Below are 59,964 nucleotides of genomic sequence, written 5' to 3'. Positions count from 1 at the left end.
CCCAGCAACCTTGAACCACCTTGTTTAAGAAAAATAGAATTTACCAGTCTTATCTGTAGACTCATAGGAAAGAAAAGTTATTATTACATATTAGCATTTTAGGGACTTCAGGCCCCATTTAGGAATTTGTCCATAAGGTTCCCTGTTACATAACTCCATCTACTTTTCTGATAGAAAAGCCAAGTTCTCAAAATTTCTCCAGAAACAATCCTGTCAATTTTCACCTGTAAGTAAGAAGACGTGTATCCCCCCGACCCCAATCCCAATGGCTGACACTGAGAATATAGAATGGGCAATTTTAATAACTGTTCTAATGCAGGTTCTGTTACCTTGTCCTAGAGCTCCCTGATTCTTGATCTTATCTTCCTCTTGACGAGCTCTTAGCGTCCACTTCCTTAGCATTCTGTTTCTCCTCCCACCTTCTCTTAATGTCCTTCACATCTCTTCATAATTATATCTTGGATCTCAGACTAAATCTGGAGACAGTTTCCTAATCCTGCATTCCCTATGCCCTAAATTCATCATTGTTGCTGCCACAGAGAATTCCTAGGTTGAATATTACACAGAATATTTCAACTATCTAAACAAGAAATGAAGACCTGGACTGAAGCATGGCAGTGGAAATGAAACTTTCACATTTGCGAGGCATTTCAGCGTCACAATCAAAATAATCTGGTGCCTAATTGGGGGTGATATAAAGGGAAGAAGCTATTAAGCAGAAATTGAACTCAGATAGCTCTTCTAGTTATTAGTTACTGCTTGAAAGGAAAGGGTATCAGGGGTGTGTGTGTGTGTGTTATCATGGGGAATCCATCAAAACAGCTAAGGAGAACCAAGGGAAATTTCTTATGTTAAGATCATTCTTGACCTATAAAAATGGCAATTTTACTTGATTCAACCTAAAAAAATTAAACCCAGAAAAAGTCATTTTCATTGCTGACCATCTTATTGGCACATTCACAAATTTCTATTTCCAGTGTCCTTCTAGGTTTCGTGTATACAGAAAAATACTCAGTGGTAAGTAGTACAAGCCTCCTTGGGCCTCTAAACTACCAGCAAATCTACAGATGTTTTCTTTTTAATAATAATACTAGATAAGTGCACTTCCATGAAGATTATATCATATTATCCTCACACTAATATCCCCAGGGAAGATATTATCCTCATCGTACATATGGAAACAGGCTCAGAGAGGTTAAACAGCTTGTCTGATGACAAATGGAAAGTAATGACCTCTAAGGATTCTAGCTGCTAGTCTGCTGTTCTTTCTCCACTTTGTATGGATTTCCTATCTATGAAACAGAAAGGAGGAGATTAGGTGTGCCTCGCATCAGCTATGTCTAAATCAGCAGAAATAAGCCAACAAAACAAAACAAGGTCAGCTTTTATTCTCTAAACTGTGATCATTTTACATGGGCTTGAATGCATGTAGCAGCTTAAAAGTTATTAAAATTGTCACTATCGCCCTTTTTCAAAATAATTATATCTACAGACCTCCTCTCACATTACATCCTATAGAACTTCGCTGTTGAGAAGCCCATGAAACAGCCTCACAGTAAAGAAAACTTTTCCTGTTCTTCTGCCCAAATTTGCCTTTCCTGGTGTTAGCTGCTTTCCCCTAATGACTGTCTAGAGAACATGCCCAGTGCATTTTCTTTGTTTCACAGAAGAGGCCTGCAGAAGACTTTGGATTTTAATTTGAAAAATAAATAAACGCCCTTGAAAAAGGATGGATGTATTCCCCTAGGCCTCTTTCATTAATATGAGCTTCATGAAACGCAGAGTTCAATCATGGGATTCAAGGTTAGAGGCAGAAGACCACACAAACTTGGAGACGCCTTAAAAAATCAGAGAGGAAAATGTGGTTTATTAGTTATACTAGTTACAGAATGAACAGCATATTGTATGTGCTGTGTTAGAGGTATGTTATGAATAACAAAAGCCCTGGAGCATTTACATATTTGTTTTCAGCAATCCTGGCAGTTGGATTTCACCATTCTATGCCTCTTTGCCAGAATCACTAAACACTGGTACATATGGCATCTGAAGGACCATATGCCATAGAAAATGTTAGCTGATGCCTATACTTCTATATTATATTTCTATTTCAGATTTTTGCAGTTTGAACAAAGAATAGTAGAAAAAACAAAATATTGGACAAGCAGTAAACAGTAAAGTGAAAAAAATGCCTTCAGAGAAAGCAAATAAAGGAAATGAATCTACTATGAGTTAACATGGCTATATGGTAATGAATCAGATATGGGAAGTAATTGTTTTGCATGAATAAATTTAGATAGCCTTTCCTTCTATTATTTTGGAGCTAAAGGCTGCAACATGAATAGTGAGAGTTGACATATTTTTCTTATCTTATCCTTTCTGACATTTCTTGCTAAAATCATAGTCTCCATTTGATTGAAGTGAATTAACATGAAGGCTATAGTCAGTGACATCTAAAATCTAGGTTAAAACAGAAAATTCAATATCAGGAATTATTTTACAATATTTATTTAGATTTTTGGCTGAGATTTTCAGCTACCATCTAGGTTTTTTTGTTTTTCTTCTTAGACACAGAAAGACTCTACAGTTAAAGTCAACATAATTGAATACTTAGCTCTCTCAAAACAGAGAAACAGGGGCGCCTGGGTGGCTCAGTCGTTAAGCGTCTGCCTTCGGCTCAGGTCATGATCCCAGGGTCCTGGGATCGAGCCCTGCATCAGGCTCTCTGCTCAGCAGGAAGCCTGCTTCTCCCTCACCCACTCCCCCTGCTTGTGTTCCCTCTCTCGCTGTGTCTCTCTCTGTCAAATAAATAAATACTTTAAAAAAAAAACAGAGAAACAAACAAAATCTCATGGCCAAATGTGATATTGTGATTTATAAAATATATATATATATTTGATCATTCAGATGACTGAAATATATTTCTCATATATATTTGGTCTTCATCCACAGTTCTGGCTCACAGTTCCCAAAACCCCTGGTATTTCCTGAGCTTGTAAGAGCAATGGGAACATCTTCTATTATATTTGGTCTCTTAGTCTCAGTTCCTGAAATTGCTTCAGAGCCACAAAGCTGAAACAGGTGTCTTGTTATTCATACAAACCCCTTTCCACCACAATTTATGTTAATGAAGGTCACTTCCAGAAAGCATCTAAGGATGGGGAATGTTGACAGGAAAACCAATAATGACTAGAGGGTTGGAACTCTCAGTTCCATCCCCTGATTTCTGGGGAGGTAGAACAGCTAGAGGCTGAATCAATCACCAACAGCCAACGAGTTAATCAATCATGCCCATGTAACAAAGCCTTCAGAAAAACCCAAGAAGGGAATTCAGAGAGTTTCCAGGTTGGGGAACCAGAATTCTCAGACCCTGCTGGTGTCTGAGAATTGCTTGTTGGGTGTGGGAAGCCTACCCAAACACACACACACACACACACACACACACAGAGGAATTGGGTCCAGGAACCCTAAAACCAACATTTTACCAATAAGAAAAACATCAAAATAACTGGATAGCTCTAGTATGTAATAGATAAGTGACAGACTATTGGGAATGACTTGGTGAAGATATTAATCCCAGGAGAAAACTGCTTATTCACAGTTTTCCAAAGGCAGTTTATTCTTTTTAATAGTCTCAAAAAAAAAAAAAAAAAACCCACAAAATTCTTAGTCTGAATTTGGCCTGGAATAGGCAAGTCATCCAAAATTGTGGAAACCTGATAAGAGTATTAGGCCATTTGACTCAGTGACTGAATGAGTGAGCCTACTAGAGTGAGGTATGAGGGGGGGAAAGAAACTTGACAATGTAAAGCGTGAAAGTTGTAATATTGTCTTAAAAATCATCTAATAATATTTAGTTTAAAAGCAGAATTGTGTAGTGTATTAGAGTTCTCCAGAGAAACAGAATGAATATAGAACTAAAACCAAAATAAATAGATGGATAGAGATAGACAGATAGGTAGATAGATAGATTTGTTAGAAGATATTGGCTCATGTGATTATAGAAGCTGAGAAGTCTCACAATCTGCCATATGCAAGCTGGAGACCCAGGAGAGCTAGTAGTGTGATTCCAGGCTTAGTCTGAAGGCCAAAGAACCAGAGAAGCCAATGATGTAAATTCTAGTCCAGGAGCAGGGGAAGACTGATGTCCCTGCCGAGGCAGAAAGGAAGAAAAGAAATCCTTCCTTCCTCTGCTTTTTGTTCTGTTCAAGACCTCAACTGATTGGATGTTGCCCACCCACATGGGGGAAGGCCATCTACTTTACGGAGTCCACCTCATCTCATCCAGAAACGTCCTCACAGACACACCTAGAAATAGTGTTTAATCTGGGCACCCCATGGCCCAGTCAAATTAACACATAAAATTAACCACCACAAGTAGTACTTTACAGGTTTAAAAAGCATATTTTATTCTTTCTCCTAAGAAATAAACAATCCTAAAAAAATATAACAAAACAACAATTCTGCAAATTGGGTATCACTGCTTTTTCATATTACAGATGAGAAAGCCAGCTCAGAAAGACTGTCTTCTTGCTCTTATGTCTTAACTATACACTGGAATTACACTTTATTCTAGAAGTAATCCCACCCCAAATTGGAAGATTGGTAATGGATATTACCAATAATAAGGTAACACCTTAATATTCATCAATATAGGCTTCCCACACCCAACAAGCAATTCTCAGACACCAGCAGTATTCAATTAATATTCATCCAACATATATTTTGGAGAGTGGCACCATTCAACCTACTACAGTCCACTTTCTGCCCCCTAAAATTCACATCTGTCTCACATGTAAAATATATTCGCTCTATCCTAACATCCTCGTCCAAAGTCTCAATTCCTTACAGCATCAACTCTGAGTGCCAAACCTCATCTAATTATCATCAGCTCAAAAGTCCCAAATCTCATCATCTACATCAAGTATGGATTAGACTCTGAGTATGATCTGCCCTGGGACAAAAGTTTTCTTTCTGTGGACATATAAAACAAGAAAACAATTTATTTGAATTTTAAAATATAATGATGAGGTAAGTATAAACATTAGACATAGACAGGACAGACATTCCCCTTCCCAAAGGGAGCAAGGCGGGGGGTCACTGAAAAGAATAAATGGGTCACAAGTCCCAGGTAACTTTGAAATACATAATGAAAAATTCTGTTAAGTTTTAAGACCTGGGAATAATACACTGTGTCTTAATGCTCTGCCCACTGAGACTCCAGAGGCTTCTGTCCAACCTGCTGTGGCTCTACCCTTGGAATCATTATTACTTTTTCCTGAAGGGTAGCATATGTTTGCAGTTGTAATTTCCTGCTTGAGTAATTTTGGAAGCCCAACAGCTTTCTCTCATTATGTCCTGTTTCTGTCCCTTTCAGTCCAAGTTCGCAGTGTTCCTGCTGATATAACATGCTCCAAACCGTGTGGGTCTCTCATGTATGTCACAAGGGTCTACAGCATTAGGTATTTCCTGGATAACCCAGAGATATTTCCTGGATAACCCCATCACTCCTGCCTTCTACTGAGATGACTGAGTGGATCTGTGGGTTACATCCTAATTGTTCAAGCAAAAGTTTATCCAGCCATACACTTGGCCTTCTCTCCAGAACACACTTCCTTAATAGTGAATTTCCTAATGTTAGCATCCCTTGAAGTCTGGATAGGCCAAGAACTTCCGAAATCATCAAGTGCTGGCTCCTTTTTGCTGAACAGTTTCTTCATTAATTTACCTCTTTCCTCTTACATTTTACTAAGCAGAGAGAAAATACCAGGCTGCATCCTCAGTAATTTGCTTGGAAATCTCTTCAGCAACATACTCAATTTCATCATTTCCAATTTCTGTTTTCTCCACAACTGCAGAATACAATGCAGCCAAGTTTTATGTCACTATATAACAATTCCTCCAGTTATATATAAAATTCCTTCAGTTTCCAATAATCTGTTCCTCTTTTCCTTCTGAGTCCTTACCAGAATTGCCTTTAATATCCATATTTCTACCAACAGTCTCCTCAAGGCAATCTAGACTTTTTCTAATATGTGCTCAAATTTCTTCCAGCCACAACCCATTACCCAATTGTTATATACATGAGCCAGAGATGGCCTCCATATACTGTCTTCTATGTTGTTTACTTCTTAACAGCAGGCTGAGACTCATTAGCTCAAAACCCCACCTGTGTCAAACTCAAATTTTTACACAACCATTGTTTTGGTTTTTTTTTAAAGATTTTATTTATTTGAGAGAGAGGGAGAAGCAGACTCTCCACTGAGCAGGGAGCCCGACATGGGGCTCGATCCCAGGACTGTGGGATCATGACCTGAGCTGAAGGCAGATGCTTAACCCACTGAGCCACCCAGGTGCCCATACAACCAATTGTTTTAAACTTACCCTAATAAGCAGATTTTTTAGCCATGTAAAGCCTGCCTGTTTTGCTACCCCATAAAATTGCTCATGTATTAGCCATAGATAAGATAAAGACCCTAAACTGTTGCTGCTTTTCAGAACTCTCTGACCTAGAGAATCCTGATGGGCTGCTGAGTGACATCAGCTCTCGCACCTTCTGACCCTTAGAAGTTCCCTTGCCCTCCTCCCTTATGAGTGGTGGCCCCGACACTGTGGCCTCTGGACAGTCTCATGCTCAAACCCACCACAGTGTTGCCTAAAATAAAGACTGTTTGTTAATTAAGTCCAAGTTATTTTTTTCTTTTATCAATCATGCTTTCGACATTATGATTAAGAACTCTTTGCTTAATGCCAAGTCATGATGATATGCTCCTATGTTTTCTTCTAAAAGTTTTAGAGTTTTTGGTTTTACATTTAGAGCTGATGTATTTTGCATTAATATTGGTATATAAAATGTGAAATTTAGTTGTTTTCTTTTGGAGGTCCTTTTTGGATATGGATATCCAATTTTTCCAACACTATTTGTTGAAAAAACTATTCTTTCTCTATGTGATAATTTTTGCACTATTGCCAAAAATCAAATGGTTGTATTTGTATGGCTCTATTTCTGTATTCTCTATCCTGTTCCATTGATCTACTTGCCTATTCTTTTGCCAATACCACACTGTCTTGATTACCGTAGTTTCATAGTAAATCTAAAATTCAGGTACTATAAATTCTCTAAATTTATTCTTCTTTTTCAAAATTGTTTTAGCTACTTTATTTCCTTTGTCTTTCCATAAATATTTTACAAAATATCCCTCTGTAACTTTGATAATTGTCTTAGATCTATACATTAATTTAGGAAAAATTGACAATTTTCCTATATTGAGTATTCCAATTCATAAATAAGGCATATCTATTATTTAAATTGTCTTTGATTTCTTTTGTCAGCATTTTTGTTTTCAACATATAGATACTGCGCAGTTCAGTTAGATTTATTCATAGGTATTTTCCTTTTTTGTCAGAAACTTCTTTAATTTTTAAAAAATTTTGGTATCTAATTGTTCATTGCTAGTATGCAAAACAATTGTTTTGTGTACTGGCCTTTCGAAGTTGCGTCTAGTGACCTTGCTTAACTCATATATTTGTCCTAAGATTTTATTCATTTTTTTAAAGATTTTATTTATTTATTTGAGAGAGAGAGAGAGCACACAAGTGGGTGGGGAGGCAGAAGGAGAGGCAGAAGCAGGCTCTCCACTGAGCAGGGAGCCAGAGGCGGGGCTCAATCTCAGGACCCTGAGATCATGACTGAGCTGAAGGCAGACGCTTAATCAACTGAGCCACCCAGACACCCCTTTCCTAAAATTTTAAAAACAAATTCCTGGAAATTACTTATGTTGAAAATAATGTCATCTACAAACAGGGACAGTTTATTTCTTCCTTTCCACCCCATACATCTTTAATTTCTTTTTCTTGCCTTATGAAATGCCTAGGACTGCCAGAATGATGTTCAATAGTAACGATGAAAGCAGACATTTCTTCCTTTTTCCAATCATAGGAAACATTTGAGTGCAGCTCTTTCTGCCCACGGGTCCTGCCCCCATGCTTTAATAAAACTACCTTTTTTGCACCAAAAACATCTCAATAATTCTTTCTTGACTGTTCACTCCCAGACGCCATCCCATATCAAATCACATCATTTTGGTGCCCAACCTGCAGACTGTCTTCTCATCTGGACTCTGAGACTCTGCAAATTTGGAAGCCAGGGTGCCAGCTAACATGCCTTCTTAGTCCTGCGAACCTGTGGAAGACCTCAAACTTCTCTTCAAATGACAATGAAGGACTGGAGGATGTCACTTGGCACATGGAAGCTCTTAATAATATGCAATCAAAGCCCTAAATGACACTCAAAATAGCATTTCCCTATTAAATACTGAAGTAACACAAATAGGTAAAGCAGTTTTACAAAATAAAATGGCATTAGATGTTTTAATTGCTGCACAAGGTGGAACATGTGCTATGATTTAAAAAAAGAAGGTTTTGTATATATTCCAGATTATCACAAAAATATAACAGGATTGCTAAAAGATATAAATACTCAAACTGGTGCTTTACATGATCTTTCTCTCTCTCTCTCTCTCCTTTAGTGATTGGTTAAACTGGACTGGAAGAAAATTTTGGTCAACTATCAAGGGCTTTTTTTATTGGGCTTCTTTTTCTTGTAATAATATTAACCTTCCTTGGTTGTCTTTTCCAGTGTCTGGCACCCCCTTGGAGCCAGGACTCCTTTACTGCCCTTTGGTAACTCCTATATATACATATCTATATATGAAACTCCTATATAGGAATATATATATACAAGTTCTGCAACTGACCAATGTTGACCCATAGGTAGGGACATCTCTATGCCCCTATTCAGCAGGAAGAAGTTACAGAAAATAAGACCCTCCACCCTCAACAACCTTAAAGATTTAAGGGTCAAAATCGTTCAGGGGGGAATTATATGGAGAACAAAGGAAAAAGGAAATGTAGATAAAATTAAATTTCCTTACAACTTGCAGCCCATTGACAAAAACTTGAGACAGGCAGAAGATGACCTTCCTCCAGGAAATCGCAACTGTCTTAAGGTTAATGCTTTGCTAAAGGTGAAAAACAACCTTAACTTGACAATAATCAGGCCTCCAAGATCCTATAAGTCTCCACTAACATATGAAAATCCTTTTGGAAACTTCCTTTATTTCATCCTTCCCAACTTAAAAATATATAAGCAATCACCCTTCACAATCCCAGTGCAGCTCTTTCTGCTCACAGGTCCTGTCCCTTTGCTTTAATAAAACCATCTTTTTTGTTTTATTTGCACGGGAAAAAAAATCATAGGAAACATTCATTTTATCAACCAGCAAATGCGATGTCACTATAGATTATTTGTAGTTGTTCTTTATGAAAAGTTCTTTGCAGAGAGTTTTTAACAAGAATGTATGTTGAATTTTGTCAGATAGTATTTCAGGATCGATTGATACAATCATGTGGGTTTTCCTTTGTGAGATTGTTAATATGGTAGATTAAATTGATTAGTTTTCAAATACTAAACCAGCCTTGCATTCCTTGGATATACTCCATTTTTCTTTAGTGTCACTTTCATTTTTTATATTGCTGGATTCAATTTATTAATATTTTACTGAGGACTTAAGGTCTATGTTCATAAGGGATATTGATCTGTGAAATTTTTTTCTGTGTTGTCTTTGTCTTGGTTTCATACCTTGGTCTCATGAACTGTGATATATTTCCCTCTCTTCTATTTTCTGGAAGAAATTGTGTAGAATTAATGTTATGTCTTCTTTAAACATTTGGTATATTCGCCAGTTAAGCCATATAAGCATGGAGATTTTTCAGAAAGACTTTTTTGTTCTTATTGTTTGTTACTATGAATTCAGCTTCTTTATGAGTTACAGGACCATTCTGGGTATCCATTCCATCTTGGGTGAGCTTTGCTAGTTTATGGTTGTCATTGAATTGGCATTTCATCTAATCTCATGGATTTGTCATGTTTTTTATAGTATTAGCTTAGTATCCTTTCACTGTCTAGAGCCTGTAGTTATATAATCCTCTTTCATTCCTGATATTAGCAATTTGTGTCTTCTCTTTTCTTTGTCAGTCTTGCTATAGGCTTCTCAATTTTATCAATCTTTTCAAAGAACCAGCTTGTGTTTTCATTGGTTATATTCTGTTTTTTTGTATTTCTTTTATTTCTATTCTTATCTTCATTATTTTCTTCTGCTTCTTTTGGGTTTATTTTCCCTTTTCTAGTTTAAGATGGAAGTTTAGATTATTGATTTGAGATCTTTCTTTTTTCATATAAGCATCTAATGTTATAAATTTCTATCTAAGTACTACCTTAGCTACATTCCACAAATTCTGTTATGTATTTTTATTTTCCTTCATTTCAAACATTTTCTAATTTCTCTTAAAATTTCCTATTTGATGCATAGACTGTTTAGACATGTATTTAAATTCTAAGTGTCTGGGAATTTTCCTATTAACTTTCTAATCTCTGTTTCTTGCTTACTATCTTTCTGATATCTGGTTTTTGCTTGGTATGGTCAGAAAACATACCTAAGATTATTCTGATTATTCTAAATTTATTAACTTTGTTTTATGTTCCAGGATATGATGTATTTTGGTGAGTGTGCATGTGCATGTGGAAAGAAATATTTCTACTGTTGTTTGGTCAAGTGTTCCATAAGTTAAAATTAAATCCAGCTGTTTGATGGTGATGTTCTGTTATTCTACAATTTTGTTGATTTTCTTTCTACTCATTCTACTATTAGTATGAGAGGAGTTTTTAGGTCTCTAATATAATTGTGTAGTAATTGTATATTTGTCTTTTCAATTCTGTCAGTTTTGTTTTATGTAATGTAAAGCACCGTTATTAGGTGCATACAGATTTAAGGTTATTATGAATTATTGGTAATGTGTCCTTTTTATCGTTATGATAAATGATCATTTTTTATCCCTGGTTCTTTTTTAGCTACGAAGTCTATGTGAGCTATTCATGTAGCCATTAAGCTTTCTATTGATTAATGTTTTCAGGCATTATTTTTTATCTTTTTCCTTTTAATCTATATATATATCATTATATTTGCAATGATTGTTTTGTAGACAGCATAAATTTGGTTCATGGTTTGTTTTTTCTTAATCCATTCTGACCATCTCTGTATTTTCTACTGATATGTTTAGACCATTTGCATTTAATGTAATGAGTGATATGTTTGCATTAGGTCTACTATTTCAGTATTTCTTTTTTGTTCATTTATCTGGTTTGTGGTCCTCTTTTTTCCCTTTCCTGACTTATTTTGGGTTATGTTAAGATTTTGGGGCATTCATTTCATCCATTATGTTTTTCACTACATCTCTTTGCATAGCTTTTTTAACAACTGCTCTAAGGATTATAACATAATCAGTTATCTTTTCACAGTCTACTTTTCCACAATGAAAACCCCATCAGAAAATGTCTCCTCACTTCCAGTGTGTTGAGTTGTGGTAAAATATACATAACATAAAATTCACCATTTCAACACTTTTTAAGTGTACCGTTCTGTGGAATTAAGTTTTCACATTGTTGTGCAATCTTTATCAACAGAACTTTTTCACCATCCTTAAATGAAACTCTGTACCCATTAAACTGTAACTTCCCTACCTCCCCCACCCCCCACTATTCTACTTTCTTCATGAATTTGACTGCTCTAATTACCTCATATAAATAGAGTCATAGACTATTTGTTCTTTTATGTCTGGCTTGTCCCTTGGCATAAGTTTTCAAGATTCATCCATGTTGCAGCTTGTATCAGTACATCATTACTTTTTATGGCTAAATATTATTCCATTCTATGAATCATTTGGCCAATCTTTCATTGGGTTATTTAACCTCTTACTACTAGGTAGTAAGAGTTCTTTCTATATTCTAGATACAAGACCCTTCCTTACCAGGTATATGGTTTGCAAATTCCCAATTAATTTTTTTTCTTTAGTTGCTTGTGATTTTGGTGTCATGTCATAGAATCCTTTGCCAAATTGAAGGTCATAAAGATTTTACCCCTATATTTTCTTCTGAAAGTTTTCCAGTTTTTGCTCTTACATTTAGGTCTTTGATCCATTTTGAATTAAATTTTGTATATGGTGTTATATTGTAAGGAATAATTATGTTACTTAAAATGTTTTTGGTTTTTGGAGTGTTTTTTGTTTTTGTTTTTGTTTTTTTAATAGATGGAATGAGAGAGAGAGAGGCAGAGTGTAGAGAGAGAGAATCTCAAGCAGGCTCCATGCACAATACAGAGCTCAACATGGGGCTCAATCCCACAACCCCAAAATCATGACCTGAGCCGAAATCAAGAGTTGGACACTAAACTGACTGAGCCACCTAGGTGCCCCAAAATGTGTATTTCTGATGATCAATCAGGTGCAGACACAAAATAACACCATGGAGAAGTGTATAAACTTGGAAAAGATTTCTTATACTCACAAAACCTAGAAGAAGACATGGCACACCACTCAGGGGGCTATATGGAAGTAGCTCCCAGGGAACTGGCTTAACCAAGCAGGGGTTTTTTTGTTGTTTTTTTTTAAGATTTTATTTATTTATTTGACAGAGAGAGAGACAGCGAGAGAGGGAACACAAGCAGGGGGAGTGGGAGAGGGAGAAGTAGGCTTCCCGCTGAACAGGGAGCCCAATGTGGGACTCGATCCCAAGACCCTGGAATCATGACCTGAGCCGAAGGCAGATGCTTAACGACTGAGCCACACAGGCACCCCCAGGTTTTTATTTTTCTTTGAACACATGGAATATGGTATCCCATAGCCTTCTGGTCTCCACTGTTTGTGCTGAGAAATCTTACTATTCTTAATGGAGTTCTCTGGTAAGTGAGTGACATGTCATTTTTCTCTTTCTGCCTTCAAGATTTCTTCTTTCCTTTGACTTTTAACATATTTACTATGATGTACCTATTTATTGGTCTCTTTTCATTTATTCTACTCTTCTCATTTATTCATCGAGCTTCCTGGATGTGTAGGTTATTGATTTTCAATAAATTTAGGGATTTATCAGCTATTATTTCTATTTTTTTCTCCCCCTTTTTTCTTCCTTCTGGTACTACTACTACACACACTTTGGTACACTTCATGGTGTCCAACACTTCTCTGAGGCTCTGTTCATTTTTCTTCTTTCTTTTTTCTCACTGTTTTTCAGCTTGTATAGACTATAAATTTATATTTAAGTCTAATAATCATTTCTTCTGCCAGTTCAAATCTATAGTTAGGCCTTTCCAAAGAATTTTTTACCCTAGTTATTTCATTTTTGAACTCCAAAATTTCCATTTTTTTTCTATCTCTAATAAATCTCTCTCTTTCTCTTTATATTACCTATTTCATGTAACATTGTCATTATATCTTCCTTTACTTTAGTCATAGTTTCCTTCAGTTCTGTGAACATAGTGGCTATTTTAAATATTTTTCTGTTAAATCTGACATCTGGTCATTTTCACAGATATTTTCAGGTGCCTGCCTTTTATCCAGTATGTTGGTCATACTTTCCTCTTCCTTTTCATGCCCTATAGTTTTGGGGTTTTTTTTGGAAACTAAACAGTTTACATACTACATTGTGGCAACTCTGGGAATTAGTCCCCTGCCCCAGGTTTGTTATTGTTATCCCCCCCACATACATATACACAATATTAAGCCTCTGATGCTCTGTGATCAGGGAGGCACAACCTATAGTCATTCTGGGATGACAATGGTACTAGTAAAATTCTCTTCCACCCTTTCCTGACCACAGCTGTTGAACTCTAATAATTCCCAGTATAGTGTCCTAATGTTTTCAATAGTGTCCTCATATTTTCCATAAAAATTGAAAAAACAATCCTAAAATTTATATGGAACCACAAAAGACCCTGAATAGCTAAAGCAATCTTGAGAAAGAACAACAAAGCTGGAGGCATCACACTTCCTCATTTCAAACTATATTACAAAGATATAATAATCAAAACAGTATGGCAATGGCATAAAAACAGACATATAAACCAAGAGAACCGAATAAAGAGCCCAGATATAAACCAATTAATCTTTGACAAAGGTGCCAAGAACACACAATGAAGGACAGTCTCTTCAATAAATAATGTTGGCAAAACTATATAAAAGACTATATATAAAAAGAATATATAAAAAAGATATATAGAAGAATGAAATGGACCACTAACTTACACCACTCACACAAATTAACTCAAAATGTATTAAAGATTTAAATGTAAGACCCAAAACCGTAAAACGCCTAGAAAAAAACATAAGGGAAAAGCTTCCTGACGTCAGTCTTGGCAATGATTTTTTGGATATGACACCAAAAGCGGAGGCAAGAAAAGCAAAAATAAATTAGGGGGACTATATCAAGCTAAAAATCTTCTGCACAGCAGAGAAAATAAACAAAAAAAATAAAAAGGCATCTTATGGAATGGGAGAAAGTATTTGCAAACCATCTATCTGATATGTGATCAATATCCAAAAAGATAAGGAATTCCTACAATTGAATAGCAAAAGAATAAATAATCTGATTTAAAAATGAAGAAAAGACCTGAATAGACAGGTACACAAAAAGATGCTGAAAGACAAACACATGAAAAGATGCTCAACATCACTAATCATCAGAGAAATGCAAATCAAAACCACAATGAGATAGCACCTCACACCTGTTAGGATAGCCATTATCCAAAGAGAAGAGATAACAAGTATTGGCAAGGATGTGAAGAAAAGGCAATCCTTGTATGTTGTTGGTGGGAATGTAAATTGGTGTAGCCATTATGGGAAACAGTATGGAGGATCCGAAAAAATTAAAAATAGAACTACAATAACATCCAGCAATCCCACTTCTAGGTATATATCCAAAGGAAACAAAATCAGTATCTTGAAAGATAATGTGCACTCCCATGTTCACTGCAGTATTACTCACAATAGCCAAGATATGGAAACAACTAGAGTCTCTGTCAGTGGATGAACTGATCAAGAAAATGTGGTACAGGGGCGCCTGGGTGGGTCAGTTGTTAAGCGTCTGCCTTTGGCTCAGATCATGATCCCAGGGTCCTGGGATCGAGCCCCACATCAGGCTCCCTGCTCCCCGGAAGCCTGCTTCTCCCTCTCCCACTCCCCCTGCTTGCGTTCCCTCTCTCGCTGTCTCTCTCTCTGTCAAATAAATAAATAAAATCTTTAAAAAAAAAAACAAAAGAAAATGTGGTACACACACACACACACAGACACACACACACACCTGGAATATTATGCAGCCATAAAAAGAAGGAAATCCTGCCATTTTTGTAATGATGAATCTAGAGGATATTATGCTAAGTGAAATAAACCAGAAGAGAAAGACAAGTACTACATAATTCTACTTAGACCATTTAAAAATACACCAGGGCACCTGGCTGACTCAGTCAGTGGAATGTGCAACTCTTGATCTCTGGGTTTTGAGCTGAAGCCCCATACTGGGTGTAGAAATTACTTAAAAATGAAATCTTTAAAAAAATAAAAAATAAGGGGTTCCCGGTAGCTCAGTTGGTTACGTGTCTGAACTTTGGCTCAGGTCATGATCTCAGGGTCCTGGGATTGGCCCCCACATTGGGCTTCCTGCTTTGTGGGGAGTTTGCTTGTCCCTCACCCTCTGCCCCTCCCCACCCACATTCATGCTCATTCTCTCTCTAATAAATAAAATCTTTTTTAAAAAATAAAATAAATAAAAATTAAAGAAATAAAAAAGGTCAAACTCATAGAGACACAACAGAATGGTGGTTGCCAGGGGCTGGGGTGAAGTGGGGAGGTGGGAATAGGGAGATGTTGGTCAAAGGATACAAACTTACAGTTATAAGATGAATACGTTTTGAGGATCTAATGTACAGCATGGTGACTACAGTTAATAATACTGTATGGTATACTTGAAATTTGCAAAGAGAGTAGATCTTAAGTATTTTCACCAGTATAAGAGGTAATAGATATATTAATTACCTTGATTATGGTAATCATTTCACAATGTATATGTATATCAAATCATCATCCAATATGCTATAAATATATACAATTTCATTCGTCAATTATAACTCAGTAAAGCTGGAAAAAAAGAAAAACCAAACAGTTCTCAGGAGAATTCCTCCACAAACTAATCCAATCATATTGTGGCTCCTTGGAAAGAACTGTTTCTGAGATCAGTGTTTGATATTTGTACTAACCCCAGGAGAACTCCTCCCAACTCTTATTCTGCAGTTCATTCATACAAACTAGCTGGCCTACAGTCCAGGCTATACTAAATCCCCTCCCAGTTGCCTTTCATCACAACTTATACTGTTGGTTTATTTAAGTAATCTCTATACCTAACATGTGGCTGGAACTCACAGCCCTAAAATCAAGAGTCCCATGCTCTACCAACTGAGCCAGCCAGGCGCCCCACAACCTATACTGTTCTTAAAAGTAACCCTTAGGTTTAAACTTCAACCACTCTGTTGCAAATGGTATCGATTCTTTCAGGAAGAGATTAGTAGCTATCTGCTTCATGACCTGGTTCTCCCCACTCCACCCACAGGCAAAATTTCTGAGCCAGGGCTCTTGGGGTAGGAACAATGACGAGCTTCTGAGCGACACTCCTACTCCAGGAAGCAAGTGCTTGGTGGGCGTTGGAGGGCAGCACCCTGAAGTCCTCTCAGCTTCTTCTCCTGCTATGGAATCTCTGCCTCAGAGACTGAGGGAAGGGCCCTCGGGGCCCCTGGATTCCCAGTGTACCACACCCAAAGCAGAACCTCTCTTCCACAAGTAAGTGTTAGCGGTAAGAGGGAAGCTCTGACCTCCTGACCACACTCACCTGAGACCTAGCCTCAGCAACAGGCAGCTAGGGGCGGGATTAGAAAAGAAGCAGTCTTGCTCCTATTGCAAAGAAAATCCTCCACTTGGGACCTGGAGGATTTAGCAAAGCCCTGTGTTCTTGGTTGCAGCAGTCTGAGTTGAGTCTATGGCCCAGTGAGTTGGGAACAGGCACGAAGGAAGTGGTCTTGGTTCAAATACCACAGTTTCATCCATCTTATCAAATTTTCATAAATTTTCTTGCATAGACCTTTCTTTTTTTTTTTTTTTTAAAGGTTTTATTTATCTGAGAGAGAGAATGGGAGACAGAGAGCATGAGAGGGGGAGGGTCAGAGGGAGAAGCAGACTCCCCGCTGAGCGGGGAGCCCGATGCGGGACTCGATCCCGGGACTCCAGGATCATGACCCGAGCCGAAGGCAGTCGCTTAACCAACTGAGCCACCCAGGTGCCCCTTGCATAGACCTTTCTTAACTGCTGTTTGCCTTTAGGACCATTTCCAAAGGCTTTAAATGACCTTTAAAAAAAAAAAGATTCTATTTATTTATTTGTCAGAGAGAGGACAAGCAAGGGGAGCGGCAGGGAGAGGGAGAAGTAGACTCCCCGCTGAGCAGGGAGCCCGATGCGGGGCTCGATCCCAGGACCCTGAGATCACGACCTGAGCCGAAGGCAGACGCTTAACCCACTGAGCCACCCAGGTGCCCCTAAATGACCATTTTTGTATATATACAATTCTCACTAGTTTCATGGGGGATGGTTCAGCAGAACTGCCCATGCTATCATGCCAGAAGTTGATCTGTTTCAGCTAGCTATACTGTTTAGTTGTATACAGGACTTCTGAAAGTATTCATCCTTGCTTCTCACTAATTTTCCTAGAATTAATTTGCTTCTCTCCATTAAAATAGTGACTGCTAATTTTATATCCGTACTCTCAACTTCTCAAACTCTTCGTTTCTAGAAATTCAGAAATGAAGCTTTTATGTTACTATCTAGAGTGAACACGCAAGACTCTGATACTAGTTATATTTATCTAAAATGAGGGAAGAAGCATGTTTCTTCACCACTGTCCTCGTTCATCATTTTATCTATGGGGTAGTTCAGGTTTGGGAGGAAAGGATTGGGACAGCAAAGTTAGAAAGAGGAAAAGTTACTTCAATTTGAAGTTCACACAGACTCTGAACTCAAGAGTAGACATTAGTAGGACTTCCTGTTGCTGTAGGGTTGATTGGTTATGAGGTAGTCACCTTTTGCTGAAGCCTGGCTGGCTTCCTTGAAAATAACAGTCAGCAAGTGACTAACCAGGCCTAGCAAGACTGATCCTGACACAGGAAGCCACAAAATGATGAAAGACCTGGGGATGCCCAAAGGAAGTTAATAGGGCGTACTCTCAAATTCTTCCAGGTCTTGGCTTACAAAGCCTGCCAAGACCTCTGGAAATCTCTCATGAGTGTTAGTCAGGACCTTTCAGCCAAAGAGCTCTGAGAGATGATTCTTCAAAACTTGGAGGCTTAGGTTTACAAAGCCTGCTAAGTTTTTTGTTTTTTGGGGTTTTTTTTAAGATTTTATTTATTTGAGAGAGAGACAGAGCATAAGCAGGCGGGAGGAGGCAGAGGGAGAAAGAGACTCCATCTGTGAGCAGGGAGCCCAACACAGGGCTTCTGGGATCATGACCTGAGCCAAAGGCAGGCGCTTAACCGACTAAGCTACCCAGGCACCCCTAAAGCCTGCTAAGATTTTACTTTCAGTTGGAATTGTGAATTGAAAAGATGTTTGCAGAGAGGGTTCCTGGAGAATCTTATTTATGAATAGTAATAGTGGTATGCTAGTTATTCTCCATTTGTCTCCTTGAGATCCATCCTCCATCCTTCTATGCCTAGCTCTATGTCCTCAGAAGCTAACCCATGCAGATTCATCATCATGTTCCAACACCTTACCATCTAGTTTCCAGTTGGGTTTGGCCGATGTTAGATATCAACATGAAACTGGAAAGTTTGAGAAGAAAGAGATTGGCATTCTTCCTTGCCTCCTCCTTGCTATACCACTGCCTCTCTGGCATTAGCTGTATCTCTATGATTCTCACTGGGCCCCTCCTTCAAGGTTCCAGTTCTTACTTAGCTCCAGAAACACTAATTGCTCTCCTAAGAGCTTCTTGCTAACTGTTTCTGTGTGCTTCATCATCTCATTTATTCCCATTACCATGCCTACATCTTTGTAAACAGTCTCTTCATTTGGACTGAATTCTGTTTCCTTCTGGGTCCCTAATGATTACTACATTTTAAAATCTATGTGTGGCATTATTTCTAAGCCTCACCATAACCCTGCAAGACTACTAACATTATTACACATTTACAGGTAAGGACACATGATTCAGACAAGTAAAATGCCCAAAGTCACACATCTAGTAAACCAGTTGGGATTAAAACTCTAGTCCTAACAAAAGCCATTTTCCTTATTTATTTAAATTGGTAAACAGGGGCACCTGGGTGGTGCAGTCGGTTAAAGCCTCTGACTCTTGGTTTCTACTAGGGTCTGACCTCAGTGTCATGAGATGGAGCACCTCATTGGGCTCCGTGCTCAGTGCAGAGTCGGCTTGATTTTCTCCCTCCCTCTTCCTCAGCCCCTGCCTGCCCCCCCACCACCACGCCACTCTCTCTCTCTCTCAAATAAGTAAATAAATCTTATTTTTAAAAATATTCTATTTATTTATTTGTCCGAGAGAGAGCACGCACAAGCAGGGGGAGCGGCAGGCAGAGGGAGAGGCAGGCTCCCCACTGAGCAAGGAGCCCAATAAGGGCTTGGGATCCCAAAGTCTTGGGATCATGACCTGAGCCAAAGGCAGATGCTTAACTGACTGAGCCACCCAGGCAGCGTCCCAGTAAATAAATATTTTTTTAATTTTTTAAAAGATTTTATTTATTTATTTGAGAGAGAGAGAGAAAACGAGAGAGAGGGGGTCAGCGGGAGAAGCAGACTCCTCGCTAAGCCGGGAGCCCCATGCAGGACTTGATCCAGGGACTCCGGGATTATGACCTGAGCTGAAGGCAGATGCTTAACCGACTGAGCCACCCAGGTGCCCTAAATAAATCTTTAAATAAATAAATAAATAAAAAGTTGTAAACAAATTCTATTTATATTTTTTCCCAAGACTTTATTTAAATATAAGTCAGATTTTATGTCACCTATTTTATGACTATGTTAAGCTTGAGCCCTTATTCTGAAATAGAATTTGATGAAATTCACAAAGAAATTGCTAAACTCAAGTACAGTATCCCTAACTGATAAGTTCTAATGACTATAGTGAGAACAAAAGACTCTTATTTAAAACAATGATAAAATTTGAGAATCTGCTTTTGCCTGGTGCTAAACTTAAGTCTTCTTTGTCTTCAATTTTTTGGCAGACACCCAGGGCTACAACTCAATAACCATTCCTAGTTCCCTTATCCCTATCTTTTTCCACTTTAAAGGCTAGTTCCCCCAGACTCCTTTGTAGGTATCTGTGGTCAGGTGACCCATGTCTGGCTAATGAAAAATGAAAGTTTTCCCTTTACTGATAAAAGGAAAGAACTATTTTTCTTTGCCCCTGCCCCCTGTTTCGTGCTTAGAATAATGGTGTGATGTCTGGAATTATAGCAGTCATCTTGTGACCATGAACGAGTATAAGAATGCCCCAAATATTTCATAGTATATTCTTATACTAAAAAGAGTATTATCATTTTATACATTATATACAAGTACATATTCAATAAAGAGCTGTTAGACTTAACTTAAAAACTTCATTCTGCAAACTCTCAAGCCTCTGAGTTTTGTTGTTGCTTTATTAAATATTGGGATGGATAAATAGAATATTTATAAAATATATGCATGGCATAAAGAAAAACAATACACTGACCAGCTAGGTAATCGCCACCCAGCCTAAGAAAAAGGACAACCTCAGAGGCAAGCTTTATCCTAGATTTTATGTTTATCCATCTTTTGCCATTTTAATAATCCCCTTTGCTTTCTTTTGTTCATCTTTATCCCTTTTGAAAGGCTAGGAATTAAGACCTTTAGCTTTTTTTCTCCATTCATGTTGCTAATGTATGAAACACTTTGGTCCCAACACACTTTATCTTTTAAAATTCAGGAGACAGCCTGACAGCTTCCCTCCCTTCTCAAATTACAAGGCAAAGAGAAAGGTGCAACATTAAAATCAGCAGGTTTTTTAAAGTTCTCTTTATATTGGTAATCAAAAGACTTCAGGAGGACCACAGTTCATCTTTTCAGAGCTAGTTAGATAAACAGAGGTACACACGGGATGTGGAGGAGATTGTATTTAGAGAAGAAGGGAGAAACAGAAGCCTGCCCCTGTCAAGCCCCCTGAATTTCGGGGCTGTTCTGATTGGCAGGTCTAGTGAAAGAGCAGGGGACCTACTAGGCAAAACCCACTGTGAGGGTTGGTCTTTGTATTTAGAGAACAAACTTTGAGGTTTCCGAAGGGGTTCCCCTGCCCCTCCCTCAACTCAGTCCTAGGCAGGCAGACCCCTGCCCAAGCCTCCCTCCTGAGATCCTGCATATGCTTTCTTGCTAAATGACTCTGCACCGTTATCTCCTCACGGGATACATCTGTTGGGTGCCTTGCATCCTCAGCTCTGCTTTCATCTCTTCATATCACAACACATTGTTTCCTCCAGCCCTGGTGCCAGGGTGGAAGGGAGCCATCCCGCCCGGACGCACTCAGAGATTGGCAGCAAATGAATGATTGGCAGCGGGTATCTCTGTCAGGGCTTTGGCATGCTGCAGAGTAGAAGCCCTGTGCTAATGAATGCCATCTACACCTACCAGATGTGCCACTGGGTGAAATGCCAGATCTTTTACATAATGCCATTCTGCCGGACACGAGACAGCTGGGGGAGGGGAGTATATTTTAATGCCTTGGGGTGCGAGTGGGTCTGTCATTAGTTTTTACTTCAGATCTCCCGCCACCACCCATACACCCAATCAGCTCCCCTTACAGTAGGCTAAAACCTACAGCTGAGGGCATCTCTGGAGAGTTTGAGCTCCCTGAACAGATCCCTTGGCTCTCTCCCATATTCTCACACCTTTTTCCTTCCTTGAGTTTGCTCCCCTCTCCTATTCAAACTCAGGAAAAGGGAATGTTATTTTTTTAAGTTAAAGATATAAAAACACTGGCAGGATCTGAAATGAAAAGAGGGGGGAGAAACCACACTTCCTACCCCTCCCCCCCAATCTCTCCTTCCCTATGCTAAATGTGCAAGAGCTTTCTTCACCCCATCCCCTTCCTCTTCCACCGTCCACTGGAAACTAGTGTGTTTATCCCCAAGGGTGATATCCTGTCAGTGCCTGTCCCACGTTCTGGCTGAGTAGTTGTCTTAGTGTGTAGGTGTCCAAAAATCCATGCCGTTGGAGAGGAATGTTTCCTGAAGTGGGATGGACAAAGTGGGAGGAAAGGGAAATGAGAAAACCACTTCTGACAGTTAGCGGTGCGAGCACTCGGAGCGTTTGGGCTTCCCACCCCCACCCACCCCACCGACCCCCACCCCAACGCTGCCCAGCTCTCCACACCCAGGCTGGTATAGATGAAGGAATTGCCTAGTAGGACCCTGCGCTTTCACTAGACCTGCCAATCAGAACAGCCCCGAAATTCAGGGGGCTTGACAGGGGCAGGCTTCTGCTTCTCCCCAAGGGCCAAACCCCCGCACACACACTCAAGCACTCGGGCCGCTCCCGCGCTCAGACCCCTGTCCTTTGCCCCCTTTGGGCTGAGCCGCCAGGTCCTTTCCCTTGCATCCGCACCCCGCCCGCTGCCGAGGCTCCAGATGGCGGCTCCTCGCGCTGGGCTCGAGGCCCCCAGACACCGCCCAGCAGCAGCCGGCGGTCGCTCCCTCCCTCCCTCCCAGCTGCTGCGGCAGAGACCGGGATGGACCGCTCTGCGAAGAGGGCAGGCTCGTCCACCGGCTCTGATAGGGGCAGAGCCCGGCAGCCGAGGGGCACGCAGGAGCTGTGCTCACGGGGAAGGAGCCCTGCAGGCCCCAGGTGAGGAAGCCGAGTCGGAGGGTGCAGGGAAAGAAGGGAGAGCCTGACCAGTGTCATAGCGCCCTCACACCCCCCTCACTGTCCCCTGACCTTCCTTCCCGCACCACCTCCCAGTACCCCGAGCAGCAGCTGGGCCGGAGCACCCGCGGGAGCGCGAGGAGCGGCTTCGCAGCCGCCAGGAGGGGGCGCCAGCTCCCCCAAGCTGGGGCTGTAGGGCGGGCTTTGCAGGGGATCCCGCCCGCAGCCCAGTGGGAGGCTGCTTTGGCCGGAAGGGTGCCCCCTTCTGCCAGAGAGCGGTAATGCCCACCAGCTGTGACCACTTCCTTCCCCATTTCTCCTCTCTTCCTACCCCTCTCTCTCATTTCCTATTTGCTTCCCTTTTTTTCTTGCTTGCCAGGTTCCCTTCTTACCCTCCGCCTCCCTCCTTCCATTCTGGAACTTGCCTCTCCTTCCCTCGTCCCTTCACTGGCTCAGGGTTTGTCCGCCCACTGGGGGATGATGGAAGGGGAATGGATCTCAGGCCTAGACTCCGGCTCCTCTCCACAGATGCTTCTCTGAGTGCCCGAGTAAGCAGCCCTGAGACTGGCGGCTCGCGGGGTTGTGCTCATTCTCTTACTGGCCAGGGGCCGGCGACTCTTTATTTGCCGGTGAGTGACGTGACGGATTCGGGAGCAGCGCTTCCCCTGAACAAGTAGTTCGGAATTGATTCCTCTTGGAGGATGCAGGTATTAAGTTCAGAGCCTTGGTACTGAGCCCCTTTCTTCCACCCAAAAGTCGGACCACTCAGGGGCATCTTCCCCTTACACATATCCTAAAAACCAAGTCTGTCTCCCGGGACAGTTCTCACTGCTTTCTCCTCCAAAGCAGTTCTGCTGGGTGCGGGGGGAAAAGGGGTGCGAGGGAGGCACTAAAAGGCCACCGCGCCTGGCGTCGGCGCCCATCTGAGGTCCTCTATAATCCCCCGTGTTCTGGCGCGTGCCCACAGACCCTCTGCTCACCCCTGCGCCGCAGCCCTTGGGCATTAGACCCCCGAGAGCACGCTCTGTAAGCTCCCAGCACAAATCCCCTCAGAAACATTAATCACAACCACCAGTGAATGCAAAATGTGTGCCCATGCCGTGTCTGCTGTTTAATCCCGAATGTAATTCTGGAAAGCAGCATCAGAAAGGGACTTTATTAATCCCTTACACGAACAAATACAATCTCTGACCTACTAGACTTGTTTTCCTGCAATTTCACGAAGATTTAGACTCACTAGAGGAATGTTCAAAGACAGGAAAACTGTGAGAGAAGACTTGTGGTGCATTAATGCAATAATGGGGTGCACTTCAGCCAAAAGGCAAACCTGTTGGGGAGTGGAATCACTGGCCAGGGGTCCTGAAATTCTGCAGGGGCCGCAGCAGAGTGGGGGGGGGGTGAGAGGGGCAAGGGAGAGTGAGCTGGGTGGCAGGCACCTAGCAAGGTTGGGAGCCTGAGAGGAAACCCAGTTCTCTCACCTCTGCAGGTTTGGGACCCAAGTGACCTCATCTCAGGGGATGCCTCCTTATGAAGGCACTAGGAGAAGCAGAGGGGCCCACCCACAGCACGCAGGGGTCAGGGTTTGATCCCCCCCCCAGGCCTGTTCCTCACATTTGAGATTTCACTATCATGTTCAATTAATCATATTTCCCTTCTCCCATTTTGTTCAAAACCATCTTCTAGTCCTTCATAATCATAATTTGCACCATTGCCTTTTATCTGTGATTAAGTAGGAAATCGAAAAAGATAATGGAGGGTCGGGCTAATAAATTAGCGTTAGGGACCGACAGACAGACAGACAGACGGGGCGGTTTGGGTGGGCACTGCCAATCGAGCCTGGTGGGGGCCGCCGCCGGCTGCGCAGGAAGGGGTTGAGAAAAGGCGCTTGGGTGCGCGCTGAGTGGAGCGTCTGCTCTGAAATAACCCCAGTGGGCGCAAGCAAAGACTTCTCACTGTACTAAGTGTAGAGTCTCCTGTGATTTTTAGCTTTTCCTGTTTGAGTCTAGAAAAAAAAAGAGAGGAAAGGAACTCCTATTTCTGTCAAAGAGGCCTCCCTCCTGGCAGATGAACAGATTTAAAGCCGGGTGTTTTTAGGCTGGGGTCTATTTCTTCCGGGGATGGAGAGTTAGATTTACTTTTGCATCCTTTCCTTCCCTCTCCACTTGCCTACTAGTCTGAGGGAGAGTGAGAAGAAGGGGAGAAGGAAGGGAGGGGGGAGAGAGAAAGAAAAAGAGAGATTGAGAGACTCTGTTATTATGATCATATCATAACTCCCTGGCCAAGGAGAAATTTTGTAACACGGAGTCGCTCTCTGCTCTCAGCAGAGGTGCAGGATGGTTCCGTATTCTTTTCTCCCTCCATGAAATCGATCACGCCTCCCAGACGGCTGAAGGAGGGCACTTTGCCACTCTTCACAGCTTTGCCCCAGCCTCTTTAGCTTTCAATTGAAAACCAATTAAAGGTTTCTATAAATCTGTTAGCTCCCCTTTTATCTGGGGACCCCTGATGCATGCGATACTGCCCTTTAGATGCCTCTTCCGTGTTTTGTTTTACAATTGTTGTATCAATATAATGCGGCCTTTCTTCTCCTGTCTCTATAGATACAGATACACAAGGAAAACCAAAGCTATTCAGTCTCCTCATTTGTCCAGCAGCCTAACAGTGGTGCCCTTTCTCTGCTGCTGCTTTCCCTGCTTCGGGAGCAGCAGTTATGGTAGAAGCAGATGGCTACTGATTGGGGGAGCTTTGTGGCTCTAATACTGAATACTTTATGGAAAAGGACTTTATCATGCTTCGCTGGGCAGAGGAACAAGGGGGTGAGATTTATGGCCAGGAAAAATAAATCTTTTCCAAGTTGTGGCTCCTTCTCACCAGTTGTCTCTTTTGCTGGTGGCGGGGGGGGGAAACACCGAGAAATTAGTTTTATTTTATTTTATTCTCTTTTCTGCTAACAGCACTTTTTAGTCAGAGTCTTAGAGGAGAGCAGACTAAGAGCCAGAGGTTTATGGAATACCTTAGGTGACCATTGCTGCATCAGCATTCTCTGCCCTCAGGGAAAAAGCCAGAAGGGTATGGTCTTGAACGCGTCTGGGGCCATGTTTTCCCGGATGTCCCGTTAGTTGCTGGGTAAAACATCATCCTCCATTATCCTATTATCTATAGAGAACAAAAAGGGATGTTAGCGCTCCCATCCGAAAAATCAGAGAAGGTCACTGGTATTGAAGGAGTGGGGCCCTGATGAGGCATATGGTGATGTGGGTATGCTCCTCTACTCTGATAGGGTCTGTGCTGCAAGGATGATTAAGGGATGTCTGTGACTGTCAGTTTTTGGACTCCTAATTGAATTTTCAAGCTTTGGAGAATATAGATTCCAACACTCCACTGAAGGCCCAATTCACCCCAAGATAATTGATCCTTGCATCTTTTCTCTTTTCTTCCCCTCACCTAAGTTTTACTTCTCTTGAGTCAGATATGCCCTACATCTGTTGCAGGAATGAATCCCTTCTCCATATGCAGAGGGCTGCACCCCCTTGCTCCTCCTATTCCCAAAACCTGTTCCCTAGAGCAGTGCCACTCTCTCTTCCATCTCTTCCCTTAGATCTTCCCCTCCCAGGGGCCATGACTAAAGACACAGAAATACTCCCAACATTGGAGCCAGGCACTGGCAGCCAGGCACAGAGACATGGAAGCCAATTCCAATCCTAGGTCCCCCATGCCACTTCAGACAGACTCCTTGTCTCCTTAATATTTGGAATGACATTTTCTAGTAAAGAAACATTTGTTCAGAATCTTTCATGTTCTAAGCTCCTTCTCCCTGCCTTTCCTATTCTTTTACCTTGTCCCTAGAAACTGAAGAGGAAAGGCTAGATAGAAGGAAAGGCATGCAGCTTCCGGAAGTGTCCTCTAACTTTCTGCCACAAGCTAGTTCTTCCCAATTCTGCAGGCACTATCACCCCACATAGCCACGCACACCCTTGTGCATTGTTTCTCTCTGAAGAGGAGAAAAAGCGGAGCAGAAAAACCAGGACTTATAAATTACATTTACCTAGATTTCAAAGTGGCAGGCACTGAGATACCTTAAATAATTAACTGTTTGGGCTCTTACTGTGTGCTAGGCTGAATGCTCTGCCAGGCTTATCGCATTTAATTATGATCCTCCGAGTCAAACACTATTCTCTCTAGTTCACAGATCCCCTTTCTTCACAGAAAACAGAAGCACAGAGAGGCTAACTAACCCAAGCAAGTATCCAGCTGGGATCTGAACCCAGGCTTGCTCTTGCAATATCAATAGCCACTCTATGAGATAAATGTTGTTTTTGCTATTTTACAAATGAGGAAACTAAAGTTCAGAGAGGTTGGGTGATTTGCTCAAAGACCCACAGCTAGTAGATTGCAGATCTGGGGTTCAAACATAAGTGTTTAGGATCCCAAATTCCGGGCTCTTAACCACTGCCTCTCGGATCCTTCACAAGAAAGAGCAATAAGGAGGCCACAACTGACCTCTGAGGCCGGGAACTTGCCTGGGCGGGAGATTTCGCAGAGCTTGAAGCTGTAGGCGTGCGGCGAACACAACGCGTCCGCTCCGGGTTGCGGCTGCGCCGAAAGCCGCGAACAGCCCGGGGAGAAAGCTCAGCCCCGCAGCCCTGGCCGGGAGAGGGACTCCGTCGGCCGTGCGGCCCACAATGCTCCGCGCGCAGCCCGCGTGCAGGCGTCGGGGGCGGGGCCAGAAGATAGCTGGTGTGGAATCACGCTGCTCGAAGTCCCAGCCAGCAGGGCAGCTTCCCGCCGGGTGTGTAGGGGAGGGCCGGAGCCTCCCACTCAGCCCCGGGGCCTCCCGCTGCGGAGCCGCCGCCCTTCGAGGGAGAGGAGGGGCAGCGCGGCTCGGAGGCCCTGAGCCCTGGTTCCCCAGGTTTCTCTGGCCACCCAGACTTTGGCTTTCTGGCCACAGCTCTTGAATTAACCAGCGAGGCATTCACATACTCTTTGTCCTACGTTTGGGGTCGCAGGACCCCAGCCCTTGCTGCCCTGACTAACCGGCGTTTCTAACGTGGCGCCGCTATCAGTTCTACCGGAAGGACTCCCTGGCGGAAGAGGGATAGAAATCTAATCGGCCTCCCGGCACAAAACTGCCTCTTCCGAAATAAAGAGGGGAGGAGGGAATGGGGATTGCGCCTGTGCTTGGAACATTCGGGCCCTTCCTTTGGCAGTAGAAGGGATCCCTGAACACCTGAACAGATTCCTCCCGCCTCCTTTATCATCCAGTACCTCCTTCTGGTTTCCCTAGAAACTTCGAGAAATCCTTTAGCCTTCACTGAGTGGCTTCGAATGCGGGTGCACAATACAATTCCTAAATTTTCTAAAAAGGAAATGAAGGCAATGTCACTAACAGTAGCCATAGCCAGCACTGAAAGAGCTGTTTACTATGTACCAGGCATTGTTCTCTGCACTCGCTAAATATCACCTCACCCCTCACAATGACTTTACGAGGAGAATTTCCTTTACCACTCCCGCTTCTCAGATGAAGGCCTGAAGCACAGACCGGTTAAATTACCTGCCCAACGTCAGGGGCTGGGATTCAAACCCGGGGAGTTTTGTTCCCCTGGTGGAGGTGGGGCCTGAACCTGAGTTGTAGGTCCTTCTTGGGTCAGTTCTCCAGACATCTGAGTCAAGAAGGCTCCCTAATAAAGGCACTGCGACCTCTCTGGGATGTTCAAGGCTGCAATGAAACTAACCCCAGCTCTTGGAAGTAATCCCTTACCATCTGCTCAGGAATTGGCTTTCCAAAACGCGTTCACCCTCGTTCTCAGTCCTCACCGCGACCCGACCCGGGAGGCAGCCCTTTCCAGCCCTAGTTTGCTGAGGAGGAAAGCCAAGGCTGGGCGAGGTCACTGGCAACCCAGCCCGTAAGAGGTGAGAACATAAGCCCATGCCTCTGAAAAGGCTCGGAGGAGACCTACTGCAGGAGGACGTGTGAAGGGGGTGGGGAGGAGGGTGGTGGCAGTGGTAAAAAGAGCATTGCTGCTCCCTCAAGCCCAGCCTTCAGGACGCCCTTCTGCCCGCGGCGCCTAGCAGGAGACAGGAGTTGGCAATAATTCCAGGGAGGCGGCAGGAGGCTGGAGAACGTGGAAAACGTGGTGCTTCTTCCTGCTTAGTCCAGGGCGTATGGGGAGCACACCTAGCACACCGCGTGGCCTCTTCTGGCCCCCACGTTCAGAGTTTGCGCTGACTGCTTCTAAAAGAGACACCCCCAGTGAAGGTGGCAAGTCTTGTTCTTCCCAGGTCCCATCCAGTGTCGGGGCTCTGTACTCTTTAGTGACTCATTCCAAACGTAGTGGGAGTCGTACCTGCCCTTCCCGGTACTGTGGGGGTAGTGACCTCCTGAGTCTCTCTCAGGGAGACCTCGTTAGCCCCACAATGAAGCCCATCTCTGTCATTTGGCCTTCTCTGCACTCTTAGCTCTGTCGCTCAGCTCTTTACTGAGACATCAACACCAGGGACTCCAGACATCAGAAACTATCTGCCTATAGCAGACATAAGAATGGAAACAGCTACACTCTCAGTACATTGACTTCCTCAAGATATTTTCACACATTCAGATGATTCCCACTTGTCTGGAAATATTAACTTCCTAGGGCCCCAGGTAAACTGAGTCTAGAATGTAGATTATGCTCTGAGGCATCTGATCACACATAGAAGGTAGTAGATACTCAGATCATGTGGGAAATATATTCTTTAGAACTCTATTCAGCTTTGCTCCTCCAGGAACAATTGCTCTTCTACAGGACTTCACACAGGCTATTTTCTCAAAACCATCCTACATGAAAACATGCAACAAGGAGCACTGACTACTCTGTGAACATGGAGCCAAGAAAAATGACAGTCCTGGAAGTTTTTTTTTAATTGCTACCCTCAACAGTATTCACTCCCAACCTGCATAAACACGAACACACACACACACACATACACACACACACTAAAGGACCATATCTGATTAGGTATAAAAATTGTTCAGACCTAAACTGAATTTTAGGCCTTCAGGAAATCTCAACATCCAGGTCATATTCAATATGTTTATTTTTCTTGGGCTTTGTGAATAATTTGTTTGATACTTCTGGATATTATTTTTTAAAATATGAATTTTCCTCAGAACTTTAGAGGAGATTATGAATTATATCTTGGTTACCTTTATATTAAATTACCAGAAGACTATCAAGTCAATCTGGGAACTGGTTTTTCAATCAGCAAGTTCAAGAGAACAAGTGTAACTTTCAATCCCCTTACCTGTTATTTCTGACATTTTGTAATGTATATACAGTAGTACTGTTTATAGTAGTCATGCAGTTACTGTTTTTTGTGACAAGTTGATCTTTGAATTCTCTGAGAGACCACTTTTTCAAGTATAATTGAAGAAAGACTTACATTGGTAGTTTTTAAGTGCTTATGAAAATCTACTAAAAGCTATAGGCTTTCCATATGATGCTTGGGGAGACATTCCCTCATCGATGCTAAATTAATATGCCTGGATTAAATCATGAAACACTGGCAGTTCATTTGAATTGAAATCATGAAAGATGGTTTTCACTCAAAGAGTCCAATATGTGGTATGACCAGGGGAACAGTTTAGGTATGAGAGCATAATTTGTGAAGAAATCAAACTATATTTTCAAGGCTCTAACAAAGCAATATGAATCGCTGCTGTTGTGGTTACTGATTGATATCTATTCCCCCAAATCCTTTTCATTTTTTTTTTTCTTTTTTGTCTCCCTTTTCCTTAGAAAAAATCAGATAAATCCTTCAGGAACGTATGCCATGGACAGATTCCAAACTAGAAAGTCCTGGGCATGTGTGCATTCTGCCTAGACACCCCTTCCCAGGAGAGGAATGTGTTATGCTGCTCATCCCCCAGCAGCCCAATTTAAAATCAAAGTCCATACCTCAGAGAACTAGCTGGGATCAGATGCTATGTAATCTTCCTATTATGAATCCAATGTATGTCAATCAGCACCTGTCTTTTTAACTCAGGAATTATACACAGCCTAAAACAGAGAGAAAAAGAGGTGGAACTCAAGTACTATTGAGATAATGTCCCTTCTCCTGGCTGTGTAAAGAAATTTGATGTAGAACCTCTCAACTTAGTGACATTTCCAAGGCCTAGACACAGTCTTCCTAAAATCTGATGCTCTCTCCCATTTGAGACTACTGGACAGCCCTTCATCTCCAGTATCCTGGCCCCACGGGGTGAGGAAGCTCTGAGTGGCTGACTGTGGCCCTGCTTACATTTCCTTCTGTCTACCTTACTCCTCCTGCTGAGACCTATTCAAGGGCTGTGGTGTCTGAGTCTGGGAAGGACATCATCACCCACAGATTTGACAAAACTGGGATATTCCCTGCCAGCTCTCTAGATATTGTATGGGGAATGGTATCAAAGCTGGGAGAATCTAAGGGGTCAGGATGCTGGATATTGGATCTGGTCCACAGGTCACACTCACACAGCTAAGCATGAGGCATTGATTTCAGATTTGTGGTAGTTGTCTTCAATATCTCTTCAGTTTGCTAGCCCTGCTAGAAGTCATACTCAAAAGCCATTAAGCCAGTTAACTACAACTCAGATCCAGGAGAGGAAATGAATTACACAAAGTCCTCAAAGATTATCCAGCTCACAGCTGAACTCCCAAGAGAAGGGTGAGTGGAACTTGAGATCCCTCACAGAGAAGGTTATAAACTTGAGAAAGGTAGGTTATAATCATAATGACAATAGTTGTAGTATAGAAGCAGCATTAAAAACAGCTACCATTTATTGAGAAACAGGAAAAGCTGAAGCAAGAACAATGTGAGTCAGGAGTAATGATCCCTGAACTTGGGAGACTGGAGTCCCTTCTCCCAGGCTACCAAATTATCCATCCTTTGAGAGTCTGGCTATGCCAGGACCAGCCTGGGAAATATTCATTTATCACCTGATGAACCAACTGTAATACTTACGCAAGGAATAGACCCAAACTGAGATTACCATGTACACTTATAAAAAACAAAGTGCCCCCAATCCCTGTAAACTTTTTCCAGCTCAGCAAGTCTGCCTCTTCTTGTCTCTGAGTTATCCCTTAGATAGTTTCTTATTCTCCAAGGTGAGGCTGTGCAATGCAATATCCCACTGTGAAGTTCCATTCTTTACCTCCCCCAACCCTCACAGCCCTGTCCTGAGACCTCCCTATGTGACATTGATAAGCTTAGGAAAAAGTTTCCACACACTGTTTCATTGGCCATCCTCTTGTCTTCCAGTGTATTCTCCCTTTCACCATGAATTGATTTTTTTTTTAACTGGACAACTGAGGCTTTGCTGGTATAGTGCTTTGGAGGTAGGATTAGAGGGGGATGAACCAGGACCTGGAAAGGAAGAGAGAAAGAGAAACAATGTGTTTTCATTCTTAAAGGGTAATAATCCTTCTAAATGAGTTATTCTTAGAGACTTCACTAGCCTCCTTTCACAGAAGCTGAAGGATTTTGGGCCCTACTTCTCTACCCTGGGAGGAAAAAGGACTTTTCCATTCTAATACTCACTAAGAATCAGATTTTCTTTCTTCCCCTTTCTCCACCCTCTCACTTAGTTCATAAAAGGCACCACCTCGGGAATCATTCATTAACCTCTCTCCAGCCTTCTCTTCCAAAACAATACTGCAGTTGTCTACATGTGTATTTTTTACCATAACTGCATGAAGCCTTGCTAAAGGGAGCAAGGTGAACATACCTTCACTCTTCATTGTTATCTCTCTAATCATTTAATTGGAAATAAAATCCCATGGAAAAGTGCTCCAAATATAAACCCATTGTTCCTTGTGAATTAGATACAACTATTGACTGAGATGCATTTTTATAGTACTATTTGAAACTGAATAAATGCCTCAATCCTTCATTTAGTATCAGTGAATTCCAGTAAGTAATAATGCGGAGTGATTTCAAAGTAGTTTATGCACCATTTTATCCCATAAATTTCTAGGGAAATAAAAGTAATTTGTAGATTTTTCTTTACATCCTATTAATAATTGTCATTAAGACCATTTATATTACCAAGCAAAATGTGCATCACTTAAAATACTGGAAAACCCTCAAAGTAGGAATGTCAGGCTTAATCTTACCCATATTTGTTTTTTGTTATAGCAGTCATTCAATACATAAGACAAAGAGTTGGTTGGATTCATAGAATGTTAGAAATTCTTTTATTTGGGGATTTTTGCCTGAAATCAGTAGGGGAAATCTTAAGTAGAGGGCAGAAAAGAGAAACTGAGAGTAAGTATCTGATGGTCAGATTCTCCATACATCTCTCCCTTCGTTGATGTATTGAATCTTAGCTATTTTCTGTCTTGGGATTTGGAAGGTCAAACTCCCCCACCCCCAACTTAAGTATCAGAAGCATTTTTTATTTTATACAAACTGGAGTCTAGGTTTCAGAACTTCAAAGGAGACATAGTCTAAATGTCCTGTATATTTAAGAAAAGAAAGGCCAAGGGAAAGAAAAAATGTGTTCCATTTAGAGTTTAAGGTTATCTAAATGCCCACACTCTGAAGTGGATGCTCTTATATTTACAATATGTAGGAGGATTTTTTTTAAGTGGCTTGAATGGACAGATGACTTTTTCTGGGAAAGGCAAACTTTTCTAAATAACAGCAAAAGAAGACTTTAAGGATTGCTCTGTTCAACAGTTTAATGGAATTAGGGTCATGGGCACTGCCCGTGTTCGCACATGCATAAGAGAAATGATAGGTTAAGGTGAAATAAGCTTTTTCAGTTTAAGAAGCTTTGAAAAGTTAGTAGCTAACCTGGAAATGAAGGGGAAATTCATTTATAGGGATTTTGCAACCCTTCTTTTGCCGAGTCCCGATTTAAACCGAGGCAGCAGCTCCGTCTGATCAGAAAAACTTGGAACTTAGGTGGGGAGGAGGGAGCTAACCAAGGCCGGGTGAAAATGGAGGGAAGGAGGCAGAGAGAGAAGAGAGAGAGAGAGAGAGAAATCAAGAAGAGAACTCACGTAGTGGAAAATTACTCCCACATCTTTATTTCTGCTCAGCAAAATCCTTCCCTGGCCTCCTTGGACTGCGGGCGTGCCCAGGAAGGGCGCTCCTTGCTGCCCCACTGGGTTCCGGAGGGAGGTCTCACAGTCGTGAGCGGCTCAAACCAACACTGTAAGCACCTTTTCCTTTTAAGCTGTTCTTTGCCAACCCCCAAACCACTTACCTTATTTTAACACTGGATAAAAACGAGACTGTCTCCTCCTTAAGTCATGGTTCTGCTCGGTCCACTTCAGCCGGCGACACAATCCGATTTATCCTGAAGCTAACAGATTGTCCTCTTCAAAGTAGCGGTGTTGTGGGTGGGGCTGAGAGAGTGGAGCCGCCTATACACTCAAAGGTCTTTCTTCCCATAGGAGTTGAGAGTTGAAAGGCGAAGAAGAACCCAGAGATCCCCCAGCGAAAATGTGTTGCGGCCCCTGTTGAAGGAGTCAACTTTCAGGCTGTTAAAGTCCTCAAGTCATTAGCATCAGCTGCGGCACTGGAGGGGCAAGCCAGCGCCTCTAAGTGGCTTAGCGCGCAAACGAGGCTCCCGAGACCACCGCGGCAACCCCATCCGCTCTTCCACCACCGGCTGGATGTAAATTGCTCTCCGGAGCCCATCTTGGTAATAATTTTTACTTTGACTACCCCCCTCCGAGGTCTTAGAATACGGGCCGCCCGCAACATGGGACCCCCTCGGGGACTACGAAAAACGCGCCAGGCAGAGAGCGGAAAGGCAGGAACATCTTGAGTCTAGTAACCGGGGTTCTTCCCACCGATCTCCCCTCACCTTTCCCTGCCCAGGTACTCGAGTTCTGGGACCAGATGACCCCAGTAAATCCCCTGCCGTGGTCTGGCGGCGTCCTCGCTCCATCCTCCTCACCCCATCTCTGGGTCCCCGGGAAGACTGAGCCAAGTTCTCACCAAAGCGCATCCTTTCTGAATCTTGCTCGGAAGGGCTTGGTAGGGTGAGCGCTCCAAGAGAGAGCGGGCGCCGGTTTATCACCCTCAGGGAACTAGCTGCGCAAATCAGCGGGGGCTCAATGGCCAGGGAATCTCTAGGGGCTAATCCGCAACCCCCCACCCCTTTACTGAACTCAGACTCCGGAAGTGCGCGCGGGCTCCGTGCGCGCGCTGGGTGGCCAGCTCTCTGCCAGAGGTTCCCCAAGTGCCGAGAGAAACGGAGAAAGGCCCGCTCCAGTTCTTTTGGTACTTCCTTTCCAACCCGAAACTGATTTTTCCCTCCTCACAGTCCCAGAGGGCCGAAGCTAATTTAGGAGGAGGCGGGCCGGGCTGCACTCAGAGAGGCTTTGCCACTTGGGGAAGGTATTCAGGACCTGAGGGGCGCGGGCAGGCCAGAGAGACCGCTGCGAGGCAGGCGGCGCCGAAGGGAGCGCCCAGCCCAGCAAAGAGTTAAAGGGAGGGGACGTGGGCTGTCACGCGTCATTGGGCAGATTATGTGCAGCAAACAAAAAGTGTGTGTCTGCGTGCCAGTCAGTCACTGCATCGGGTCCATCTGTACAACTCTCTCCGCGCGCTCTCGCTGTCTTGCTCTCGCTCTCTCGCTCTCTCCTCTTACTCTCTCCTCATCTCTCTCACCCTATCTCTCCATCTCTCTCTCTCTCTCTTTCTCTCTCTCTCTCTCTCCCCCCCCTCTTTAGGCACAGCCTACCAGACAGCAACACCAACACCTCTTGACATGGAAATGCACTGATACAATAGGCAAAAGAAACCACTCGATTGCATCTCCCGGTTCCAGGTGGCCTTATTTTGGCGATTCGTTCCTGACCTTATTCCTGGTAAGTCTCTGTGCTTAGATGTGGGAGGGGGATGGGGAGGAAAGCAGGTTTGGTAGGGAGAGTGGAAAATTTTGTTGTCCGTCTCGTCATCCACCAGAAGAGAGGGAAACATAATTGTTGAGGGGATCTCTACTGGCAATAAGATTATACAAAGGGAGGAGCGGGTGGGGATCACTTTGCGGGAGAAGCAAGCGACTGGGGAGCGCGCGGCCGCCAGACAATGCCTGCCTACGGAGAGGGCGAGCGGCCGGCGGCAGCGACGCGCTCTCGGCGAGCCCCGCGGGCTCTGGGGAGGATCCCCCGGGCGACGGGAGCTGGGGCCTAGAGCAGGCTGCAGAGCTCGGAAGGGCTGGGTGGCGGAGGCGACCGCACGCCGGCGGGCGAGCCCAAGCTCCCGCCCAGCGGTTATTGTGGCCAGCTCGTGGCGGCCGCCGCGGCGACGCGAACCCCTATTAGCGCGGCGTAGCAAGGATCTTTTCACCGTATTGTTAGGTAGAACTGCATTTTAATGATTGCGTCCCTGCTGTTGCCCGAAGTGACTGGGCGACCTCCCGGCACAATGAAACGCCTGTGTGAAAGAGACTTTTAAAGGGAAGAGAGAAATTGAGGCATAAAACGCTGAATTGAGGAAACTGAAAAGGAGAGAATAGGATTCCGTTGAAAAGGAGATGAGAGATTCTGAAGGTTTTTTTTTTTTTTTAACGTATTTAAATTTTCATTTAGAGATCAGAAAGGCTACCGTGTGTGGGGTAAAAATACCCAGAGACAGATGCTGTAATATAGTAAAGTAAGTTTCTACTTTATGGATATTTCCTCTTATTTCTGTCTGGCAGAAACAGCCCAATACTTGACATTTGGAGGATGTAGCAGAGTGAATGGAAAAAAAGGCTGACCAAAGTTTCATGCTCTGTTAGCTAGAAAGGAAAAAAAAAAAAAAAGAAGCAGCAGCAGCTCTACCTTGTAATCACATTTGCAAGATTAATTGGTTAATAGGCATTAAGATAAAAATGGACATTACTAATATTATTCCATAATGAACAGCTTCTCAGGAAAAGAATTAGGTCTACTCTTTCCTGCTACTTAAATTATACAAAGCGTACATAAATTACTGCCTATGGCGACGTTATTAGGGAAAACCCAACTTGGGGGAATCTTTTAATCAGTCAGAGTTAACAATGCAGTTAGTTCAAAGCCAGTTTAAAATTTAAATACCTGCTTTGTTTTTTTAAAAAAATGACAAGTTTTGTAGGGGTGTCCAGTGGCATAGGAAGGAAAATGTCTTTTTATGATAGCTTAACAGAGCCCTCCAGCAGGGTATTAAACTTTCTAAATTGCTGTGGATTAAACAGTCAGAGAGCCCACAGAGGTCTACCCAAACAGGGTCATATCTGGGGGAGTGAGAATTCACCAGTCACTACACCTGCAGTATTTCAATCAGGGGACACTTCAGGCCTGCCCTGTACCTGCTCACTTCATGAGGCACATGCAACTCAATCCACCCCCTTGTATAACAAGGTAACTGGGATTCACCCTCATCCATAAATAAGCGTGTCGAGAAAAAAATAATTACCTCCGCTTGCTGCTTTTAATTAAAGCCTCGGAGGGACAGTGTTGGATTATGGTAATGAACAGACCTACGTCCCCTCTTGTAGGCTGCAGAGAAAGGTTAGCTGACACAGAATCAGTGGCCCTGACACTCGACTTGAAATCCATTCGCCATGCTCGGCTGTCTCTGCCTGCTCACTAAGGCTGCTCCCCTCTTTGGAAGAAAGAAAAAATCAACTCCTGGGCACCCAGTTCGATACATAAGAAGAGAGGAGAGGAGCTTTCTCCCAAGGATTGGAAGTTTCTTTCAGTCGGGAAAAGTCTATAGGCTAGTAAAAAAAAATACTATTGTTCTCCCCAACTTTATCCCCCAAATCCTGGCCCATCCTCCCCCAAGGTAATGCAAAAAACTGATCTGTCTTTCCTAGCCCTGTTTTCCTTCTCAAAAGCGGTCCACTCTGAGATCCCAAGATTCCAATTATTTTAAAAAGGCGCGGGGTAGGGGGGGAGTACTCCTCAGTTGGCATTTTCAAAATATACCAGATTTAATCTGCCACTGGTTTTATTTTTGAAATCAATGCTATGCAAAAAGTCAAATTCAAGAAAATATGTCTATAGTTGAAATGTTCTGCCTGGATTCATAGAGGGGAAAAGGAGTAAATAAGGAGTAATATAAGTTGTTTCCTTATCCTGTGTATCTGTCACCAGTGATGGAGGATTCAGGCATCCAGCGAGGCATCTGGGATGGAGATGCCAAGGCTGTCCAGCAATGTCTGACAGATATTTTTACCAGTGTTTACACCACCTGCGACATCCCTGAGAATGCTATATTCGGTCCCTGCATCCTGAGCCATACTTCCCTGTATGACAGCATAGCTTTCATAGCTCTCAAGTCCACAGACAAGAGAACAGTCCCCTATATCTTCCGGGTAAGTCTTGGCCAGTGCTGCATCGGGTATGAGGGTAATCCCATGTTGAAAATTGACCAAGGATCATTCTAATGACAAGCTGAGATAGTTTCTGAAGGTAGAAAGTAAAATAATGTGAGACATCCTATTTTACACACCAAAAAAAAAAAAAAGAAGAAGAAGAAAAGAAAAGGAATATTAAACTCAAATTATTGTCAATTGATTTCTGGAATAAATGACAAAATTTTATTTGGAATGCCAGGTATATCTAAATCACTGCCTCAGTTCTGGGCTTTCCTGATGATGAACACAACTTCCTTAACTCTTTCGGAGATTTCAACTAGGGTGGAACCTATTTGCATACTAAGTACTTTCTGTAAGGACTTTTATTGTAAGTATTGGGTGCATTTGTGTTCCAACCTAGGAGGCCTTCTTTTCCTCTAAATGTTACTCTTTCTAGGAAGCTAGCTAGTCCCAGAATTTGTATTTAATGAAAATGTTAATGGCTTGACAAGAAAACATCATTAAATTCATATGTTTGAGTTTCAAGATATAAGTCCTCCCACTTTCTATTCTTTCTTTACAAAGAAAACCTATTAATTGTTTAAGGCAAAATTAGGAAGATGAATGAATGCCACGGAATAGTTTCTAAGATCTAAGCTTGCTTTTTAACTTCCGAAGCAAACAAAATTCCTCACAGTTTTGTAATGTGGGATAATTGAGAAGTGAATTCTCAAGAGGGTAACACTGATTTGAATTGTAAGGAGAAATTCCCCCATTTGATATTCAACCAGTATATGAAAACCACAGCTTAATCTATATGATTGACACAGTGTTTCAAAGGGCAGTTATCTTGCCTGCTGGTTGCAAACACAAAGATGGGTGCCAACTTGGGTCACGGTTAATCTTGATCTCAGATAATTCTTCGGAAAAGAATAACAAAAAGGAAACCGTCCTGGTTCCTCTGGCTTCATTCTCTCACGAGGGTCTCCCTCCCCCCACCCCCACCTTCTTGTATTCTTTCCTTTTTTCTAAACTGTAGGTAGACACCTCAGCGGCAAATGGTTCTTCAGAAGGTCTCATGTGGCTGCGACTTGTCCAGTCAGCCAGAGATAAAGAAGAGCAGAACCTTGAAGCCTATATAAAAAACGGACAGCTGTTTTACCGCTCTCTCCGCAGGATTGCCAAAGACGAGGAATTACTAGTTTGGTATGGGAAAGAATTGACTGAGTTACTCTTGCTCTGCCCCTCTAGATCCCACAGCAAAATGAATGGTACGTTGGCTCGCGACCCGCGACGGGGCCCTTCGCTAGCGGGGGAGACGCAGGGGGAGGCGGGGGCTCACTCTGGCGCACTGGCGCCTTTCCTCCCTTAGGGCGTCTGCTGGGAAACTTCAGAGGTATAGTCCGCAATGCAGCTGGGACCGATAGATGAGAATAAACCGGGGGACATTGGCTTGGTTACTGCACTCCCCTCTGATTTGGAGGGGAAGTTAGATCAGGTCGGACAGGATACTCTTTTCTCAGGCGATGAAGGTGGATTTGTGAAGAGGGTGATGGCAAACTGGTCTGGAGACTATCCTTAGTAATCATGTGGTGTGCGTGTGTGCGCGCGCGCACGTGTGTGTGTGTGTGTGTGTGTGGTGTTTTTTCACTAAGCAGGGTCGTCCCCTTACACATGCCTGGAATGCAGCCAACGTTTCCAGTTTGAGTTCCCCTATGTGGCGCATCTGCGCTTCCGCTGCCCCAAGAGACTTCACAGCGCTGATGCCAGCCCCCAAGAAGAGCAAGGCGGCGGCGTGGGCACCAAGGATCACGGGGGCGGGGGCGGGGGCAAGGACCAGCAGCAGCAGCATCAGCAAGAGGCGCCCTTGGGCCCTGGCCCCAAGTTCGGCAAAGCCGGCCCCATCCACCACTACCCCGCCCCTTCCCCCGAGGGCAGTAACCAGCCTGCGGCTGGCAGCGGCGGCGGCAGCGCCAAGCCCTCCACGGACTTTCACAACCTGGCCCGGGAGCTCGAAAACTCGGGGGGAGGCAACAGCTGCTCCCCGGCCCGGAGCCTCGGTAGCGGCGGCGGCCACCAGGAGGCGGAGCTGAGTCCCGACGGCAACGCCATGGGCGGCGGCAAGGGGAAGAGGAAATTCCCGGAGGAGGCGGCGGAGGGGGGCGGCGGCGTGGGGCTGGCGGGGGGCCGGGGTCGCTTCGCCGAGCGGCCCCTGCCCGCCTCCAAGGAGGACTTGGTGTGCACGCCGCAGCAGTACCGCGCCTCGGGCAGCTACTTCAGCCTGGAAGAGAACGGCCGCCTTTTCGCGCCGCCCAGCCCCGAGACGGGCGAGGCGAAGCGCAGCGCCTTCGTGGAGGTGAAGAAGGCGGCCCGAGCGGCAGGTCTGCAGGAGGACGCGGCCGCCGACGGCGGGGGCGCAGCCGCCGAGGACCAGGACGCGGGCGGCGGCGGCGGCTCCTCCACGCCCGTGGCCGCTTCGCCGGCAGGCGCCGACAAGCTGCTGGCCCCGCGGCCTGGGGGCCCTCTGCCTACCCGGCTGGACGGCGGCAGCCCGGCGCGGGGCAGTGCCTTCACCTCGGTGCCGCAGCTGGGCGGCGCGGGCAGCAACGGCGCGGGCGGCGGCGCGGGCGCGGGGGCCTCCGGCGGCGCGGGCGGCGGCCAGGGTGCCGCCTCGGACGAGCGCAAGAGCGCCTTCTCGCAGCCGGCGCGCTCCTTCTCACAGCTGTCCCCGCTGGTGCTGGGCCAGAAGCTGAGCGCGCTCGAGCCGTGCCACCCCGGCGACGGGGTGGGCCCCACCAGACTCTACCCCTCCGCCACCGACCCTCTGGCCGTGAAGCTGCAGGGGGCCGCGGACCTGAACGGAGGTTGCGGGGCCCTGCCGAGCGGCGGCGGCGGCGGCGGCCTGCCCAAACAGAACCCCTTCCTCTACGCCACCGCCTTCTGGCCCAAGAGCTCCGCGGCGGCTGCGGCGGCGGCGGCGGCGGCGGCCGCGGGGCCCCTGCAGTTACAGCTGCCCTCTGCGCTTACGCTGCTGCCGCCCTCCTTCACCTCGCTGTGTCTGCCCGCGCAGAACTGGTGCGCCAAGTGCAATGCCTCCTTCCGCATGACCTCCGACCTGGTGTACCACATGCGGTCGCATCACAAAAAGGAGTACGCGATGGAGCCCTTGGTGAAGCGGAGGCGGGAGGAGAAACTCAAGTGCCCCATTTGCAATGAGTCCTTCAGGGAGCGCCACCACCTCTCCAGGCACATGACCTCGCATAATTGACACGGAAAGGACCCTAGCTTTCCACGCGCGCACACTCACAGTCAAGCCACCTGCAGGAAAAACACGCGAGGACATCCACCACTTCCTTGTGACCTGAAACGTTGCACCCAGAGACAGAAACACACACTCAAACATACACGTGCCACCTCCAACCTTTTCATTTACATGTTTACCTGTGACCTACATTACACACACACACACACACACACACACACAAGACAAGATGGTGGATTTTTGATTGGGCGGGTTGTTCAAGGGGTTTTCTTTTGAATGCACGCATTTTCACTTTCCAAAAACAAAGGTACATTTTTTAAAATGTCATATATTGCAACATATTGATGCATTTGTCATACATTTCTACTTAAATTATTAAGCACTTACGGTTTAGATGTAATAATTATATGTAAGGGCAAAATTTATTTTAGATATAAAGTAAAGGAGGAGGGTGAGATGCTTTCTGCATTTCTTGATGACAGTTTGTGTTCTTACAAAAATAAATAAAATGAAGAAAAAGGGGTCACCATTCAATTTAAGTTTCCAGGGGGAAGTGCATGTATCATGAAATGATTATGGACTTCAATGAAGAATGTCATCATTATGTAAATATGTATTTCCTTTTAATACAAAGTGTAATTTTGTGCCAGTGAAATGGAGTCTGAATAGTTATGTGTTTCTTTTATCCCTGGAAAGATTTATTAAACTTTATAGATTATCCAGGTATTGTTGGATGCTTTGACAATAAATGACTATTTTCTTCAAAGCAATTATTTGGAAAGTGTTTTTAAGTTTTTTGTTTTTTGGGTTTTTTTTTTTTTGTGGCTAAGGTCTACACTTTGAGTAGATACCATCTATTTTCATTGAGTCTCTGAAAAGAAGAGATAGCAGAAGAGAGTGATAATAAACCCTGTCCCACTTACATTTACTTACTCTAAGCCAACATTGAACCTAAAAGGGAGAAGATAAAGTTTGATTATTGTTTGTAAAACCTTTAGCTGGAAAGTTTTGGGCTTCTTCATCAAAGGACAAATCATTTAGACAAAGATGTCTGCCATGAAGCTAACCTGTCAGTGGGATGTCAGCATTCTTTTCAGCAGCAGGATAATTAGCATCTTCACAAGTGGCCAGAGACAATTTTCAGGCCTTGATCAGAGAAGCCAGATGAAACACCCACTTAAATTCTATGAGTGATGCCCACATGAAGGAGTATCTTGTGCTCTAGAACCCTTCAGCATTCTGTCATTATCCATTAAGAGACCCAATGGGCAGTTTCTTTAGAAACCAAGGTGAAATGACCATGATAGTCTATGTATTGCTGAGCCCAGCCTTCTTTCTAAAGGCTTGAGCAGCTGCAAAGCCTCTGGAAAAAACCCAGTCCTAGAGCATTATGATACAGAAGAACCTGATAATTTTCCTCCCCTTCCTGATCTTCCTCTTATGAAAAGTCTCTCTGAACTTTTCATATACTGACAACAACTCTTAGTTAAGTTGTTCAGCAACCATTAGGTGCAAAACCATAAAAATGATGACCTTTTAGGTCTTAGGGTAGCCTGCACTTAATCTATTCTCTTCAGAGTCATTCTAGAAATGCTACTAACAGACACTACCCTGGCTTATCTATCACAGGAGGTGTTCTTTCCCACTTTGTCCTCCACATCTGGTCAGTCCTCCACTATGTCAGAAGGAGGACATCTGTGAGAAAGTCTGAAATGAGAAACTTGCACAGTCTCATTGAAGACATTCAATGGCTTCCCCTCTAAAAGGATTTGAAAGCCTTGTTAGCTTAAGGTGACTACAGAACAAGTTATGATTAGGGCAGGCAGCAAGTAAAGACCAGGGGTAGGGTAAAGAGATATATCCATTGTGTGACCCCTGTTGGGTGAAAAAGCAGGTTGACTCCCTTATCTAAGGACTTTTCTGTGCCACATTTCTCTGAGGCCTGCTCTCAGTTTTCCTGGGCAACAGTTGAATGATCTGAAATGATCTAATGCCCAGCAAAGTAGAATGAGAACAGTACAAAATTTCAGTTTTAACTGCTCTTCATGACTAATATGACTCTGCATCATCACTGGCAACATTTGATTTAGCTGCATTCTGGTTTTTTCATCTATACAATAAGGGAGATGGGTTCTGCTATCTTTAAACTACTTCCAGCACTGGGGAATTGTTTTTTGCAATGGGTTAATCAGGCCCCAGTAAAATCTAAAGGGAGATGTGTAGAGGAAAGACCAAGATTGGTCATGAAGCAAATCTGATGGCAAGAAGTAAGAAAGATATTTGGTGGCAAATGAAAGATGGGCCTCAAGAGATCCTTAAATCACAATGCTTGAGAGGCTAACTAAATTGTCCATACCTGGAATACTAGTGGATCTCTGGAGCAAAAGTATCTTTAAAACCAGCCAACCAGCCAACAACACAGGTTGCTTGGGCCTAACTTTCCAAAACAAACAAACAAAACCCCATTGTCCAGAATCTCTTCTCCACTAGGTGGCTTCCTTACCTGTTGGGGATTCAGAGATGAACGTAGGTCTAGAAAAAAGGTAAGCAGATGCTCCTTTTTGTAAAGTCTGGAATCATATAGTTTGAAGGGTACGTGGAGATTTCCCTTGTGTTTTCTTTTGTATGGACATTAACTTAATCACACAATCAGGAAGAAAGCCGAATCTTGGCTGAGCTACTGCCCAGGCGATCCAGGTGGGTGTGTTCATGGCAGACACTTTAGGGCTGGGCCCTTGTGCTGATCAATCTGCCCAGAAGACATTTTTGGCGGGAATTAGTAGGGGAAGGGTGCCCAGGGCTGGTTTTGTCTTCAGCCAAAGCAAACTGAGAAATGTTTTATTTTAATGCTGCATTTTCAAGCTTTCGGATGTTTCTTAACTCTCTCCATGTCTGAACTTTCTCAGATGAGACTTTCTAAGATTCCATAACCCCACCCATCTACCCAGCTAACTGAGGTCGCTGGCTGAGGCCGTGGGCATAGATGTCTGCACACAGCTGCGGAGGTAACAAGGTCACAGGGTTACGCAGGCTTGCGGCCGCGTTGGTCAGGTGAAGTCTAAGACAGGTGGCCTGAGCTCACAGCCCTGGAGCCGCGGGTCCTAAAGACTGGGGAAATGGAAAACCAACCGGTTGCTTCTCTAGCATTTGCTGTGTCCCAGTCGGGGCAGAATACCTGGGATTTACCGGGTGTCTAGCGCCTTCGATCTCCAAGCGTGCTCTCAGAGCAGATTCCGAATCCCTCTCCTCATTTGGCTTTGGTCAGTAGGGGTAGGCTAAGGGCGGGGTGTGCGGGTGGGTGGGGAAGGACGGCTGCATTTCCCAGGATCTGTTTGCAGGGTATAGCTTACGCTCACAGGCTGCGCAACTGGAGGGCCCCAGAAGACACGTCTCTGCACCTGTTCGCGGGCGCTGGCGAGAGGAGGCCGAAACCTGACCCTCCCGGGAAACGTTCCCAAGGTCTCGGGCCCGCTCCTCGGCTCTGCGGCCCTCGGGCCCAAAAGTCCCGCGTTTTGCAGTGGCAGTCCCTCGCGGCCAGTTGCAAGCACCGATCTGCTGCGGCCCTGGGCGGGGTGGGGGTGGGGAGACAGGTGTTCCAGGCCGAGCTCGGCATTCCCTTCCTCCCACCGTCGATCTCCGAACCGCGGTGCTCCGCCTGCTTCCCGTCCTCTCTTAAGTTTCCCCTCCCAGCAGCTTCTCCCTGAGGGAGCGTGACTGCGAGCGGGGAAACCTTGGACACCGGGGACCAGTCATACCAGAACCCGCCGGGAAGTGCGTCCCGCCCCTCCCGATTCTGAGGGAAGGAGCCCCAGAGCGGTCTAGCGCGCGGGGCAGAGGGGGATCAGGGGCTTCGCGTCTCTCTGTCTCCACCCACGATCCGCGCGGACTCTCCTCCGCCAGCCGTGAAGGCGCGGAGAGCCCGCGACGGGTCCCGGGAGCCGACCACTGCGGACTGACAGAGCTTGGGCAGCGCGGCGAGCAAGGGTCCCGCTGGGGGTCGGAGGACGGGGGGTGAGGTGGTTCCATTTAGAGTTTCTTTCTGGTCCTCTCCTTGCCCAATCCCATGTTCTGGAATCATTGTTGGCTCATTCCGTGGTATCTCCCGTTCCCCACTCCCTCAATCCCTCCTCACCGGCACGTCTCTTAAGCACTTCTGAAGATTTGAGATCATTCCTGAGTTTTACGAAGAAAACTGCCCTGGATTCTCAGCCATCCAGGCAACCCACCCTTACGGTGGCCACAGCAGCCCAATAGGAAACCGCACTGTCAATTTATTGGGCATACCCCATACGTGACCCAGGGATTTAGAGATGGGCAAGTGCCAGTTCCCTCCAGACAGACAGACGGACGGACACACACACACACACACAAAGCCACCTCTAAAACAGTTCCTCCTAGGAAAGTAAGCAGGTGGCCTGGCTTTTGAACTGATGTTGCTTTTGGCCTTGCTCGGAAATGTCATTGTCTTCTGAAGGTGCAAAAGCACCTCCACACGGGACGCCTGGGTGGCTCAGTCGTTAAGCGTCTGCCTTCGGCTCAGGTCATGATCCCAGTATCCTGGGATGGAGCCCACATCAGGGTCCCTCCTCTGCGGGGAGTCTGCTTCTCCCTCTCCCACTCCCCCTACTTGTATTCTTCTCTCACTGTGTCTCTTTCTGTCAAATACATAAAATCTTAAAAAATAAAAAAAAGTACCTCCACGGAGGTGTAAAAATTTTAGCCTGCCCAGAAGCTGAACTGGGAATGGAGTGAGACGCTGGGCTACCTCCTTTTTTCTCTTCCACATGCATTTTGGTTGACAGGCAGGCAGGCCATGAGGCCTAGAAGGTTGAGGCAGAAAGCTATGTCTTAGGCTAGTGGGCCTGAAGGCCTCCTGGCTTTGTAATCTGGCTGGGCAGGGAGAAAGGATGCTCTGCCTCTCTGCTTCACAGATCCCATTCCTAAGGTAACTTTTGCTTTTCTTTCTTAAAATTGGAACTTAAAACTTTTCAGAAACACATGTATTCTCCAGCAGTAGTGGATGAAGAAACTGAAGAAAAAGTTCTATTAAAAAAAAAAATCCTATTTTTTTTTTTAATCTACAGGGTTAGAAGTCTGGTAAAATATCCTACTTAAATAGCTGACCTGGTTATACTAATTATTTACTTATCCCTTTTTTTTTTGAAGATTTTATTTATTTATTTGAGAGAGAGAGCACAGAAGGAGGAGGAGAGGGAGAAGCAGACTCCCCACTGAGCAGAGAGCCTGATGCGGGGCTCAATCCCAGGACTGTGGTATCATGACCTGAGCCAAAGGCAGCAGCTTAACCAACTGAGCCGCCCAGGCACCCCATACTTATCCTTTGTCAAGTTATGTGTCTATGTGTGTGTACTGAAGTATATACGTATGCACGTTTGCACATATAGCACATATATACAGACATATACGGATATATATGTCTATATATTACCTACACATATATATATTTATATTTACAAGTGTACATATCCATTTTAGTACACACACAGGCACACAACTTGGCGGGCACTATTCTCAATACTTTTTGTTGATTCGGCTTACTTCCCACAACCTACCCAAGTAGTAGCCTACGAAGGGCCCCACCCCTTTGTGTTTTAGGATTGTGTGGTTAGTATGGCTGTCATCTTGGAACAGAAAGATGGATATCATATAGGTAATGGAAAGAATAGTGGCTTCCAAGTCAGAGGACTGCTCCAAAATCTGTGGCCTTTTCATGCATGGGTCTCAGTTTATAATACCACCTCTGGTCTTATACACAGCTGTGTCTCGAAAAGCAAACCAAACCATTCGCATAGAAACTTCTCACTTCCCATACGTGGTTGTCTTCCCTGTTGGTAAAAGAGATATGCTTTTAGCCTCAACTTACCTTCCTAAGGTGATTAGGATGCTCTATTGCCTCTATAAGAAATCTTCTGTGATCTTAACTTCCATTAGGGATCTTTGTTCATTTTGAAGCAGAGGTGGGAGTAACAGCTGGTTTGATTTTGATTTTTCATCCGCCAGGGACCCCTGACTCCAACTCAATTTTTTTTTAGTGTTTTTAAATGGACCTTAAGCTACAATGCATTACTTTATTATACATTTCCTGTCTTTAAAAGAGATTTGAAGAAGACATACAGTATCTTCTTTTCCCCAAATTCTTGAGGGAATAAATTCTTCAGAGAAACATTAAGACTTTTTGTAAACCAAAAGAAGGAATGAGATTTGAAAGGAAAAAATCATGGGACAAACTTAACTATCAGTTCTATATTCTTTCACTTCTCTTCAAATGTTCAGCTAGCTACCAATTCCAAATTCTTCTCATCGTTTTCTTTCCCCCATCTTCTCTGGAGAAAGTGTGTGGGAGTGTGTGGGTTTCTCCAGGGAAGAAATCCAGAAAACAGTTCCACCCTTGACCAGCATCCCAGAGCACACACACCTGCTTTGGGGGTTGAAATCTGGAAAAAACACAGCAGGATTACACTCTTCCCTGGGGATTCATCTCTGGACGGGTGTGCCAGTGTTACCCCCCTCACTCCTAGAACTCAAAGTAGTTTTTTCTGTGTTTAGTTACTTTTCTGTGAAGTGTGAAACTTTTTTTAAAAAAAAGCTCTTGATGGCTTCTTTTCTAACAGACAAACAAATGAATTAAGATCTGTTTTACCCTCTGGCAAGATTTCACCAGGTCTTTGAGAAAGACAAACAAAGCCAAACAGCGACACCCAGCCCAGAAATCGATGCAAATCATGCAGTTAAAAAATCGTAGTATCCATACACTTCTCTAGGCTCAGAAGTTAGGTGTCAGAGCCAAATGAGGGTGGAGGAAAGAAAATAAAGGGAATATTACTGCAGAGTCCCTCTTAGAAAGAGGGGTAAATTAGTCTTCCCCATTAAAATGCTTTTGGAGAGAGTACAAGTAAAATTATTTGCTTTAGCTTGGCTGGTAGAGGTAAATAGTGAATGCCACGAAGCTCATCCTCATGGACATTTAATCTGCTCTCTGATTTTCATCTCAGAACTTCTATCTTCAGTTGCCTCTGCCTTTAGGCTTTCTTAGATCTCCCTTAGTCATTTCCCCTCCAGCAAAGGAGTGGTATACAAAATTCCCACTGGTATGAATAAATAGCAAGGAAAAAAGCATTTGAATGTACATGAAAGCATTTTCCCCTCCATTTGTTTCTTTGAGCTTTGTTTCTAATTTTAGAGCAGTCTAAAGAAGAAGAATGAGGCATTGGTATGCAGAGGTACTTCTCTTCCTGGGGTGACCATGCTTAAAACTACTTCTAAATCAGAAGTCTTTGATTTTGAGGCTGCCCTATTAAGCATTTATTAAGCTTCCAAACATGCCTAAACGTAAAACCAGGGAGATACTTAGAAAACTTACCTCTCAAAAATTGAATTCCATGCATAGTAAAGATAATAGCATGGTAAGACAAGTTTCATCAAGTTAAATGATTGCTAGCAGCTCACATCTGAATTTCTTAAATCCTTTAAATATTCAAAAATGCATTTATTTTGGCATTAAGCCAATTTTTTTTTAAGTCAGCTCCACGCCCATGGGGCCCAAACTCACAACTGCAAGATCAAGAGTCCTATGCTCTACCGACAGAACCAGCCAGGCACACCAGTATCGAGTCAACTGATACCAGCTCAGAAAGAGGGGCTTGGGATTCCTGATAGCACAAATTTCTCTCTTCTCGGGGTTGGTGGCTTCCCTTTGAACACATTTCAGGAGAAGAAGTTTAAAGCTTAATATGTATAGTTTCTGAGTCTTTGTCATATCAACTCTTTACAACAGCCTGCTCAGGGATCCAGGAACATGGTCAACTGGAAAAACAGATAAAGATACTGAAAAGAGAAGACCTCTGATAATGACTTCACAATTTCATTGACTCTAAGGAAAGAACTCCAAAAGGAGATAATTTCCCCCAAACTCCCCTTCTCAGAAATTTCCATTAGAAATGATAGGTATTAAGAGCTCACAGAGCAGTAATAATAGAAAAGTAATATTGCCCAGGAAAGCAATAATATCTATAGGACATTATAAAGGTCCTTGAGGAAGAGATCTCTCTAAATCACCTAGCTAACTGTTAAAAATTCAGATTCCCAGATGCACTTCCAGAAATTGGGTAGATCTTACTATGGGCCCAGAATCTTGTGTTTTAATCAATCATCCTAGGTGATTCTAGAGCAGGTGGTTCTTGATCCACACTTTGAGAAGCACTGTGAAGGGTTTAGAGCAGTAATTAGCCCTATGGAAACAAATTAAAATATATGAGTACCTCAGTCTAGAAACTTGCTATGTTTCTGAAATACTGAGCCAAAATTGAATTACAGTGTTGTAAGTATACAGTAAAAGTTTTTAAGTATCTTCAGGGATGCTCTATCTTTGTTTCAGATCAATTTTCAATTTCTGGTGATTCATAGTATGTCAACATTTTGCTCTTTCATTCCCATTCAGGCCCAGATCATTAGTATAAACAACAATAAAAAAATATATAAATGCATAAGGAAGCCTCTGGTGTTTTGTTTTTTTTTTAAGATTTTATTTATTTATTTGAGAGAGAGAGAGCATGAGAGGGGAGAGGGTCAGAGAGGGAAGCAGGTTCCCCACCGAACAGGGAGCCCGACACGGGTCTCCATCCCAAGACTCCAGGATCACGACTTGAGCCGAAGGCAGTCGCTTAACTGACTGCGCCCCAGGAAGCCTCTGTTTAAGAGAACCTTTAAGCTGAATCTGTATGGAAGATTTTTAAATGTTCATGGATCATCACCCCATGAGGGATTTGCTTTTTGGTGTTTTGTTTTGTTTTGTTTTGAGTTTGGATACTTTGGGTTTTCTAAAATTGCGTCACAACCTCTTTGCATTTGTGTGCTCATGGCCTTCACCAATCAGGCTGTGACACCAACCTCCCAAGAGCTCGCTTTAGCCACAGGTTTTCAGTGAATTATAGCAACAGAATTGAAAATCTCTTAAGCTATCAGTTTGATCCCTGTTCCAGCTTACCCATCAACCACTGCTGGGGTCTGCACAGAGACTGCCACTTCCTGATGGTGAGTGAGTCTAAGCCACCAACTCCGACTGCAGAAGCTACTGTTGCCAGGAAACAGACCGCTCCTCCACTGCCTTCACCTCACTGAATTTGCTAACTCGGTACTACGTCTCCATCGGGGACTCAGATCTGAATCTGAGAGGGCGGGGCCGGAAGAGACTGGCGGCACCGGATGTGGCCCAGCATTCACAGTAACCCATCAGTTCTGATACTGCCCATTATCCCTGAACAGGATATGGGCTCCTGAAATGCACGTTTACAAATGTAAACATAAATGTAACAATCTTGTCCTGCTAGTCTTCTAGATTTGTCGGGACATGCCTGAATTCAAGGGTAGGTGCAGCCTAATACTGGGGCCAGAGCTACAAGATCATTTTAGGTCCATACAGTTCATTAGCACAGAGAATCCTGCTTAAAAAAAAAAAAAAAAAACGAGATCAGATTTCAGGAGACCTAACATCTAATCTCCTTCTGGCTCTGTCATTCCCTGCTGTGTGGACCTTGGATGAACTAATTTCTTCAAGCTTCAGTCTTCTCACCTGTAAAACCAGAGGGTTAGACTAGATCCGAGCTTCTCAGACTTTATAATAATTACTGGGGCACTTGATAAATGGATTTGGCTCCATTTCTGGAGATTCAGAAGGAAGAGGCAGTGGCCTGTGTATAAGAATTTGCATTTTAATAAACTCTCTGGGTGATTCACTATCTACCTTTGGCAAATATTTGTCTAATTAGTGGTTCTTCACTCTACTCTTATATTAGAAACGAGGAAAGTTTTAAAAAATACTCTTGACTGGATCCTCTCTAAATAAATTCATCAGAATATCTGGGTGTGGGACCAGGCATCTGTGTGCTTTACAAGTTCTTTTGTGCAGCAGGGGTTGAGAATCTGCGGATTATATAATCTTTAAGATCTATCCTTAGGTCTAGAACTCTGACTTTTAATCTGGGATTCTTGGTTCTCTACCACAATACCTCAGTTTAGAAATATGGGGCATTCCATGTATACAGATTTACTGTTAGGGGCTGAGTCCTGTTCCTCCCAAATTCATCTGTTGAAGTCCTAACCCCTGGTACCTCAGAATGTGACTGCATTTGGAGATGGGGACTTTAAAGGAGTAATTAAGGTAAGATAAGGTCTTATGGGTGGACCATAATCCAATATAACTGGTGTCTTTATAAGAGGAGATTAGGACATAGACAGCACAGAGGGACAACGTGAGGATACAAGGAGAAGGCAGCAATCTGTGCTCCCAGAATGGAAGTCTCAAAAGAAACCGACCCTGTCAACATCTTATCTTAGACCTTTGTGCCTCTGAGAAAATAAATTTCTGTTGTCCCCAGTTTGTGGTATTTTGTTAATGACAGCCCTAGCAAACTAACACGTTAGTCGAATAGTTTTCTGAAACCTGACTGACTTTAAAGAAAATGGCTTGTCTTACTATTGTTCAGAACCAACTTATCTCTTGTATGGACACAAATAAACTAAAAAGAAAATTACTTAAAGAGCATTTTTTTTTTCAAAGTCCTGATTAAAGATAAGCTATGGAAATAAATAATGCAGTTTAAAATACTATGCCTTAATTTTGAGGATGATGTTTTAAGTTGACAGGACTAAGAAAATTTTGAGGGCTTTTTGCTACCAATCATAACTAGCAAGCCTGATTTTAGTTAAACAATAAATTACTACCAAATTCTTAATGTGGTCATGTAAATGTAATGTAAATTTTAATTACGAGCATACATGAAATAGAATTTATTATTTTAATTTTAATTCTGGGTTTTATAAGACAACCCTGTCACCTATCCAATACATCCCTAATTTCTCATGCCTCTTTCTTAAGATGTCTTTAATCTTAATTTTCAGTTGGATCTACTCAAAGAGAAACTATTCAAGTATTTTCATCATACCCTGGAAAAACATATTTAGACTCTAAAGAAAAAGATATATTGCCACCTAGTGGAAAATAGGCAGAATCATTTGGTGGTCATTCAGTTTTTAAACCACAAAATGGTTAGTACAAGAAATGCTTAAAAATGTTCTTCGATCGTGAATAACTACGCTTTAATTAAATGATGTCTTCCATGCTTAGCCGCCATTTCATTTTTGACTTTTAAGTTATGTATTCTTTATTTTTACTTAGCAGCTCCTCATCTACATATGCTACCGCTATATGCTGAGTGATGAAGTTGAACATAATCTTTCTGAAGGACATCTAGCTAAAATGAAAAAAAGTATTTACAAGCAAATATAAAGACTACTATCCATAGAAGGTCAGTATAGTGGGCAACTAATGTAAATATAGCTGATTGAGTTCGGGCAAGTCACAACTCTGGACCGGTTTCCTCATCTGAAAAAGTGGTGTTGAACTACATAATTGATTAGATGTTTTCAATTCTAATATGGTCGGATTACATATCTATAATACACACTTACAGTTATCAAGCCCAGGGTCTTTGTAATAGTTAGGTGAGTGCCCAACTTAGTTTAGAGAGTAGTGTTGTTAATAAGTATATGTCCTTGGAGTAACATTTCAGCATAGAACTAAAAGCTTATTAATGGAAAGGAAGTTCCTATCTATTTACTTGGTTGCCAGGTTCCCAGGGGTTTTTTTTCCCCCCTAAGAGGAAGGTGACCTGGCTAATTTTAACTTCAGCAATTGCATTCTATCCAACTAAGTTATCCTGGCTGCTTCTATGTGGTGGTAGCATCCTTTATTGTTTCCTGTTCTAAACTTTTAGAAGGTTGCTATTAACTGATGGGCTGTTGTTGACCTTTAATAAGCATGAAGGATGATATTAACAACTTGGTAATTCTGTAAGTCTTTCTTACCATAGGCCGGGGAAGGAAAGGAGAGTTGAAGGACACTTCCCTTTTCTTAGCTTTTGGTATGTCCCAAGAATGTCACAAGCCTTAAGTAGTTAACCCTATTACGTGTATGCCCTCTGGAAAGGTCCTATTTCAAATGATGTAATTTGGGGAGCTTAAGTTATCAATTGTTTGACTTAAATTCTTGGATACAATTTCTTTCTCTACAGCATTAAGACAGAAGTCTTTCCCCCTCAGATAGGATGGGCTTCATGTGAAAATGTCAATATGTCTATGGGCATAAGGAAACAAGTATGCTAAATTAGTGGGTGTCATGAAATACTACAGGTAGGTAGTCCACTATACTCACTCAACTTTTAAATAATTAGTTGTGAGAAACTGCATTCATATAAGCACTAATAAAATAGTTAGAGGGCATAGAAAGATTGATATCAAACTTCATTTGAGACTTTATCCAGAGATAAGGTACACAGGAGGGCTAATTATATGATTTCTAGTAAATTCCCTTCCTTCTCTCTTCTTCTATCCCATCCCCACAGAAGAAGAGGAAGAGGAAGGGAGAGGAGGAGGAGAAGGAAAAGAAGAAGGAGGAAGAGAAAAAGAAAGAAAGAAGGAAGGGAAAGAGGAAGGAAGGATGGAAGGAAGGGAAGGAAGAAAGAAAAGAAAAGGAACAAAAGAGAGAGAAATGGTTAATTTTCTAGAGTACATTTATTGTGAATAAAATCTGGGAAAGTTTCTTTGACAACTGGGAGGAACAGAGGAGACTTCTAGGGTCTCATTTTTTTCTTCCTAGAAACTCTTTGTTTGTTCTGTTTAGTAATATTTATTCTCAGATGCATTTTGTGGTATTTGTTGCCCATTTTATTACTTACCCTCTTTTTAAATAAGCAAAACAGCAGAAAAATAATGTTCTAAGTCTCAAATACAAAGTTGGAAACTACCTGCCTTCTTGGAATGAACAACTGTTTCTCCCCTATTGCTTTTTTTTTTAAATATACAAATAGTTTAGTAACCAGATCTACCTAATTTCAGAGGTAAAAAATTCAATTAATAATGTGAGACATTCTTTATTCTATCAGATTATATGGCTGCCTCACATTACTTTCATTATCAATGTTGCCAGCCTATTATGTATCTTCTAATTCCTCAGTTAAGTAGTTTTAGCAATAAAATATGGAAGAGGCTACTGCATGCCTGAAACAACAGTTGGATGTGACAAGGACAAATTAAAGGTCATGACACATGTCATTAGGGAAGCAATTTCTGTAGGTTTGGAAAAAACTCTAAGATTGAGCTACCACTTAAATTTCAGCATAATTTAATATATCTGTTTTTTGATCACATACATCTGTCAACTGATTACTATTATTATTCTCTTTAAGGTAGCATTTTCCCCGTATTGTAGTGGAACAGTACTAAATAGCACATGTAACAGTGAGATATGCTTTCTCTAGTAATCTAAAATTAAAATATTCCATTTCAGTGAATGAAGGCATCCTAAGTGCAGCCCCATGAAAGGATACTTTATAGGGTAACTTTGTTTAGACTGTATTGATTTTTTTCTTTTTATTAACCAGATGCACATTTATCTGATACACATCCCAGGGAAGCTGAGTTAAGAAAGTGAAAGGTGTTTGTCACAATAAATGAAAAGAGATTTCTAAAGTCATACATGTTACATTCTGCACATTCTCTATGGTTCATAATAGAAAGAGGTTGCAGTATAATGAAATAATTTGGAAATACGGCTGGTACTTAGAATTCAGGGTGTTAAGAGGGGGAAAATGTCCCAGAAATATAGACAAAACTGACAATGATTCTTTCAGATAAAATATTGGTCTGTTTAGGTGTAAAATGTCTTATTAACCCTCAATTCTATTGTACATATTTATACATGTGTATTATAATAAGCTTGTTTATATTCAACCAAACATTCCTTTGGCAAGCAGCCTAGAATATTCTAGTGTTCTAAGAGTCAAACAAATGCCTCAGAGATTCAAAGTCTTCATTTCCTTTTCAATATCTCAAATCATGAAAAATTTTTTGTCCTGTTACTGCTGCACTCTAAAAAGTGTATTAATTGACAGGCTCTACCAGGTGTCTCAATGTTTTTCATATCTACCTTAGAGATGGAGCCTTTACTTGGGGTTTATATCTGATATCTTTAATACCTCTGTGTACTCTAGTGGGTTTTGAGGTGGCCTGAGAAAAGTCATGTTTTTGTTTTAGTTTGTTTTGTTACTGATTTTTGTTGTTGTTGTTGTTCATTGGTGAACCAAAACTTAAGTCAGGGTTCAGAATTATGGGCTAGGCATCTAATAAGAATGACCATTCAGATATTGAGATTACTGAGGACTTGAGGAATGACCGATGCGCTTCCTTGCTTTTCTAGGCTGTTTTGGGAGGTAGAGCAAAAAGAAGGAGTATTGGTGTCAGAAAGGCCTTGGCATTACCACTCGGTAGTAGTACACTGTTGCAAAGTGTACTGTTGACAAGTCAACTTACTCTTCTGAACCTATTTTCTCACCTGTAAACTGGAAGACTGAAAACCATATGAGGTTGTTACAAAGATTGCAGATGAAAGTATGGAGGTCCAAGTCACACTGTAGGCACTAAATACATAAAAATTATCACTTTCAGAATTACCCTTTATAGGCCTTTCGGAATTTTCCATTATCTTGTGCTTTCTCAACTTTAGGGCTATCAACTCTCTTCTCCCTTTTGTGAATAAGGGAGGCATCTCCTCTCCTCTTTCTGTGAGGAAAGGGTGTTGCTGGGAAACTAGGAAAGGAGATATCCTGAGATACAGACTGTTTTCCTGAGAACCGCAGGTGAGAAACTAAGACAAAAGAAGTTGGAGTCTGAACCATGGACTCCTCCCTCGTCAGCATAGATTGCCTATCTCCCCTAAACATCTGGCGGGGGTGGGAATCCACTCCCCCAGACTCCTTTGGAAGCTCACCACTTGAGAGAGCTCCCTTCCCTGGTGGTCTGGTGGAGCCCAGGAATGCTGGCCTGTAGGGCACGGCACCAGACCTGTTTGCTCACTCATGCTTGGAGCGAGCAGCGTGGGAGGTCCTGATAAGCTGGCTACTTAAGGACGTAAGATGCATTTTGAGCACTTGTACACACTCGTGAGACAAATTGCCAAGTGGTCACTACAAACTCTGTATTCACAAAAAGAACAAAAGCATGAATTTTATTAACATATTATCCTATCAGAGCCCTAAAAAATGATTCTATATAGGACATTTTCAAATATCTATGTTTGACTTTGGAAAAGAATTATCCTATCTCTTTAAATAGCCTTTCAGGTCTCCTTGTTACTAAATTACCTAAGTGCTGGAAGAATTTGAGCCAATATAGATGGAAAACTCAAGGTTCTGTCATTTCTGTTCTAAGAGAGTTGAGTAAAGAGAGAGAGAGGGAAAAAAAAAAACAACCAGGATCAGAGGGTAAAATTCAATCCTTGTTTAATTCAGTTTCAGCCCGAATTAAGTTTGAAGTGTATATGAAAAGTAGGTAAAAGTTATACTAAGCTTAGACACCTCATTTCATTTACTATTTCTCTGAATGAGGGTGGGGTTGAACTAGCAGAGATTTTCAACAGTTACTGAAATCTCATTAGTCCTATAAAATTATATTATATTGTTGAGGAAGACCTATAAAGTTCTGCTTCCAAAAATCTCCTAACCTCAAGATGATTATTGCTTTGACAATTTTCTTGGGTTAGAAAGAGTAAAAAGATTATTCAGGGAATTTTCTATGCCCCCTTGGAACTTGCACAGAATTTCTATGTTTACTTGGAAATATGGTTTCTGAATACATTTTCCTTTTATTCAATGAATTTCATCTTAATTTTTTTCACTCTCTAAAAAATGGTTCTCTCTCCTTTTTATATATATATAAAACCATAGTTTATGGTGCTTTTCAAAAAGACATCTCATCTTTACCTTGGTGAGGACCTCTTCTACTTTTACTATTTCGTTACAGTGCTATATATCAACGTTTTGTTTCCAATATGTGCATTTTAACAAATTTCCTTCAAGATCTCAAAGTCGGAAAACAGCTGGTGCTGGCTTTTGGCACTTATTCAGCAGAGGGTCTCGGCTTCTGCAGAGGATTAGCCTTATTTCAGAATATAAGAAACCAGCAATGTGCTGCCGGGTCAGTCTGGCAGAGGGGCGTCATTGACCAGCAAGGTGGGAGGTAAAAGAAATCACCAATCAGGCCCCCAGATGCATGAGCTGATGAGCTCTCACCACTCACTGTCTGTCCTAGCCTGACTGGAAATGCTTTTTTTTGGCCTGTAAATGCTATTCCATGTGTGAAAAGTACTTTCTAAAGTTTATGTTATTTTTAGATCTATGATATCATGTCAGGGGAATTTGTGAACTTCTTTTGAAATAATGCTTTTAAAATTTTGAAAGCAATCAGAATAAATACATAATGTAACTGTGTTTTTAAATACACTGTCCAGATTCCATGTCCTCAGCAACCTACATTCATAACAGAAACTTTTTTTTCCCCCGAAAATGAAAAAAGCCAGCTTTATAGAGGAAGCTAAGAGTCCACTAGAGGTCACTTTTCAACTTACTTCCCTTAAAAATGGAAAAATTCAGCCTTGATTCCTATCATTGAATCTTCTGTCCTGTCTTTGTTTCCACTGTTGGATATTTTGCTTCCTCCCAGAAAAATTTCTGCTATTCCTCACATATTTTTTCTGAAATCTTTCTGATACTGGGCTCATATATTCTTATATATCAAATATATTTTCTATTGTGACTTTCTAATGACTTTCTCAGATACCTAATTAGGTCTATATTATTTTTGATTTTTAAATGTCACTCTTTGAACACTAGCAACATGTGTCTATTTCCTAAAGTTTTAATGGTCTTTGTAATGCTGTATTAGTGTGAAAGAAGCAGAGATGGACACCTTCTCAGGACTTTCAGCAGCCATTCAATTTCTGCTCCTTGCCACAAAGACTAGTACCGATGAAAAACATTCAGCATGGGCACATGGGTGGCTCAGTTGGTTAAGCAACTGCTTTTGGCTCAGGTCATGATCCTGGAGTCCCGGGATCGAGTCCCGCATCGGTCTCCCTGCTCGGCAGGGAGTCTGCTTCTCCCTCTGACCCTAACCCCTCTCATGTGCTCTCTCTCACAAATAAATAAATAAAATCTTTAAAAAAAAAGAAAAAGAAAAACATCCAGCATCAATACTTGTTGATGAATCTCTGAATTTCATCTTTCTTGACTTAGTTTCTCTTGTAACCCATCAGAGCTATATTTTGAACCACTTTTTGAAAAGCAATGACTCTAAAGTGTGATGCCTGATATACTACAGTTTATCTAACTGAACGCCTCATATATGTTGGTTCATCCTTTTCTCCTTCTGCTTGAGGGTTTGAGGAGCAAACAACGTTCACAAGCTGCTGTTATGTTGTTAGTCTCACTACTCGTGGACAAGAAGTAACATTACGAACATATATGTATATATATATATGTATATATCTATGTCTTGTGTATTTCCTATTAAACCACCTGGCATAAGGTTACAATCTCCTGGCTTCCCATCGAAAAAATGCCTACTACATCTCTCCTATATCTGTAACTGTACTGATTTTAAAACATTTTTAAACTATTCTTAAAATTTACTCCAAATAAGCAGTTTTAAAACTCAGAAATAGTGTGATATCTCATTTCTCTGTGAAATGGAGACCTTTATAAAGAAACCACATAAGGATTTATTCTTGCCTTCCAAAAGAATATTTATCTCTTTATACCTTCTTGTACCACTAACTTGTCTAAATAGACTATAAAAGAGGTCACTCTAACATAATTTCTACCACTTATGAGAAGATTTTATCAAAGAAAATATTTAATATCTGAAAACAAAATAAAAGAGTTAAAACACCAGGTGTGCTTTAAATCGTACATATAATACCCAATTTTAATAGTATTATTTGTTGAAGTTATTTTCATGCACAAATATAATGTGAATAATTTCCCCATGGAAAATACTGAAATATTGCGGGATAAGCTGCAGGCTTCTGCTTACTAGCCCTAATCTCCAAACCTTCCCAAAGGTAACTCCTTTTGTGTATTTTCCCAGATCTTGTGATAAACATTTACATTCAAATGTGTGTACCCCTAGAATATATACCATACTATTTAGTTTTATGTACACTTGTGTTTTTAAAATAAATGTTATGTAACGTTGAACAATTTGTTCTGTCACTTATGTTTGATTTCTATTCAATAATAGACTGAAATTATTTATATGCCAGTTTCTATCACTCTGTCTCATTCTTTTGAACTAGTTACAGTGTCTTCGAGAATGGACATACCCATAATTTAACTACCCGTTTTCCTAGGGAAGTACTGTTAGTTTGTTTCTGTCTTTTCCCTCCTAGAAGAGATCTGTGTTTATCCTCCTGCACATGATCAAGCGTTCTACTGGAGTGGGGATTGTGAAGAGCATTGCTAAATGATAAAAAGGAGGCATTGACCATTTTTTTTTTTAAAGATTTTATTTATTTATTTGAGAGAGAGAATGAGATAGAGAGAGAGAGCATGAGACAGGGGAGGGTCAGAGGGAGAAGCAGACTCCCTGCCGAGCAGGGAGCCCGATGCGGGACTCGATCCAGGGACTCCAGGATCATGACCTGAGCCGAAGGCAGTCGCTTAACCAACTGAGCCACCCAGGCGCC

The 59,964-nt window shown here is 42.6% G+C and overlaps 1 protein-coding gene and 2 long non-coding RNA genes across 6 annotated transcripts; 1 reads left to right on the top strand and 2 right to left on the bottom strand.

Moving 5' to 3' along the window:
• Positions 1-22,090: 22,090 nt before the first annotated feature.
• Positions 22,091-27,745, bottom strand: LOC145720176 (uncharacterized). Its single transcript, XR_014142970.1, has 3 exons — positions 27,310-27,745; positions 25,823-25,965; positions 22,091-22,175 (listed from the first exon to the last, which is right to left on the bottom strand). It is a non-coding gene; the product is annotated as an uncharacterized LOC145720176 (long non-coding RNA).
• Positions 22,671-42,142, top strand: PRDM8 (PR/SET domain 8). 4 transcript variants are annotated; one of them, XM_081812261.1, is made up of 7 exons: positions 22,671-22,791; positions 34,227-34,477; positions 35,514-35,651; positions 36,375-36,438; positions 37,905-38,125; positions 39,147-39,378; positions 39,766-42,142. In XM_081812261.1, coding segments are annotated over exons 4-7 (2,064 nt in total). In that variant the 5' UTR covers positions 22,671-22,791; positions 34,227-34,477; positions 35,514-35,651; positions 36,375-36,437; the 3' UTR covers positions 41,376-42,142. The 4 variants fall into 4 exon arrangements, with proteins under 4 accessions (XP_081668387.1, XP_081668386.1, XP_006737484.2 ...); XM_081812260.1 differs by lacking the exon at positions 22,671-22,791 and adding an exon at positions 23,100-23,438; XM_006737421.3 differs by lacking the exons at positions 22,671-22,791; positions 34,227-34,477; positions 36,375-36,438 and having other exon boundaries at positions 35,256-35,651.
• LOC115942387 (uncharacterized) lies at positions 31,582-34,231 on the bottom strand. The gene is made up of 2 exons (XR_004076995.2): positions 34,037-34,231; positions 31,582-32,190 (listed from the first exon to the last, which is right to left on the bottom strand). It is a non-coding gene; the product is annotated as an uncharacterized LOC115942387 (long non-coding RNA).
• Positions 42,143-59,964: the final 17,822 nt, after the last annotated feature.

Source organism: Leptonychotes weddellii, chromosome 2 (genome assembly GCF_054177405.1).
Source record: "Leptonychotes weddellii isolate Sample4059 chromosome 2, ASM5417740v2, whole genome shotgun sequence".
NCBI classification, from domain to species: domain Eukaryota; kingdom Metazoa; phylum Chordata; class Mammalia; order Carnivora; family Phocidae; genus Leptonychotes; species Leptonychotes weddellii.
This window is presented reverse-complemented; position numbering and strand designations above follow the sequence as displayed.

Coding starts and splice junctions, on each gene's coding strand:
- PRDM8 (XM_081812261.1), top strand. Junction 38,126..39,146: donor CAGTCCCCTATATCTTCCGG/GTAAGTCTTGGC, acceptor TCTAAACTGTAG/GTAGACACCTCAGCGGCAAA. Junction 39,379..39,765: donor ATCCCACAGCAAAATGAATG/GTACGTTGGCTC, acceptor TTCACTAAGCAG/GGTCGTCCCCTTACACATGC.